This window comes from Odontesthes bonariensis, chromosome 5 (assembly GCF_027942865.1).
Source record: "Odontesthes bonariensis isolate fOdoBon6 chromosome 5, fOdoBon6.hap1, whole genome shotgun sequence".
Lineage (NCBI taxonomy): Eukaryota > Metazoa > Chordata > Actinopteri > Atheriniformes > Atherinopsidae > Odontesthes > Odontesthes bonariensis.
Window position 1 is genome coordinate 15530565 of NC_134510.1, and position 60948 is coordinate 15591512.

General features: G+C 40.6%; 1 protein-coding gene across 8 annotated transcripts; it reads right to left on the reverse strand.

Moving 5' to 3' along the window:
• Nucleotides 1-20063: 20063 nt before the first annotated feature.
• Nucleotides 20064-54442, reverse strand: trak1a (trafficking protein, kinesin binding 1a). 8 transcript variants are annotated; one of them, XM_075465030.1, is made up of 18 exons: nucleotides 49234-49451; nucleotides 45712-45906; nucleotides 37856-37990; nucleotides 33166-33242; nucleotides 32022-32138; nucleotides 31756-31856; nucleotides 31457-31565; nucleotides 31272-31350; nucleotides 31020-31150; nucleotides 30839-30913; nucleotides 30530-30667; nucleotides 30336-30412; nucleotides 29962-30201; nucleotides 29417-29745; nucleotides 26627-27103; nucleotides 25347-25449; nucleotides 24942-25038; nucleotides 23693-23781 (listed from the first exon to the last, which is right to left on the reverse strand). In XM_075465030.1, the coding sequence occupies exons 1-17, from the start codon at nucleotides 49235-49237 to the stop codon at nucleotides 24966-24968; spliced, it is 2460 nt and encodes an 819-aa protein (XP_075321145.1). In that variant the 5' UTR covers nucleotides 49238-49451; the 3' UTR covers nucleotides 23693-23781; nucleotides 24942-24965. The 8 variants fall into 8 exon arrangements, with proteins under 8 accessions (XP_075321143.1, XP_075321138.1, XP_075321144.1 ...); XM_075465028.1 differs by lacking the exons at nucleotides 24942-25038; nucleotides 49234-49451 and adding an exon at nucleotides 54220-54442 and having other exon boundaries at nucleotides 20064-23781; XM_075465023.1 differs by lacking the exon at nucleotides 24942-25038 and having other exon boundaries at nucleotides 20064-23781; nucleotides 49234-49449.
• Between the last annotated feature and the right edge of the window lie 6506 nt (nucleotides 54443-60948).

Genomic DNA, 60948 nt, shown 5'->3' on the forward strand with positions numbered 1-60948 from the left:
ATATGAGAAATAGTGTCACATAGTAGCCTGGCTGCCGCGTCCACATCTTGATGAGATGGTGGTCTGGTAGCTAGGGCTGTGTTCGAAACCGCCTACTTCTCCTACTATTCCTACTAGTCATACTTTTTTAAGTTCCCGGATGTACACTAGATGCATACTAGATTCGCCGTAATATTGAGTATTCATCATGAGGTTACTTGTCACACTCAAACTACCCAAGATGCAACGTAACGTGACGTCGCCCATCGCCATTTGAACGGTCAAATTCCGTTAACGGGACGAGAGCAGTCAAAACGGCATAACCGGAAGTGCGTTGCTCACTGCGGCTAGCTTTAGTAGCGCCGAATTTGTGGGAACAAAATTGTAAATAGCCGGTATTTTGTCAGATTTTCAACACCTTGGGGGTCTAAATGACTACTTTCTCGCCTGAAAATGTTTCAAATGTTGCTAAAGTTATATATTTACAGAGTTTATAGCTTAAGCGAAATCAGCTTTTCAGGCCGGCTGATTTCGGCTCGGGCAGGAGTGAAGTGCACTGTGTGTAAACGCTCTGCATACTGTCAGATCGATTAGTATGCCGTTTTCAAGTATGTAGTATGTAGTAGGCGGTTTCGAACACAGCCTAGGTGTGCATTTTCTTGTATTTGAGGCGTGGTTTACGAATGCCCAGAGCCGTTTATTGGGCGCTACGAATGTCTATCAAATGGCGTCTGGTTCTTCCCATGCTGCTTTGCGCACGATTCATAGCCAATTGTATCACTTCTCACTTCTTCACAGCATGAGGAGACCATTTTCACAACAATAGCTCATTTCTATCCATTTTGGCTGTTTTCGCTGGTCCATCCTGCTGCTACAGACAGGGTTCCATTGGGCACTCTGTTCAATGTCCTTAAAACAATACTAATGTTAATTTTAAAGAAAAGGATAGAAATGAGCTATTGTTGTGAAAATGGTCTCCTCATTTCTTATTCTTGATAAACAAGCTGGAACTGGGACTCAAGGTCTTAAATAGTGAACTGTTCCTTTAAGTCGTGTTCCCACTTACACTATATTGCCAAAAGTATTTGCTCATCTACCTTTACACACATGAATTTAAGTAACATCCCATTCTTAATACATAGTGTTTAATATGACGTCGGCCACCCTTTGCACCTATAACAGCTTCAACTCTTCTGGGCAAGCTTTCCACAAGGTTTAAGTGTGTTTATTGGAATTTTTTACCATTCTTCCAGAAGCGCATTTGTGAGGTCAGACACTGATGTTGGATGAGAAGGCCTGGCTCGCAGTCACTGCTCTAATTCATCCCAAAGGTGTTCACTTGGGTTGAGGTCAGGACTCTGTGCAGGCCAGTCAAGTTGTTCCACACAAAACTCCCTCATCTATGACTTTATGGACCTTGCTTTTTGCGCTGGTGCGCAGTCATGTTGGAACAGGAAGGGGCCATCCCCAAACTGTTTCCACAAAGTTCGGAGCATGAAATTGTCCAAAATCTCTTGGTATGCTTCAGAGTTCCTTTCACTGGAACTAAGGGGCCAAGCTACTGAAACACAACCGCACACCATAACCCCCCCCTCCACCAAACTTTTCACTTGGTGCAATGCACTCAAATAAGTACCGTTCTCCTGTCAACCGCCAAACCCCAACTCGTCCATCAGATTACCAGATGGAGAAGCGTGATTCGTCACTCCAGAGAACGCGTCTCCACTGCTTTAGAGTCCAGTTACGGCGTGCCTTACACCACTGCATCCGACGCTTTGCATTGCACTTGGTTATGTATGGCTTGGATGCAGTTGCTCGGCCTTGGAAACCCATTGCATAAAGCTCTCTATGCACTGTTCTTGAGCTAATCTGAAGGTCACATGAAGTTTGGAGGTCTGTAACGATTGACTTTGCAGAAAGTTACCGACCTCAGCGCACTATGCGCATCAGCATTGGCTGACCCCACTCTGTCATTTCATGTGGCCTACCACTTCGTGGCTGAGTTTCCTTCAGAAAATAGTCCTACATCAAATGAATGATACAGCTCAGGCTTGGTCGGGTCGAATCATGGTCCCTTGAATGTGAAAGTGTGCATTTCTGATACACCATTTGTTTTCTGCACAGTGATGTACTCATTAAGAGGCTGGAATGTTTTATACAGTGCAATTTAGAGAAAAAGATACAAATACTAAAAAAAACAGCCATGACCCTCTGCAGATCCAAAAAAAAATGAAAGAACATACAAAATCACATGTCATTACAGTCTGAGTTTAATATCCTGTCTGATCAACAGGCTGAATACCTTGTTTCCAAATGAAGAAAAGGTTAGGATGACTACTTTATGCATCAGATGGACAGCTAACCAAATCATTCCTGCTATTAAAAATTAACTCTGTCTATTGCACGATATAAACCCTAAAAATCCTCGTCTTAGTAATGTACATCTGATTACTGAGCTAAAGATGGACCTTTCGATCATGAAGATAATCTCAGCAATAAGAATCATGCAAAGTGACAAATCTCTAAGGAATTCTCTATAAATACGGCAGGCCTGTTCTCTCTGCTGGCCCAAATGAAAAATTCTTTAGTTCCAACATGGACAAAGGAGGTTACATGTCCTCTTAATAAAATCAGATCAGAAAATGTTGTGGAGAAAAATGAGTCGGACGCGCCGTGGTCAGCCCCTTATGGGGAATTTATTGAACAGACCGTCACAGAGACATGTGCATTTCAAAATGCCCGGAAATTCCCTTTGACCTCAGTTTGTGACAATCTTTTATACCCTCCTGACTTCTTCAATGCGTACGTGGCCCAAACCCAATCTCTCCTCGGCGCCACGCTTCCGCCATTATCTTAAACAAAGCTCATTCTAATCTCAAACAATATTCATCAACCGGACAACAAGGCGCACTGTGTAATTAGGACAAGTGTCATGGCTTTGCTCTTCCACAAAAACTCTGCACCACTTGGGAACCCGCTTTTTTAAGCTCTGCTGAAATGATGGTGTAAACTGTATATATGTTTTTAAAAATGATCCTTTATCAGCTCATTTGCTTCAATTTGTGCATAAATATTGACGGATTTAATGATCATTTTCAATCTATTTGGGAATTTGTTTTACAGTATGAAGAAAGCCCAATATCTACAAACTCTATCAGTTTGTCAATCAGATGACACACTCTGCTGTATTTACTGTCCTCCCGCATTAATCTTATATAACACTGACACTATGATAGTGTTAGATGTTCTTTTATTGCTTTAGTTTTACTTTTAGAATATGTACACAAATATGCTCATCACACACCTGATGACCTTTTGTATCACCACAAGGATGAAATATTCTCATGTGAGTGCTGTAGACAAGGCGCACTTAGTCATACCTTTATTTTACATGCACACACATACACACGCACGCACACAAATCAAACAGTGCTGTCATCGGTGTAGGTTTAGCGATCACGCACCATAAAGCAGAGACCATTGCGTGTGAACCTATGAATCAACAACCTATTGTTGCTCTGTTTTTGGAGTAATTTGATAGAGAGCAGCTGTATGAGCAGCACAAATATTCCTTGGTGCAAGCACTCTCTGATGATGAATCTCTTTTTCTTAATGGGTTCATGGTTGTTCATTCAACATTTGGCTCCTAGCGTTTCTGTCAGCATGTGTTATTTATCAACAACTTTAACAATTGGCCTTCTATATTTGTGAACTGTTTAGATAGAAGTGGGTTGCAAATACACTCACATGGTTGTTAAAGTAGAAACTTTCAGCTAAGTATTAGTCCTCTAAAAGTAAACTATTATGGGAAATAGGCTTATCTGCTTTTTTGGTTATAGTTAGATAAGCAGAAGTCTGTACTCTAAATGTGAAGCTAAAGCTAGGAGTCAGTTAGCTTAGCACAGACATGGGATTTTAGGGCTTAAGGGGGCTTTGGCTGGTTAGAATATTCCTTGACTGGTTACAATAACTCTCATGAATAAATTTCATTACTCAAGAAGTAGATAGAAAAAGAAGTATAATAAAAGAGGAATAAAGTGGCCAGGGTATCAGACATAAATTCAAAACCACAAAGTGAAATAGCAAAAGTTAGGATACAAAATGATCTTTTTGAAAAATAAAAAGAAGAAGAATATGTACATCTGTGGCAGTTATTTTGTATCTTGGACCAAGTAACTATAACTATATCAAATATATCATTTCTATATAGAACCAAATATTGGTTGCAAGATCATTTGAAATATTAGCACTTGGTTTAAAATGTCAGTTCAGATGCATGAAATCCCAATTCACCATCGGAAACACACAATGCTCTGGAAGAAAGCCGACCCATGTTCTGTTGTATCTGGGATGAAAACATTCTATCGCTGTCACAATGTCTGATCTGACAAGTGCAGGCTCAGAGCTGCTATACGGCCTCCTCCTTGTGTAATGCATTTTCAGGTTGCATCTCTGGATATAGCAGTAGGGTGTGATGATTTTGCATTAAGTGACCAAGTGCCCTGAGATGATCTCATGAGATCATTATGCATCTGAGGCAATATTGGGAGCAAACTTTCCTCAAATGACTCTTCATGACCCTGTCAGTTAGGCCTATAAGAAAAAATGTTTAAAATGACTAACAAAGAACATCAATGTTCTGCACTGGACTGACGGTATCTGATTTAGCTTTTTTTAGGCTTCAAATATTTAGATTATATTTGTCCAAAACTTCATACGATACTCATTCTCTTAGTTAACCAAATATTTATGTACTTATACCTCTAACGCATCCTTTTATAAACTAAAATGCTGTTTCATCTTTGCACAAATATGTGGAGGAGGGACAGAGAGAAGATGGATTGGGGTTAGGATTGAAATACTCATCGTAAATATGTGACTGGTGTTACACATGGCTTGGCAACTCTTGGGGAACAAAGGCACAGTGTGAGGGCAAGATCCCTAATTGGATCTGTGTCACTCTGCAGAGTCATTTGTGTTTCACTGTCCACTGAGAGCAAAGAGGCATTGATCCTAACCACACTTTGACAGTGATACTCATTTAAAAGACAAACACACTGTGGTATAATCGCTGTGCTGCCAAAATGAGTCGGAGCGCTGCGTACTAACCGAATGCGTCACTGACAGTCTTCCAGAGTGCTTAAATGGTTTGTTGGAAAACTACCCTTGGTTTTCAATTCAATTCAAATTCAAAAATACTTTATTTATCCCAGAGGGAAATTAAATGTTGATGTAGCTCAATTAAATCAAGGAGTTATTATAGATGCTGATGGCTGTGGGCAGGAAAGATTTCCTGTAGCGGTCCGTTTTGCATCCAAACTGAAGAAGCCTTTGACTGAAGAGACTCTGTTTTCCGATAACAGTCTCATGGAGAGGATGTTCAGGGTTGTCCATAATTCTCTTGATTTTATGCAAAATCCCTCTTTGCATTATTGTCTCCAGAGGTTCCACAGTCGTCCCCAGAACAGAACCAGCCTTCTTTATCAGGTTGTTGAGTCTTTTTAGGTCCCTGCTTCTGATGCTGCTGCCCCAACAGATGACGCAAGAGGAAATGACGCTCTCAACAACAGACTTGTAGAAGATCTTCAACATCTTGTTGCAAACCTTGAAGGACCTTAGCTTCCTCAAGAAGTACAGTCTGCTCTGTCCTTTCTTGTAGATTGCTTCACTGTTGTGTCTCCAGTCCAGTCTGTTGTCCACATGAACACCAAGGTATTTATGTTCCTCAACCACCTCCACTTTTTCTCCCATGATGGAAACAGGGTTTGATCTGACCCTGTTTCTCCTGAAATCTACAATCATCTCCTTTGTTTTGTTAACATTCAAGATGAGATGATTGTTCCCACACCATGCCACAAAGCGGTCCACCAGCTCTCTGTACTCAGCTTCATGTCCATCTCTGATACACCCGACAACTGCAGAGTCATCTGAATATTTCTGTAGATGACAGGAGTCTGACTTGTTCTGGAAGTCTGAAGTGTACAGAGTGAAAAGGAATGGTGAGAGTACAGTCCCCTGTGGTGCTCCTGTGCTGCTGATCACCTGGTTAGACACACAATTCTTCAGTCTGACAAACTGTGGTCTGTTTGTCTGGTAGTCATTAATCCAGGTGATTGTTGAGGCCTCCACCTGAGTCTTCTGGAGTTTCAGACGAAGCAGATCAGGCTGGATTGTGTTAAATGCACTGGAGAAATCAAAGAACATGATCCTTACAGTGCTGCCTGCTTTGTCCAGATGATAGTGGGTTTGTTGAAGCAGGTGTATGATAGCGTCTTCAACTCCAACTCCATGGCGATAAGCAAACTGCAGGGGGTCCTGATATGTGCTGGTTTGCTTACACAGGTGGGTCAACAGGAGTCTCTCCAGGACCTTCATGATGTGGGATGTCAGGGCAACAGGTCTGTAGTCATTGATGTCTGAAGGGTGAGTTTTCTTTGGTACCGGAACCAGACAGGATGTCTTCCACAACAGTAGTACCTTCTCTTGGGTCAAGCTAAGGTTGAAAAGGTGTTGCAGAATCCCACAGAGCTGCTCTGCACAGGCCTTCAGGACTTGGGGGCTGACAACATCTGGATCTGCAGCCTTGTTCCGGTTCAGTATCTCCAACTGCCTCTTCACCTGACTTCTAGAAACAGAAAAGTGGGAGGGGGAGGCAAAGGGGACAGCAGCATCTCCTGATTGGGTTGAAGACAAACTAGTGGAAGCAGAAGAATCCATGACTGAGGTGGAGGTGGAGATGTTACAGGAAAGCTGTGAGTCAGAGGAGGGTGGGATGTCTCTTTGGCTGGGAACAGGAGGGGAGGATGGTGAGCTTGTTCCTGAACTGAACCTGTTGAAGAATGTGTTCAGCTCATTTGCTCTGTCCAGACTTCCATCCACATCTTCTCATTTACAACATTATGTTAGGTTAGCAACTTGTAAGTATAACAAGTTCAGTTATCAGTTATCTATTTCATTTGGTAAATAAGAAATTTGTTTTTGTCATTTTCCCCTGTTTCATTTGTTGACAGAAAAAAAAAAAAAATCCCCAATGCATTTGCAACATTTGTTTCTCTCCGTGTCTGGAAGCAGCAACTACTTAAAGACTCATTTCTGTTAACGTGCATGTGTAATACAGCTTTACATGGTGGAAGTATTATTATTATTCAGAATTTTGGGACGAGAAGGACAAAACCCGCATCCCAGTGAAATGCAAATTGTGCCTGCATGTAAATAAGTCTCTCTTGGCTCTAAGAACTCTGCTTCAAACGTGAAGAAGCACTTGCAAGCTAAAAACAGCTTCACAACACTGATGAAGAGGCCCATTGAGGAGAAGGATGTCGCTGCTGTAGCTTAAAAAATACTTACATCAAGTTCGACTAAAGCTGTCACTCCAAGGGAAATTAATGAGCTGGTTGCTTGTTACATAGTAGAGAATAAGCTATATTTAGTTATAGAGATTTACAACAGGCTACTTTTGCCATTAACACTAGCATATAATGACCTTAAAAATAGATCTCCGTACGCTCTCAGTTGGTGCCTTGCAAATGCATATTCATATGTTGTAGCATTTTGCAGCCACTTTGGGGCAGCCTCATAAATATGAAGAACAATGTGTGCTGTGGGTTAATCTTAGTTGTCTGGTTGTCATTGTTGTTCCTTTAGCTTTACTCTACTGTGGGAAAGACTAAAGTCAAAATGGAAAAGAGCGATTGTTGGCCCTTCTTGGCTTGAGCCGCCTTGAGCTAACTTTCAAACAGTCAGCATTCAATTATGGCGTAGCATCATCTCCAGTGCTTCTGTGTGGTTAGGTTTTTGTGAACTGCACATCTTGCTTATCTGTGTAGAAAAAAATAAGGCTGTCTGCGGAAGCTGAGAGCTACACACAGGGTAATGTTAAAGGGATAGTTCGCCTCTTTTGACATGAAGCTGTATGACTTCCCATACTAGCAATATCGTTTATGAACATTGACTTACCCCCTACTGCGTCCTGTGAGCCGAGTTCCAGCCTCGTTTTGGCGTTGATGAAAGTAGTCCGGCTAGGAATGGCTGGGATTTAAAAAATAAAGCGTTTTGCTTCTCAAAACAACATGTGTCCAAAAGAGTAAGCAGGGGACTGCTCGGTCTGCACTTCGGTCTGCACTTCGGTCTGCACGGTCTACGCAGCACGCAGTGATACGAAGGGAAAGAAAATAGCGCCAAGTGATTGTGAGGTCTGACTTTTTCCTGCACAACGATTTTGTGATGCAAATCTATTACTCTTTTGCAAATGTATTACAAATCTGACTATTTGAACTGACTGTTCAAATTAATTCGTAATAATCAATTTTACCCACAAATGGCAATGTGTTTCCGGGATACCTACTGAAAAGTAGGTATGGAAAATGGATGAATGAATTACAGTATCAGCAGTATGTCAAACATTATATAGTTGCAGCCGCAGTCAGTGCTTGTGCAGATTAGTACAGTGCAATTACAATAGTGCATCTGTGTCAAAAAGCCTGACCTCAATGTTGTGGAGATGTTAAGTACAACATGTCCTCAACAAAAAACAGCAAACTTGTGCTCTTCATCATTTCAGATTTGGTGTGGATCTGTCCTTCTGGCATTTGTTATGCAACATATAAGTGTGAAAGTATGGTGCGCATTAATGAAGTACCACTGCATACAAGTAGTGTTTGAAATGCCTCAGCTGCTGTCTGCCCCTATCTCCTTGTGAGTCCTCTAAATACTGAACACGGATGGAGGAGTGAGTTAACAAGTGGAAACTGACCACAACCACAGTTTTTGGAAGTCAGCACAGACACAACATTTTCTTCAGCATGAAGTGACCAAATCGATGTAGAACAAACAGCATTGATAACCAAAGGGTCGACTAATGGGCCGACCAACAAAAGAACCATTTCCAAGTAAAACAAGACAGAACTATGTGTCAATAGAACTGAGGGTGCTGTATTCTCTATAGTGCAGTGAAATTAGGTTAGTGAATGAGTTATAAGAATAATAATGAAAAATATGAATAATAAATTAGATGTACTTTGGACTGCATTTTTTCTTTTTTTCAAAACTGTCTCATCCTCTATTAAGCATTAGAAGAAGTTCAAAAGAATACTGATAAGGGGAAAAAAACATTTTCATAACGCTAACAACAAGCACATCTGATGTACAGCATAACAGGCTGCATTACCTTTTCCTTTTATATTACTGACTCCTCTGAAAGTATTATTCAGCGAAAATAAGCCATATCCATTCTTGACTAATGGTCTATTTAATGTTGTGACAATCAGGTTTTTTTCAACCACAAATATATTATACTTACCATATGGCTTTTTTAAGCAACTTTGACTATTCCCTAACTATTAGGTAACTGAGGACTAAATGTTTTTGAACACCATAAACCCCTGAATACAAAATCACAATCAGCTGTGAAACGTGAAATTTGAAAGGGTAGTATATGAAGTTCCCCTTTACTTCATTAAGCCTTGTCTTGCTACAGCAAACATTGTAAATACTTAAATATACCTCAAGCTGTGGCCAATAGTGTGGATTCTCCATATATTTGTCCACTGTGGCAGTAAGTGGCAGCGTTAGGATGCAATACTGTCAACAAGAAATAAAATGGTGCTGCAATATTTATGATATTAGCATTTACCACCTATTAAAACAATATCATAACTTATTTTCTTTTCTTACTGCTGTTAATACCGACATACTGCAACACCCCTGGTAGGGTAGCCACGTTTCATTTCAGTAGGCTACACCGTATGGTGAAGATAGTCTGACTTTACAAGGTCAAAATCTGACTTTGGGTGGGTGCTCCAGTTTAAATTCCCTATTTGTAACTTCAGAATTCCAGTGGAATTGTCTCAGAGAAATTGATGAAATATAAAAAAATTGTGTGTGACTTGAAAAAATATTTAAATGAACCAGCTGCCATCACATCTATTAAATATATAAACTTATGAATATTAATGAACATGAGAGGGCCAGACTGCATTTTAGACTGCCTTTAATTCATTTCCCCTGTTTTTGTGTTTTCTGAACTTTCCTGAACAAGGTTTTGATGAAGTATCTTCTTCCACAAATTTGAAACTTAAGATTCATTACTCTTGAGATTACGGTCAGTATTTCTTCTAACAGATTCTAATCCATCTTTGTGGAATTAATCTTTCGGGCAATTGTCATCATTCATCCGTTTCTCCTATTCTATCATCATAGGTATCTCAGCTCCTGTTTGTGTTTCAGCTTGAAAAGTGACGTTCAACCCCCTCACTGAACGTGTCCAGTTAAATCAGCTTGTTGATTTAAACGGAGAGCAGCCGGACTCTGATTCTTAAGCCTCGGCGGTAATATTTTGTGAGTTACAAGAGCAAAACAACCCCCTGGATTTCACCATTTCAGGAACGACCGTGCTCTGCTGAAAATGCACTATTCTATTCTTGATGAGACCGATGTGAAGTGCTGTAGAGCAGACGGGATGGAAAGCAGAGAATGGTATCGCATGAAGATTCCAGTCTTTTTTAAAGCAAATCACCCTATGAAGAATCATGACCATATGTCACATTATCAGTGGCCATATGTGAGCGAATCTTCCAGTAAACCTCTACTGCGTGTGTGAAAAAAAGCTTTAGATTGCATGCAAGCACATTTGCTGTCTGAATTTCCAGGGTTTCACATAACAATGACTATCCGTGTGACAGACTGAAGACATTTTCACACAGTGACTATACACTGTCCAGCCACAAGTATTGTTTTCACCTTGTCACCTTTTTTTTTGTCACTTGTAGGTGCTAGAAATAGCTGCAGCCTTGACTAATGTTATTGCATAACAATCGTGTGTTGAAGATCCAGGCAGATGACTTGATAGTCTCTGCTACTATTTCAATTCTGACTCCAAAACTAAACCTCCAAATGGAAGACGTGTCCTCTTCTACACTCCTTTAGCAGCCACTGTCTCAGGCTGGCATCTGACAAACTTGTTTCCTGCTGTCTTCGAGGCCATGTTCAATATTTTGTTGTGAGATCGGTAAATTAACTCAGTGTCCATATCCAATTATGTCTGAAGGTGGGAGATTGAACCAAGCTTCTTCATGTTTCTACAATTTCACAGTGACAGACATGTATTGGATGGCCTACAATTTTTTTTAAACAAATGTTATGCCACATACTATATGGTTCTACCTTTTGTGCAGAAAGGCTCAATTTTAGTCTTGAATTAACTCATCATTTTATGTATAAACTGCAGGTCTCAGCAGGTAGTTTGTAAATTGTCTGTTCGCTCTTTCTGAGAAATAACCTTTTGTGTTTGTTAAATCAGGCGGTACTAGATTCCATGTCTGTGCAGCCAGCCTTAATAGTACAGGGTCTGTTCGTTCAAATCTGGACGATGAGGCTGAAAAACTAATTGGAAAAGAAAAAAATAAATCAAAATGTTTTGCTTGAAAACCTGTCTGCTGTGAAAATTGAGAAACAGTCATCCCTTCCCTTCAACATTAGAAAAAAAAGCAAAACATGAATGTAATAAAGGCTGCCTCTGTGACATAATGAAAATCTCATTTTTAATTAAACAAAGCTCTGAGTTGGCCTCTCTGTGTCGCACAGAGAAAGTTTTAATGTGTTTAATTGCCAGCCTACAATATGACATTTGAATAAATACTAAATACTAAAGAATTCTCTGGACTGGTGTGCAGTGTTATGTGTACATTTACTGAGAATAAATAGAAGAACATTTTAGTTTACCAGAGCGGGCATATAACTACAGTGACTCACGCTCACTGTCTGGACACGGTATGAGAGGAGAGGGTGAGATGCAGTGCTCTGCTCAACAGCTTCCTCCGATTTGTCTGAAAAAGCCACAGTTGCTGCAGTGCTGTCTTGTCTGTTTGCACAGCGGTGCCATTTGTCTAAATTTTCCCTGATGAAGGTCAAAGGGTGGAAAGTCAGGTCAGGTGTGAGGTGTGAAAGATGAATTCACTTGGAGTCTACAAAAGTCTACATGACACAGTTGAATAAAGAATCAATACACAAGTGTCTGCACCTGCTGACACAGTGTAGACATGTCATATAACCGTCAGATGTTTTCACTGTATCATACAGAATGAGACGGCAAGCATGATTTAATTTGTTCATCTCAAATCAATTGAATTTTACAGGCAAATGATTAAAGGTAATTTGGTTTACATGTCTTAAAGGGTTTATAATGTTAGAATTTCAGTTCTTTTTTGACATGAATAAATTTTTAATAGAAAATCATAAGGAGAAAATACCTAAATTGCAGTTTCGACACTGTTATTGTTCACCATTCGCCGCTTTTCTCAGTTTTTTACTATGGTCATTACAGCGATCTATTTAAGATCTTTGTGTTTCGAGTTAATAGTTTTACAAAAACATTTGAAAAATGTTGGGTTTATATATAGAATTGCAGTTATTTTTCTCACTCTAAGGAAGCTTTGACTCCTGGACCTGTCATCACGCTGGTGTATCTTTTTAAAGATACATTTTTGAATTATCATAGATTTAGCAAAGCCCTCAGATCTCGCCTTGTTTATTCATCTGATGTCGCAGGACTCTAAAAGTGGGGGCCGCGTCTGATTTATTGAAAGTGTAGCTCTCTCAAGCTTTATTCGAATGACACTTTCAGACTAATGGTCTTGGTCTTGATGGAAATTCATTACACTTCATCACAGTTAGAAGTGGGCAATGGGGATGACTTTTGGTGAAGCATGAGAATTTTAAGCTCACACGATAATTTTAATGCAGTCATGAGTGTTTGAATTTTGCCATTTTTGACAACAGAGAGAGAGCAGAAGAACATGAGGACTCAAAAAAAACAAAATCTGTGGTGGAGTGTAGCAGGGAAATAACAAAAGAGACTCGTGGTTTTGACACTCCAATGACAGATTAAAAAGTGTACTCGTGTTGTCAGCGTCCTGAAGGGAAAGCAGCGTGCCTGTGCATACTAACAACTGCCATGATCCTTAAAGGGGATAGAGAATCAAAATCATCTTTTTCACGTTTTTGGTATTAGTTCTGAGTCTCCCCGCTGTGGGGAGTACACACGAAGTGCCAGCAAGTGTCAGAACCTCTGTTTCAAGTACTCCCCTTTTTTGAATATCCCCCAGAAAAAGTGCCAATCCGTTTTTGTGAAAAAGTGATGTCAAGTGATGTGAAAAAGCATTTTTTTTCCTGTAAGAAGCACGAGTGCACGAAGTGGTCACATTAGCACAAAAGCAAAAGGGAAAAAAAATGTCGTTACTACTTTCATTTTGGTTTCATAGGGCTGCTTCTTCAGGTTGTCACTTCTGTCAGGCTGTCTGGCAGCTCTCAGCATCTCCTGTGTAGGATAAGTGTGAACTTGTCTGCGGTCCGAATAGAGTCACCCATCAGAGGGGGGATGGTCTAACACCAACAAAGTGTAGGTGTGTTGTTTGAACAGTGCCAGCTCATAATGGAGCGGACGGGTCTAAAATGCGACACTACAAGAGATTAGCAGTGATACAAACGATTGTTTTGTGTTCGGGACACGCATTTAGGTTGTTTTCTAGTCCTTTTCTTTTGTATATTTTGTTGACCATTACAAGCGGCCATAAAAGTATCAGGATGTATTCACAGGAGGCAGAAGCCATAAAACGCACGCACAAAAAAAATAAATATGTGGACCTAATGAGTATAAAGTACACAAACCAGCAGGGCCTCTGATATAAAAATGGTCAGAGAGGAGGTCAGATAAGAAAGCGAAAAAAGGTTCAGATATAAACACGAAATACAGATAATAGATATGACCTTGTGTGCATACAATAAAATTCACATTATCATTATTAATTGATCACTGGGTGTTTTTTAGGGCTATTCAGGTTACAGTGTTAGAAGAAAACATCTGTTGTGGTGATCAATAAGGGTTAATTGTAACTCGGTCAAAAAATGATATGAATGCATAGAGAATCAGTATAAATACTCAATTTGACTATTTTTTAAAGACTATAGGCTTACTTGACTTTAAAAGAATTTCCAAAAGTAGAATTGGAGTTGCAGCCTTCACCTGTCAGGCTCCTTTCCTGTGGAAGTAGCTCATAGTCTGGGTTCCACCCTCTCCTTCCCTTCATGAATGAAAACAGAGGAAAAAGGAGTCCATCTGCTCTCTCTTCAAAAAGACAATAGGCTTAAAACTTGAACTCTTTATATTTTAGTGCAGGGGATCCTTCAGTCCTTTTTTCCCCTCCACTCGCCGTTCATTTACTGTATGCTATTGAGGGTAGATGACAATATTCTCAAAGTTATGAGCCCTTTTCACCCATTTTTTTATAGTCTATATTGTTAAGAGGGAACAGGGGCCAGTTTTGAAAATGCATAAAAATTTCCTCAGTAATTTGAACAATACCCCTCTGTGTATCATTTGTATCTCCAGAGCTTCATGAACCATCCAACAGGACTTGTGTTATAATTTGTCACTATATAAATGAAATGTAACTGAACTGATCCCGGATCCGAGGCTCGTTTGGTAAGGTAACCATAACATACAGTGGCTTCACAAAGCAACAAAAGACTTAATCTATATTGAGTCATATCATACTCTTTAGTCCTACACTCTCACATTTGCAGCCTCTTTTGTTGATTCTAGTGTTTATTCTCCTGTTGTCATAACAGACTTGTGTACATACTGTCAAGGGCCATCAATGTGACCCGGCAGCCCTGTCATCATGACAGTATAAGTGACTGTGTGAGCATTCAGTAGTTTGATATGGAACGTTTGCATGGGAAACAGTTGCATTTGTTATTTGATAAAGAAAACAAAACTTCTTGTCCTTTTGAGCTGCTTAAGCAGCTGATATTTTTCATGATAAACTGAAAACTGAACTAAAATTAAACTAAGCAGCAAAAAATAGTCATGCTGTTTCACTACAGTTATGTGCGTGCTTGCATATTGCTGCATGCTGTAGTAAGATACATTTAAATAATGCTGGTATACCATCTAAAGTAACATAATGATGCCTTTCCAGTGGCCGTTCTGGCAGGTTCACTTGTCATTTGCTCTAAATGGTCTTACAAGAGTTATGAAACATTCAGATATGTTCTCTGGTGGCAGAAATACCCTTATTTTTATGGTTTTTGTGTGTTTCCTTCATGCCAAGTGCTGCAGCAATGGATGTTATTTATGTTAAAGACTCCTTGCATTAATGGTTGAAAATATTTCTTATTCCGAAACAATATTTCAATTGGTACCCTGTGTAATAATGTCTAAATAATTCATTCTGACAAACACAATTCGCCTCACTCAAACACACAACAACATACACACACAAATAAATGAAAGTGACATCTTCATGTCATTTTCATGTCATCTTGTTCTGCATCCCTCTGATGACGCAGACGATACAAGTGGAGACTGCTAAATATAGCTTTGCGCTGGAAATGTCATCACTGTCACATTCCCACATAAAAATCTCATCATGTTTCCAAACCTGAGCTTGTTCTGTCCCAGTGGTCCAAAGTAAACTTCTGCATACGATTCCAGCTCACACCTTCACTGTAGAAACAGCAAAACACCTCCATAATTGTCACCGTTTAACTTGGTGCGTACTTCATTGCAACGTTCAGGCACACATTTAACCTCCTATTCTTGTTTTTGAACAGCTGATAGAAAGTCATTGATTGTGAATTTTGCTGCTGGCCTCAGTCCAGCAGCAAAATTAGAAATAAAAGAGGTTCAGTGTCACACCTCTGCCATCAAAACTATAAAAATGAACAATATTAGTCTTGAAATGAATTGGAATTAAGTTTTTCCTTGTCTCACCACTTCAAGAAGAAACATAAAAGCCCCCCAGTCAAAATGTAAGTGTAACAATTATTTACTGATATTCAGCAATTGCTTTCACTGTGAATTGATCTGCCAATCATTTTAATGGTTACACATTTCTCCTCAAAAGGAGTGGAAACTGCATTCAATTGTTGAAAACCTGAAGTTGGACCAAATCTAATCTAACTAACCCAGAAAACCTCGTGGTTTCATTTCTGAAACGCACATGATAATTAACAAACAGTCCTTAAGTGGAGCAGGGTCTGCTCACATGAAAACATTGTGAGTGAACACAAATTACATGGCAATTTTATAATTTTCATTAGATTAAGAATTCAATTTTAATACTTGGATCACTTCAAAAGAAAAACATTTAAATATTTTCAGGAATACAAGTTTAGGCGGTGTCAAAATTTCGATTTCAACAAATAATGATGATAATTGTTATAATTGTTATTGTTATAATTTGACTTTTCATGTACTCCACATACATTTCATGCAATTCAAATGCGCTTCAAACTTGAAAGATTATTAGTTGGTCAATGGGGGGGGCACCACTGTTCACTCCTAACTTCTCATAATTCTATCTTTTAAATCCAGTAAAATCTGTAATCCACCACTTCCACTTAATCAGTCATTGATATCACAGACTGTCACAAGATCAGTTTTTTTGATGATGTCAGAGAGTGTCGGAAGGAAATGTCATCTGATGTTTTCCAAGCCCACCGAGAGAAATGCAATTCCACTTCATGTGGCCTGATTCAATTAGCTGTCTGGCAAACTCCTCTAATCTGATGCAAATATTGTCAAAGTTAAAAATGTCACAATGACTTTGTAATGAGTAATGTAGGAGAGGAGGGGAGGCACACAAATCTCATTCAGGGGTGCCAGAAGTGATAGACATTAACTCTCAATTTCTTGCCTCCTCTGGACGTGTTGATAATCACTTGAAAGATGCTGCTGTCGGTGCAAAGCCTGGACAGTTATCAGCTCACATTGTTTCAGACAATCAGAACATTACAGAGAATAGTGTTGGAAAAGCTTAAAGCAGTATTTTGGCCATTACCCGAGGCCACGCTTTCAGCAGCAGAGGTCAGATACACGTGATCATTTTGAACTGATCAGTCAAACTATGGAGAATATTGATCAACTTGTGGATACTTTTAAATAGAATAAACCAGATTTCCACATTTGATCTCTGGACCTCATTTGTATTAAATAAGACAAAACAACTGAAGACCTTTCAGAAAGAACAAACAACGGGACTTGTTTTTGTTTTGTTTTCATTTTCATTAAGGGAAAGTGGAGAAGGTGTCTGCCTCAGGAAACAAACTATGAGCTGCTTCCACAGGAAAGGAGCCTGATAGGTAGGATAGGAGCCTACAATCTTGTTTGAATTGTGAAAATGATTCCGATTTACTATGCATTGAAATTATGTTTTGATGTTCTTACTAGTCATCAGTGTTGGGAATAATATCCTGTTTCTCCTAATCATGTTGTTACAAATTAGAGAATATATCCGATAATAATTCTTAATGATATTAATGGAACAATGAGGACTCCACATGCCAGTTTGCAATCTACGACTGCCTTCATGCAGACAGGACAGAGATGCAGAAGTGTCAGATTCAGGCTGCTGATGACAGGTGCCTGAAGGGAACTCATCTCTCAGGCAGGATTGGGGCAACTTTACCTGCAGGAAGTGATAAATTTAGTTTGAAAATATTATCATAGAATTCACAAACCTTATAAACTTGGCTAAACTTTGATTTGCGACCAAACTAAACCACAATGAGACAGTTTCCAGTTATAAAAGCTGCTAAAAGGGGGAGAATCTAACCTTGAACCATAATGTTTGCTCAAGTTGTGTACCTCTTCCACATGTTTACAGAAGTAACTGTCTGACGAAGCATGTCAGAAGCATGTCTGACAAACATTTACCTACATGAGGTTTCACTACCGCTCTGAATTTGCAAACACAGAAGGGATGTGGCGTGAACTTATGGAGGTTTGGACTCATCAAGCTAATATCTAAAGACTGAACTTGGTTCACTTATGTGCTTCATGGTCAGGATTAAAAAGACAAAGCAGAATTTTTGAGCAGTCAAATGTTTTTATTTCAATCATTTCAGATTAGCTCTTCTCAACTCTAAATTTCAGAAGAAATATGGGCTGAGATGTGAGCAGGGGATGTTTAAAAGATAAAAATATCTGTTCTTTGACAACAATAATGAAAAGTTTTTTTCATTATTTTTCTTATTGGAGAACCTTTGAAGAGTTATGTGAAACATTACAAAATCTAAACACTGTAAGAGTAGTGCGGTCACCGAGTCTGCGCCAGTTCAGGCTCTCAATGCTACATTTGAGGTCGATTATTGAAGCCGAAACACTTTTGGTCACAGTGTTACGGATCATTACAGAAAGGACGCAGCCCATCATGCTTTGCCTCAGGAGGATATCACACGTGATCACACATCCCGTCTCTGAAGTGATCTAATTTCCAGGCTGCTGATAATTGCCCAAGAGTGTCTTGGCGTCTAAACATTCCAAGCAACTGAAGGAGAAAACATGGACATTCTTCTTGTTTTGTTCTGTTTTTTTGTTTGTTTCTTGAGGGAGATGATTAAGCTTAGTTTTTGGATATATGTTTTTATCTTACATTGGTGGTACCATTGATCTTCCAGGCTGCACTGATATATCTGCAACAAACTGCTCAGGAAAACAAGAGCAGGACGCAGGGACGAAAGTATCTTTCTTTTCTGTCGTGGCTGAGTCAGCTCTGCAGAATGTTCTCATTTCCCCTGTAGCAGCAAACGCACCTGCCAGTCTGCCATCAAAAATTGGTGAGCCTGTGTGGTCATTTCACAACTATTCAGCACTACACATCTGTTTGTCCTCTTTCTCTTTGCATTACTCAGAAATAATTATTTTTCTCTCTCTGTTGCTCTGCTGTTTAGCCCGGATTTTCAAGAAAGAATAAATATTCTTCATATCACTTTTACTTTTAGCCCGGTTTGCTGGAACAAAGAGATAAAAGACATAGACAGGAACAAATGGTATCCTTAAGCTTTCAATCCAGGTTTCGGGTTGGCAGTGGTGTTTTACTCTGTGACGCAGCGCCTCCCTGTGGAGGAAAACTGTAAGTGCAATTATTGCTGCAACAGATTCCCTGCCCACCAGTCCTCTTTGCTGTTCACGCTCATGACTAAGCACCACGACACATTTATGACTTACATTAACCACAAAGACAAGGTTAAAAGGTAGTTGATACAGATTTTAGATTGTATCAGGGCTTTTAAAGGGGAGAAGTCTTTTATAAATACACATATCCATAAGCAAAATACTGCACTTCCCTGTATTTTACCAAGTTCCTGCTTTTTTTTTTTTTTAATTTCAGTGCATACAAATACAAAATAAATCATAAAAATAGGCTGTGAATTTACATGGTGGTAAAATAATGTGTTTAACCTGCAACTGAACTGTTATTTTATTATTTGGATAAACTGTTTAACACAACTCTATTTACAGTTAGGTTAAGATAAAATAAATGGCAAATTGTTTTTTAATTACAGAAAGATAATAACATTAGAATCAAGCTTCTCGACCAGTAATTTGATTTGTTATAAATGTAAATATCATTGCCATCTTTAAATCAACTATCGATAACACTGACTGAGTTTTTTCAACAATACATACACTCTTACGCATCTGACTGTGTTTAATAAAGCATAAAAAAATGCAGGACATACGTGGGTTTCTATGTGAAATTAAACCTACAAAGTGCCTTTTAACTATCAGAAAAATGAATGAAGGAAATCTATACAAAGGCTTCAAAATATGTAGACAGTATATATATATATATATATATATATATATATATATCTGAACTGACACACGTTTGATGTTGGTCCCTATTTGACTGATACTCTGGATTTCTTTTCCTTTTTAACATCCAACAGAACACGAGGCAGCAGAGAGTAAGGAGCATAGCTGTCGTGTGCAACAAGGGTTTGAAAATACTGAAAGGAAAACTCAAAGAGGTTTATTCATCACGAAACATGTGGTCCAGCTGTTGAGGTCCAGCTAAAGATGCAGGGAGCTGCAGTGGTCCAGCAAGAAGTCGATAATTCTATTCAATATTTTTTGATTTCAGATGAGATTAAAACGGGACTTCTATGATACAGAATTAAAAAAAATAAAAAATAATGATAAAAAAAAGGAAAAAAAAATAAATAAATCAGTCAAAACTTAGACAAACTGTGCAGTGTAAATATTACATTCATCTTTGCTGAATAAGTCAAACACATCCATCTTTGTGTATTTTTCATTTTATTGACAGTTCTGTAAAATAGAACACATCAGTCCCTGACCAGAACAGCCTCTTTTTTCCCCCCTCCTCCTCATTGCACTAAATAAACAACTAATTTGAATGTATTTTTCTGTATTTATCTTTTTTTAAGAAGTTAGCATGTCTATCTGTGTTGCGTACGTTTACAATGCAGTAATAGTTCCCCCTCACAAACTGATGTTAAATTAACATACTGTACATAAATGTATGAGCCTACAGCAGGATAAATGTAATAACTTACATTTGGATGAAAGAGACACACACACACACACACACAAAAAACAGTTCACACTAACAAGCACACACACACACACCAACTCCTTGCTCTTAAACACTGCAAGTTGTGTTTCTTTTCTAAAGATTGTTCCACTGCCATGTGTAGACAGCTAACTGCACCACTGTTTTCAATGGAAATGAATCTAGAAAGCCTGAAATGTTCAGCATCCCACTGCAACGAAGCCCGTCAAAAAATAATAATTCCAAATGTCAGTGCGACATGAACATTTAAAATAATGATCATAAAAAAAACAGTCTTTAATATGTGCAATTATCATATGCTTTCCTCCAAATATCCAAGTACTTACTTATATATATATATATATATATATATATATATATATAAATATATATTTATTATCACTCTCCTACTTGCACATCAAGTATTTCAACAGGAATTCTGCAAGCATCACATTCACTTTATCCATTCATTGGTCCAGGTACAATGTCCAAACTGAAACTCGGCATCGAACCGTCAGACTTTAATGGATGTAACGTGCAAAGTCAGCACAAGGGCCTGAACACTGATGGGTCAACAGACTGAGCAGGAGAGCCTCCAATCACTTCTTCAGAGTGGGACTCCCCTTTGTGGACTCGTCAGCAACATGCATCAAAGTCTGAGTCCAAGCTGCAGACACTGAAACTGGGTCAGCGACACCAAAACGTCCCAAACAGCAACAACCTGCGCACACGAAAGCTCAGGCTCTTACAGTAAAAATCAACATTTGAATGTTTCAAGTCACTCATCTCACGGTTACGCAGTGCTTTACATTTTCCCACTGGCAAGCGTTAGACAAAGTAAATCATAGGGCGTATGAATTTGATTCGTGGGGACACAAGATGCACACTTAAAATATGAAGAAAAGAAATAAATACTGATCAACACATACTGACTAGAAGTCTTTTTCTGGATCATGACTGTCAAACTCTCCACTAGATTCACAGCTGCCTGCCATCTTAAACAGCTGAACCAAAGGGAAGGTCAAAAAAAACCAAAAAAAAAAAAACCTGAACATTCTGGTTTTTCTGCAGGCGTGTCCTCACAGTGCTCTAACAGGTGTCTGTCCCCTTTACACTCTATTGCACACCATGTGTCAAAAGACTAATCAAAATATCAGTTAAATACAACAAATGAGATACAAATGTGTTTGTTTTTAGGCACGTAAGAACATTCAGTCACAGCGAGAGGACATATTAAAGCCCCAATCTGGGTTTTTTCTTTTTTCAAAAGTACAAAATACAGAATCAGAGGATGGAGAAAGGGGCTGCTGGTAGAAGATTATCTCCAGGGTCATAGGGTCACTCTATGTGATAGTATAACTATCGTTCAATTACAATGCAGAACAATACAGATATAACCAACTGAAAATGTAGTGCAATAAAAAAAAAAATTCAGTTTTAATTTCAGACAAAATGCCACGATGACCTGAATAAAAGATGACGGAGGTTTAAGATGATGACCCTGTTGACTGATGCCATTTAATGTCTTTAACAAGGCCAGCTCATGTCACAGAGCGCTTACTCAAATGGCATTACACATGAAACACAGCAGCAGTCTCTTTGGGCAAAGTTTTCAAAGGTATCCAGTTCAAAAAGCAAAGCACAAACCCAGAGCGACTCGTTTGTACTGTTGGCCAATCAAGAAGGTTGCTGATAAGAATATGCTTTATGAGCTTTACTTTGTTCTTTTTTCCTGATGGAGAATGACCACATAACGAGTAACAAAATGAGCCTCCTAAATTAACAGTAACATCTCGTATCATCAGTGTGTGATTTTGATGTCCTGGAATACAGTTTGTATCCCCAGTTTCTTTCCAAATGATCTCAAAGTAAATCTTATCCTCAGGTCAGCGCAGGTTAAAATTCACGACTTACCTTCTTTTTTTTGCTTTTTTTTTTTTTTTTGGATAGTGCACTTATTTATGCTTGGGAAACGAGGCCAAAAAGCTGCTGATGGGGAAAAATATCTGCCTTACATCCACCAGATTGGGCCTTTAATATTCTACTATATGCCACATTATTTTGCATATACAGTACAATATATAATAAAAACTGACACAGAGAAAGGCAGCATAGTCCATCTTCATTAGTCTGGCCTGACAGTGTATGAGAATGACACAGTGTAACAGTTTCAGCCATTACTAGTTTTATTGAAACCCTCCAACACTTCATGCAGTGTTGCTCAGACTGTTTCAGTCAGCCTGGGGATGGATTGTATTGGTCGGCTTCACGGGAGGATTGTTTTGCAGATAAATATGGTATTTGGCTTCTTAAATAATAAATGCATGTATGAGTAATATTGTTAAACGTGTGAGACTTTGTATCACAATCTACTACGACCCACTATGTTCCGCTTTCATCATCATTATGTTGGTTGTGTCTTGTTGAATCCTGGAATTCAGCGTCTGGCCTGGTGTGTCTCTGTATTACGGTCTGTGGTGTGACCGTTTCCAGTGCATGTAGAGTGCAGGGTATGTGTGTGGCCCTTGTACCCACTGTGTGACTTGGTGGCATTTTGTCCTGCGTCTGTGATGTGTGTTGTGTTTGTGAGGTTTGGACTGGATGTGGTATGAGTGCGCAGGGTGGGCCTCCTGGATCTTTCATAGCCATACTGGCCCCTACCATGGCTGGGTAGCTTCGGTTCCTCCTCAGTCCTGCATTCAAACCCGGAAGCCCCCCTCCCAGTGCGCTGCTCCCCAGTCCAGTGGAGCCAAAGGGGGCCAACAGAGTATTCCCAGATGAAATTGAGGCGGAGAGAGGGGAAAGTGTGCGGAAACGTTTCAGTTTGTCCACTAGTCCGAGGTTGGTCATCTCCGTTTGGCTCTCATCGTCTGTCTGGCCGCCTTGCTCTCTTTCCAGATCACTAAGCACTTCCCTTAGAATGGTGCGAGCTGGTTTGGAGGCGAGGAAGGCATCAAAAAACGGTGGGTCATCGTTGGGAGGGCTGAACTGAAATACAGGACACGTCGGGGTGGGGGAGGCAGATCTGGAGTGAGGCGAGCTGGGTGGAGTGGAGGGCTGGAGGAGGAGGGTGTCCGGCCTTCTCATAAACTGTCTGACTTCACTCTCCTCCGGTCTCGCTGTGCACCTCTTCGCCTGAACTCCTCCCGCGATTGTTGAAGCTCCACTGGGGCCCAATGCTCGGTCCCAGCTGCGCGGGTTATACACCGAGGCCGAAATCCCACACTCCTGCAGGAGGCGCACCAGGCCCAGAGAGGTGCTGGTGGTCTTGGTGGAGTCCCTCAGGTTGGTGGAGGACTCGGCAAGAGAGAGGGAAAGGGAGAGGCGGCGTGGGGTGCAGCAGGGGGTGTAGGAAGGTGTAGGTGGAGATGAAAAGGGTATGGGGGAGGAAACGTGGGTGGGTGTGCCGATGCTAGCGCTGCTCTGACAGGTAGCCATGGCTGGGCTGGAGATGGAAGAAAGAAGAGAGAAGACACAAAGGAGGAGAGGAGGAGATTGAAAAATAAGTTGGGTACAGAAACAGATTCACTGGTATATGTCATCAGGCAATACTGCTACTAATGATAAGTGATTGAAAATTGAAACACCACCAGGCTTATGTATAACCATGCATTACATAAACCATGTCATGTTTTAGCAATGAGTAAATGATCATATGTTACCAGGAGCAAAGACTTACACGCAATTTAACGCACAAGTTAATTATTAGAGCCCTGATATAAGTAGCTACATGTGTAACAGAAACGAATGTTATAGCTTTAAACTGGATGTTTTCATTCAGCAAAGAGAGCATACTCAGGTGCCATCACCTGATTTTTATCTGGCTCTTTGGTCAGGTGGGAAAAATGCTCATCAGCAGTATGTGAACTTTTTAGAATTAAACACCAACAAAACAAATCCTACTTTACATTTGTCTTGGAAGTAGACAAAGCAAGTCAAATGGCACAAATTTAGATTTATTCTTCTATACATATATTGTTCCCATGGGTCAAGTATGCGCGTCTAGGCAAGAACTATGGAACCTCTTAGAGGACTTAGATGATGTTCATGATGCTCATTCTGTGTTGTAAAAAAACTCAGATATGATAAAGGACCATTTTCTTCCAACAGCTGAACCTTCTGGCTTTCTTAAAAAGTTTAAAAGTTTTGATAAAACTTGATTTTCTGCTTTTTTTTCTGATGAAGTAGAGGAAATTCTAAACCAAATATCACAGTTATTGTTTCGTTGCAGCTCTTCAGGCTTTTATGACAGCTTGACTTCTTTGAGGAATGCACTATACTAATGAAAAACAACATTCTTCATCAATCAGGTTCCAAATTTCTTGCACAACAGTCGACAGAACAGCTTTGGGGCCTTGTCGTGGACTGCAAGGGTTGTTAGGGACATGCTAACAGGAGGTGATGGAGCTAAACTGCACATTCAGGGCTGTGACTGACAACAGCTAAGAACCTTTAGCAGCGAGACTAAAATGTTAGTCAATGTTACCCACACATTACAGCTAGCGAAGCTCAACCAGAAAAGAGGGTTAGAGCAAAGTCCTGATGTTATTCTGGTTCACACACACACTCAGAGTCTTTAAAGACGCACCACCATGCACTTCTCACCCATGTGCACACTCGTAGGTGCACTCAATGGGTCTGCTCTACTTCAGCCATAACAACCATATGATACAACTCCAGCTCTTCTTCCTCATCACATGACCTGTCAAGCCAATCACACAGCAGGGACAAAGAGAGTGTGAGCCAAGTTCTGAGAGGTCAAAATCAGTTTCAGAAGGAAATGAGGGAAAACTCTGCTGCCATTTCTTTGGAGCTGAGTCAAGCTACCATCTGCTGCGGCTGTAGGTCAAAGCTGAGTAGTTGCGAATGGGAAGCGCCATTTGGTGTCATTTGGTAAAGATAAACCGCAATCTGACTGCCCACCATCACTCTAACTGCACTTCTTAGGATCAATTATATAAAGCAAGGAGAAAAATAAAAGTAAAGTGAAGATTTAACATGTGGATTTACCTGGGGGACACGGACGTCAGCTGATCAGACGGATGGAGAATCCTGCAGGTGGTGAAGGTGTAGGTGGAGCTAGTATGGGACATACACTTCCCTGGGAAATTAACTAATGGAGAGAGGCAGGGGGCGGAGAAAGAAACAAAAGGAAAATGCCATTAGTTGCGACAACAAAATGTTCCTAACACCACGCTGCGAAAGCACTGCACACAATAGAGTGGGAAAAACAGGCAACAGTCACAGTTTACGCCCCAAGCGGAAGCACCAGACATTAGCCCAAGAAATTATTCATTTCTACCCATTTGTCAGATAAAGTTTTCAGATTTTTCTTTTAAAAAGAGATTTCAGTTGCTTACAATGATCATTAAAAAGATAATTGACTGATCCCATTACACTAAATCCAGACTGAGGATAATTTCAATCATTGACATTTCAGATATTAAAGAAATTGACTGAATATCACGGAAGACTAGTCCAAACTCTATGACCTGCAACAGGCATTTGAACATGCCTTGGTTGTGAGGAACTGTGTACAGTATTATTTGGACTGAGTAGGAGCAGCGTGTGTGTACAAAGGTGACCTTACACCGGAGCCACTAGGTTTAGCTCCAACATTAACCAGCCACAGACGTCATGCCTTTCACATGACTTCAACAGCTGCACTAATAACACCTGATATAGACACACGCACGAGTGCAAGTATTAACTGGATACAGCCAAGATGTTTGTATGTCTGCATCCTCTGCTGCATTGGTGTTACAGTAATTAACCCAATCTTGATACAACTTCGAGTCAAATTAGTCAATTAAGTTTAAACTGAACAGCCATCTATGGTGTATTGTCATATGTGGGCCAAAGTGGTCAACTTTGGAATATCTGATTTGAGAGGACCAGCATTGCCGAAGACAGGAAAAAAATGTGATTGGCTATTTGAAAAGCAAAGATTGGCAGTTAAAAAAAGTAGGAACTGAGAAGGAAGAAGAAGTAAATTAAAGATATTTTTTTAAAAGAAGTACTCTGTCTTGATGGAGCTCGACTGCTGCGCGCTCGGACTGCTCCTTGGACGGGTGGCTGGGCTGGCTGTGCACACGAATATGATCATGCAGGAAAGGGTGTCACATTATGACTTTCAGATGTCCAGCGAATGCCTTCCCCTCACCCTCCCACCTTCCTCCTTCCTCCCTTCCTCATTTTCCCATTCCTCCCTTTCTCCCCATGCTTCAGACTAAAATAAGGATTCTGAGGTCGGACGCAGTGCTGGGACTTCAGCTAAGAGGCTCCCTCACCAGGCATGCGGTCCATAGCGTTGGCCTGCAGGGCTTGGAGCTCCTTGAGGTCAACATGCCCGTTCATCTCAGAAGTAGAGGTGAGAGGAAAGGAAGGGGAAGAGCTGAGGAGGGGAGGGGGCATGCTTGCTACATGTCCATATTTTCCTTGAAATGCCTCTGTAGCTCCACAAGTTGCTCCACTCAGTGGTTCGGGTTGGCTGTCGGGATCGCTGTCGGCAGCTCTATTGCAGCAGACAGAAGGGGTAGAGGTAGAGCGAGGCACACCCAGTGGAGCACAGCTCTCTTCGGACAAGCCAGTAAATGAGTCACATGACCCTTCATCTTCCTCTGGTTGGTCCAATTGCCATCCGTCTTCCTGCTCCTGCTCGTTCTCAAGAGTGCGGAAGCCCTTTGTGACCACACCAGGCCGATGATCCAGCAGGGCACCCATGTGGGGTTGAGCCAACTGCTGCCACGCATGGAGTGTGGCAGAACCTGGAAAACACAAACAACCAAATTCCTTCAGTAAGCTTTTACTGTCTAGCAGGCAGTGAAAAAAGGCAGTTTCAGCCATTCTTGGTGAAGATTAGCACGTTTTTTCTAATTCCTTAAGATCAACAAATTCATGAGCTTCCACCAGTTTATGGCATTTCTACAAAGTGAGACTCGTGTAGTGCCTGAACAAGTAAATTTAGAAAGGGGAGGATGCTGGTCACAGTCTTTCCAAAACCCAGAGGACAGGTTGCCCTGCTGAACTTTTCATTACCAACCAACTTGTATCAGATATGGTTGTGAAGACTATATATGTTAATCTAATATTTTTTTTCCACAATATCATACAGCATTTAAAGCACACTTCTGCAATATAATACAGTAAAATTTCTCTTCAGAAAAGGTCTTTTCTATGTTTCAATATGTTAAAAAAGGAAATACAAGAAAATACAAATAAAACAAAGAAACACAAGGAAAGCCCATGGTAGATGTGTGTCACACAGAAAGGTAAGACAGGCAAAGATGTATTCTGGTATTATAGCCACAAAATTTCATCATGCAGTATGTAAGAGCTCCTCATACATACATACAGGTGATGCATGTCATGGCAAAGCAGGCAATATTTTTCTATCAAATCAAAGTTTTCTTGCACCAAGTGAAACGGTCTGATTTCATTTGCAGCGACTGGCTGTTTTCTGAGGAGAAATGTTGGCAGATGTCAGTACAATGACTTAAAACAAAACGCCAGAAAAATGAGAGAAAGGGAAGGTGAGAAAATTAGTAAGATTTTATTCAGGAGTTCAACAACAAAGAAGATGCACAAGTGGAACAGAAAAAGGAGTAAAGTGCAAAACTGAAATGAGGAAAGGAAAGGCCAACGTAAGGGAGGTGATCGGGTGGACAGTACAGGCAGTATGAAGGCACAATGCTGACCTTTAAGGGATACATGAAAGTCAAGTTACAGGAGTCAGTTTGAATGTTTGAATACTGTCACTGTGAAGACTGGTGTCATGCAAATGATGTAAACTTATAAAGATATTAAAAAAAAAAAAATCATGTAAAAATGCGAGAAAGACTCAAAATTATGTTTCATATCTAAACCGACTATCCAACCGTTAAACTTGAAATTAAACATCGTCTCTTGCGTTTTATTTTACATGGCAAACACAAAAGAATGTCTTATTCTATATTTCACATCATTATGCGTTTGTTTTAGTTATTTTTCTTTACCTTTACACACTATATGGTAGTAAAACTGCTACCATGTCAGTGGTTGTAACTCTGACTTTGAACACTAGGTGGTGCCAGAAAAGAGTAAACATGAAACGAGTCCTTCTCGCTTAAGTGAATGAAAGCCTTAAAAAGTTACACTTAAAATAAGTAAACGTTAACAACATCAGGCGTGGCTGTTGAACATGGATATGGAGAGAAAACGCTGTTTTGAATTATTACAAATATTGGCCACTACCACGATTAATAGGAACTATATTATACCAACAATTCAATTCTACAAACTCCACAACCAATTCAGAAAGGGAAGAAGGTGACAAAAGTAATACGATAATAATGGATCATCTATAATAAAGAGAAAAAAAGGCCATACACTTACTGGTATTCTGTGAAGCATCTAAATCTGACAAACAAATAAGGCATTTCAAACTGTATAGTTTCATATCCTTTATGGTGTCGTACTCTCTCATACCTCATTATGATCCTTGAATTTTTCAAACAGAAAAACACAAACTAGATTTTTTCCTTAAAAAGGTGCATAAAATAGGTTAGGTTTAATAAATTCCTCTTTGACAGACCAAGTTCCTTAAACCAGTAAAAATTGCTATATATTTGGCTGTCTAACATTCTATATTTCAAACCAGCAGCGCGGCTGTGTATGCCTAAAATAAAAGGAGTGCTGAAGATTCAAACTACCCTCCTGTTGCTCCAACACCTGCAGAAAGCCTGCGGCGACAGCCAGCGGAGCTCTGAGAGGATTCTGTGAGCTCGACAGGCTGCAAAGTTTCAACAAACTGGAGCTCCTCCGCAGCTTGTCAACATTCAGTGATGCGCTCAGAAAGACTTTGGCCTGATTGTGCTTTTGAAAAAGTAAATGTTGATTTTGGTGCTGATGGGCTTGGCTCTGGGTCTGGTAAATTATAGTGTAACTCTGAGGACTACTTTGAAAATTGGCATTGGATATCTCTCCCAGCTTCTGGCTTTGATGGGGTTCTTTGTTCGAAACCTCATTTTCACTCAGATTATCATTTTGTTTTTCGTGATGGGGAGGTTCAGTGGACTTGTGGCTCTGAAAAGAATAATCACCTTCCAACGGCTTTACAATCTGCAGCTTCTCCGGCAGGTAGGACCTTGCTGTGAATGAATATCCCGACCAGACACTTCCAATGGAGGGATGCGAGCACAACGAAAACAGGCTCTCCGTTGGGGTCCCTGGGCCTTCGCTACCCTCCCCACCCCCTTTTTCCTCCTCTTTGGCAAGGTAAGCCAGCTTTCTCTCCCTCTCCTCCTCAAAAAAGCGTTTTTCTGAGAGGTAGTTGTCACGGCGGAGGGACAGACGGCGCAGGGCCGCCTCCAGGTCCCTGCCGCCCGGGGTCCCTGGAGTACCAGGGGGGCGCTTGTTAGAGTCCTCTGACCTGGAGAGAGAAGCGTAGCAAGGAAGAAAAGGACGGAACAGGAAATAAATGGCAAATGAGGAACATCAGTAACATCAGATTAAGGCATAAATGATCAATTTGCACATGGACATCTTATTTTTGCTTGAATAATAAAAGCCTAAGCCCTGATGATTAAGTTTCACTGCAGTTTGTTTGATCACAGTCTATATCTGGGGGAGTTAGAACTGCCCGTACCCATCATCAGGACCCTCCAGTATACTGCTCGTCCTGTTGTCCAGGATGATCCCACTTCCCGTCTCGCTACCATAAATGGAGTTGGAGCGAGGCGTGCCCACCCTGCTGGAACGCCCTGAGGTGAAGCATGAGGTCTGATTGGAACCTGGGATGTTGAGGGGGGAGGGGGCCGCAGAGGAACGCTGCTGACGCATCAGGTTGAGGTTTTTCACTGTCTGGAACACTCGCTTTGGGTGGAGTCTGGAGAAACATTAAATATGACCCCATAAACACAGAACAAATGGATAAAGATCAGAATATCATATAAGATTAAGTCACCAACGCCCACGTATTATCCATGTTCTACTTCTAAGAATAGTCAGATTTGGATGTACCTCTGCTCTTCTACATCTGGATCATCCATCTGAAGCTCCTTCCTCATGGTGCCCTCTATCTCTGCAGCCAGAGAGTCCTAAGAAGAAAAATAACTGATGTAATCATGCTGGCAGAAAGTCTGTAATGTAGCAAAGTATCCTGTGTACAGTAAAGGTGCTTAGAGCTGAGGCACTGCGACGGCTCTTTAACTGACCATCGGGAACAGGCCCAGGGAATGGAAACGCCTCGGGGTGCTGAGAGGTAGAGTCTTATTCCTCAGGTTCTTCAGCTCCTCCTGAGCTTCATGCAGCATTTCCATACACTCTGCATACTTGTCCTGCAACTCACACAACTAAACAAAGAGAACGGAAGGATCAAGGAAGAGAAGAAGGGAAAAACTAACGAAACTAAGCACTTCAAGGTAGAATAAAAGGATTTTTGTTATGTTCTTTCCTTTAAAAGGCTTAGAGCTGGAGGAAGTGCAGCCATCAGGTTATGGTAGGCAGGTCGTGGATCACCTTACCTCAGCAGTGAGCTGTCGCTGGGCATCTTTGGCTGCACCCAAGTGCTGTGTCAGCTCTTCATTCTCCACAGCATACTATCAACCCCAGGGACAACATACGTCAGCAAGTGTGAAAAATGCTGAACCCAGTATTCAGCATTTACAGTACTATATTTTATACGAGATATCTGAGGTTTCGTACAAGTTTGGCCTTCTTCTGGAGGTCGACAATCTGAGAGAGGAGGTGTGTGATCTCTTCCTGCTGTCTGGAGGCGTCCTCCGTCTTCCTGGCCAGATCTTCAGCCAGAGAGGACATCTGCAGGTTGGCATCACCTGGGAACGACAGCAAGGCGTTATGCAAAGACGAAAGCTGCTAAAAAGCACACGAGATAAGAGGCTAACCTCGTTAAAATTAAAGCAAAAGGAACATGGCTCCACTCAGTCAAATACTCACGCAGTTCTTTGACACAGTCGTTGACAAGCTGCTGCTCTTTTTCCTCATAGCAGATCGTTTCGGTCTCCAAGTGATTTGCCTGGAAAGAAAGAAACACAGTCGCACATTACCAATCAGTACCACAACAGGGCTATTTTAATAATTAATTTTTTTAATTTTTTAAAAAAGAGCTTGTGTGTGCGTACCGCAGAGCGCAGTGACTTGTTTTCTTCTTCCAAATCTTGAAGCTTCTTCTGCAAGGAGTCCAGGGGGAAAATAGTTGGAGCTGACACATTAGGCTCATTGGGACGCATGCTGTGAGCACACATGTGAGAGTTGAGCTTTATGTCATAAACATGTTTTTTAATTTATTTCTTTTAAATTATGTTGAATATGCATTCAAATATGTCAGACTACATCTTCCCACGCGTCACAGCCATGTGGTCATTCTGGTCAAGAAAGAGCACAGTGATGAAAGTTCCAAAGGAAATCAAGGGAAGCTTACGGTGTGGAGCTGGCAGAATCCCCCTCACTTTCCTCTGCAACACTGGTGTAGAACTGCAGCAACTCATCTTTCATGGACAGGTCGTGGCGCAGCTGAGATACCTGCGAGTGTAGAAAGGGAAACATTTGATTTGTGAAAGTAAAGGGGTAGATGATTTCCCATGAAAGCACCACAAAGATGTGCACATTTGTGCGTACAGACAAGATCACCTTTGAACACAACCAATTACAGTAGCACTAAAACACACTAAGACTTCTGCCGCGTACTTCCTCTCGGATGTGCTCCACTTGCTCCTCCAGGAGTTCATTCCTGTCGCTGAGAGTTTTGTTTTTCTTCAGCAGTGACTGTCCGATGCGTGCCGCTAACTCCAAGTCGCGTTCTTTCTGCAAAAACAAGAGGTTTTTGTTTAGAGCATAGCTGAAAATGTTCCACTTTAAAAATGATCTGCTCTAAAGGATAAATTCAACAATTTTGGAAAATACACTCATTGGCTTTTATACCACAAATGGGATCACAAGACTGATACCACCTTTGGATAAAGGGACACCAATATATATATATATATATATATATATTTTTTTTTTTTTTCTAAATTAAACAAACCATCTACAAGCTCAACTACATATTAAATAAACGGGTACGATATTAGTGGTGTCATCCCAATGTTAGAAAGGATTCAAATACCTCAATAACAAAAGAGAAGGTTTAATGAAAACAAAACAAGGACACACAAAGACTTTGCAATACCATCACAACCTCTTATTGTGTAAGAAGCAGCAGGTCTCCTTTGCAAGTATGCGCAAACTTACTTGGGCAGTGGAAAACTCCCATTAGTTAACAATGAACTATCTTTAAAGACTTAATACCCAGATGCATCCTGGTTTCTAAAGGTTAATATCAATAATAAGAGCATGTGTGTGTCAGTAAGAGACAAAACATACTACAATATGATCATATGTTACTAATCAGTATATCTAGAATTTAGGTAGTAATAATGAATGCACTGCCAACCGAAGGAAGTGCAGAGTTCTCAGTTACGGTTCTCAGCCATTTGTTTGTTGATGGTGTGAAATCTCTGAAAACCATGTTTAGACAATAGCTGCGTGGCTGTCTGGCAGCTTTCATGGTTCATTTGACAGTGACATCATTCTGTTTCGCCTTGTGATGTTCTGCGTTCTGTTCTGTCCGTCACTAAGCAGCTTACAAAGATCAGGTCAATTTGACTATCAGCTCTTAGAAACAACGTTTTATGATGCTGTTATCAAAAGCTCCTTCGGCCCTCACAGAGCAGCCTCTGTTTTATACGACTTCAGAGCAACATCAGACCAAATGGCTATAAAGGCTGTCTATATAGGCCGTAGTCTTCTGTGTGGGATCTACTTTATTAGGTTGGACTCTTCGTGCTCTTACCTCTTCCAGCAGTCGAGTGACAGCATCAATGTCGCTGTAGGTCTTCGTCATCTGGCCCACTCTGTCAGCACACAACACTACGGGGAGACAGAAAAGAGGATTTTAAGGTGCAAAGCAAAATTTACAAAGCAGGATTTCGGTAACGACGCCGAGTACTAAGTTCCAAAATAAAATAATATACAATAACTTTTGATGCACAAATTGTTGGGTGGTTTGAGCCATACATTTAAGAATTATAAATAAAGTTTTTTTCTATTGTATTCCATTTCAGAATACAAGGAATACCGGCGTTTCACCTGCAAGTTTACTCTGTAAAATCAACTGCAACAGGTTTTGCTTTAAATGTTTTTAAGCAAACATGTTTTTTTTAATGGAGCTGTTGACCTGATAAAGAAAGGTGTGCCCAATATTTACCCTCCCAGATGGTAAATGGGTGGAGTGCATTAGTTTGAGTCACCTCAGAGTAAAATTAACATTATGTAACCCTATAGAATATTTCGAATTGCAACCAACACGACTGACAAATAAACAATGCTTAACTGTTCCCTCTGCAATCTCCTTTTCACTTCTTTTATCCTGTTCCTGAATCATATCATATTCCTAAGAACCATTCTCTCTACGCTCATCCACACCCGTAAAAATGACCCATTCTACTACAGCTAAACGGTTCTGACTGCTCCTTGAGAGCGACTCATTTATAGCAATTGGTTTTCAAGATTTTATCCAGTTCTCGCTAAGCAACCAGAGATGGTATAACAATTTAACAGATGTAGCTGCTACATTTGTACTGTTTTTTTTTTCTGGGGTCACATTCATTCGATGTTGACAAAACAGCTGTGAGGATGTGTCAGATTCTGTCTTAGAACAGTGTCACACGTCTCTTTCCACTTTCAGCTGGAATGACTACAGAATGTGACCCCCACACAGGTGGGAAGATGATGTGATGCATTCCTTCGAAAACACGCCAAAAGTTTATCGTTGCTTTAAAAGAAAAAATGCCTGGGTGGTCGGTGGCGTAGTGGGTTGAGCGTTCGCCCCATGTATAAGAGGCTATAGTCCTCGCTGCAGCTGGCCCTGGTTCGAGTCCCGCATCAGACGGCCCTGTGTGTTGTTCCCCCTCTTTCTGCCCCCTGCTTCCTGTCTCTCTCCACTGTCCTATCCAATAAAGGCATAAAAAGCCCCCCAAAAAATACTTTAAGAAAAAATGCCATGAAAGGAACATAAAAAACAGTGCCAACTCAGAGGGCTCACAAAATGCAAAGAGAGTCAGTCAATGCAAAGTATGTCATTTCCATATCCTCGCACATACGTGAGGCTGCTGGAAACAAATACAAGGACTCACTTGGCAACATGTTAATTTAGCATATTTTCCGTCATTATCAAATAGGCTTGTGCATGACACTGAGCGGCCTCACAGAGGCATTTTGTCTGATTACATAAAAAGGCTCATCAGGATGTTTGGAGCTTGTGTCCATGGTGCTTCAGGATTTGAGCAATTTCATTTACTGTCTTTTCAATCTCCACGGGAAACCAAAGCAATAGTCTACAGTCCTGCTCTGTCACGCTGAACTCACTGTCGACACGATGGTACTTTGGGCTAACATTATCATGCCAACATGCAAATAGCAACAAAGCGCTGAAGCTCAGCAAATGTTCACCATTTTTTTTTTTTTTTTTTTTTTTTTTCGGGCAAACTTTGGCATGTTAGCGTTCCAAAACTGCATCAAAACTCTTTGACCCCATTAAACTCCAAGAAGTGGAGAAATCAAACTTCTTGACTGAAGATGGCGCTCTGAGGGAATGCTTGTATTTCAAACGTTTGAGTGACACAATCATTTTTAAGGGTTTAGTACATGGGCTGGCAAATGTTTTCAAAATCTCTGTAAAAATCTACTGCAAACACGGGTTTCACTGACGGATTTAAAAAATTTGTGCCACTGTGGGTGCTGAAATGTTAATAAACATTGCGACGGCTTGAGTCGTCAATCAGTAAAACCTAAGAATGGAATTATCAACAGGCCTTTTATGTGCACACCTACATATCTTTAAATAAAATAAAGTCTCAGGACTGCTGTCACATACACTGGAGGAAACTATACGCTGCTCTCCATAAGGTTCGCTCAGCACTACCTTGGTGCTGAGACGTCAGTCAGTTTTCCAAAGTTTAATTAAGTTGAATGTAAAGGTTAGGGGAACGTAAATATCATCAAACTGGAACGTTCTATAAAGACTGCAGGTTCCAACATCAGGTACTTTTAGAGAACGTCAGGGGAACTAAAACTAGCTAGATGGACGTGGAAAAAGCCTTCCAAGGAACATTAATGGTGAACCACATGACAACCAAAATGGGGAAACCTGTCACGATCCATGTATTTTTTTGTGTGTTTTTCTGGTTAGTCTGTTTAGTTTCCTATTAGTTTAGCTTTGCCATTTCCTCACCTTTCCTCAGTTCCCTCCTGCCAGTCGTCAGCTCCACTCCCTTCACCTGTGTTAATTATCCTCAGCTGTACCCACTCACTAATCACCCTTCTCACAGTATTTAGTCTCCCAGTTCTTTTCAGTCAGTGTCAGATCCTCCGTCAAACTACCTATGATTTTTCCCTGTCTATGGATTCAGCGTCCTTGTTTTTTTGTAAGTTAAGTTTTTGTTGTTTCTTCTTTAGATGTTTTTTTTTTTTTTCTAGTTTAGTTTTGTGGTTCTCCAGTAGTGGCTGCGATTTTGATTTATATTTATAATAAACCCTTTAAGTTTCCTCCTGGCTTCTGCAGCTGGATCCTCCTCCTTCGTTTCCATTGCCAAACCCTGACAAAACGTTTCTTGGAAGTTTTGGGAACTTAAATTTGCTCAGTCTGGCAGTGAATTAGGGATATTGTGAATCTTATAAGGTATCATCCTCAGAAGATTGTTTGCCACTGCCGAGTTTCAATAAATCCAACAGTCATTTAGTTAATTATACGCCCGAGTAGTGGACTGGCAGACCACCATAAAGTTTCACGGCTGGCAAAGCATAAGGACTTAATCATACAGGGTTTAAGGGATGAAACGATTAGCCCGAAGTTCTAATGACACAAAATACATGGTAGAGACACCCAACCCAAAATAGAGTTCAAACCAAACCTTTGATACCGTTTTTTAAAGCAGACTGTTACTGCGGAATGAAATCAGCATGAGGTCGTTAGCAAACACACGGGCATGCGCCGATATGCACACAAATATGCAATAGCACGACTTTTGTATTGAGTTGCTATCTGTACAGTTATGAGATTGTTACCAGATAGGACAAGGTGTTGTCCGTTTACCTGCCGGGCTACGTGCCTTCCATCAAATAACTTGCTGGTTTGTTTCCATGGCAACACTCCACCCAAGTAAAGTTTGTTCAACTCCCCAAAGATTCTATGCCAACAAGAAGTATTAATACTTTTACTGATTAACTTTATTGAACCATTTTGGTGACAAATGAGCACCGAAGAATAAAGAAGGTGAGACGAGCTTAGACTAGACAAATGTAATCTGTAAAGAAGAAAAAAAAAAAAGGAGTAACCTAATACTTGAGTTTGTCTTGGCATTTTGTTCAAAGAGTAGGTAACTTAAGACAGACGCACTCCTTCTTCTTCTTCTTTATGGGGTCAGGAGGATGACAAAGCAGGTCTCATTCAGTTCCTGTGAATTTCACAAAAGGTCTAACAGCTAAATACTGACAGAGTTGTAATTATATTTCAAAGTCCATCATTAAAAAATGTATATGAGCCTATTAGCAGGTTTTGTGTGTGTGTGCGCGCTCTGTTAGGGGATGACAGAGTCTGCAGTTACAGACAGGCTGATAGCCCCCACCACTAATGAAATCAACACACAAAAGCATGACAAAAAACACAGAAAGGAGGGCTTGTTATATCCAACAGCCCGTGTAAGATTGTTAAAATGCAACTCAATTTGGCATTATTGAATGCCTTTTCCTTATTTGATCTGAGTTAATAATTACTATGACTTTTTTTTTTTTTTTTTCCATTTGACTGATCTGATTACAGTGACTTCTATCAATGCTTGACAAAACTACTGTGTGTGAACACCCCTCAAAATAAAAAACATCTGAAGAATATTTTTAGATTTTATAGGATATTCAGATCAGGAGCACACTGCCCATAACACACAAGCGTGAAGTAGTAGCTTGCATAACAAAAGCAAGCCTATATTTGATCATGTCAGGCCAGCAGGCAGATGAACCATGCTGTGCTGACACCAAATACACAAACATCATCAAAAGCATGAGGGACACAACCCACGGGAGATGTGACATCCTCGAAAATTGTTACACAGGTTTTCATTATCCCGTTCCAGAGTCAAAACTACTGTTTCTGAGCAACAAACTTAAGCCCTATTCGGACGGGACTAGTTTAATGGGGGGACCTGGGGTAAAGTAATAATAACCGGGAAATCTAGTCCCGTCCGAACGCGCCATGTCAGTAAAGATAGCGGAGTATGTCGGTAAACTTTGCCGAGAATTCTACCTCCTGTGAAACGGTCCGGAGTATTTACCATAGGTAATACTAATCCTGTGCGAATAGGGCTTAAGACTTAACAAAGACTAAAGTTAATAATAATGATAAATCTATTAAATTTTTTAAAAAATGGCTGGATAGTTTTAAAAAGGCAACGCTCATCACAGTGAGAACGAAGAAAAATGACATCTACCTTCACAGAGAACTTGTTGCTCTTCGTCCATTTCTTCTTTCTCCTCCTCTTTATACTGCCCATGACTGGGGAAAAAGAAAAGTTCCTCTGCTTCGTCTTTATCATCATCTTCTTCTTCTTCTTCTTCTTCCCGTTCTGTGCTTTCGTGAGTGGGCAAACAAATATACTCCTCCTCCTCATTATGCTGGATAGAAATGTTCAGCTCATCCTCAGGGCCACACACAAAGACTGCCATCCTCCCCTCTGGCACTGCAGCTAACCAGTAAACCGCAAATCCCACAGGGGCAAAGCCATGTCTGCCACCTGCGCTACCTGCATTAGGGCAGGTGTGGGCTTTTTAATCTATGGATCTACTCTCTGATCCGAGTCTGGCTGAATGTGAAAGAGCACATCTAAGGCTGCCCTTGTTCCGAAGAGCAAGCTTGTGTTTCCCTATGCCTCACAAGCCACTCCATTACAAATGATGGTCTAATCCTGTGGGTATATCTGTCAAGCACCAAGAAGCATCAGCTGTATGAACATGTAAGAGTGCGAGTTTCATTTGTCCCCTGTGGCAGGTCTGAGAGACTATCCGGCAGCTAAACTCCTCCTCTTCTCTGCTCTGACTGGTCAGTGAATGGCCTACTCTACTTCACCACAGGACACAGGGTAGACTGGCACGCAGACTGTTGCAAAGGACTGATGATCTACTTTTTAAGGTTATAAAATGAGGTTAAAACAGATTAAGCACGGCAGGTGAGGGGATTTAATCTCTATCATGTTATCTTTCACTCTGTAATCCTCAACTGTTCGACACAATCAAGGTTTCCTTTAAAATGTAGTGGATCAGACTGGCAACAACAGCAGAAAAAGGAAAAAATGTTTCTTACATGGTGCACGAGTGCAAAAAAACCAAAACCAAATAATTTTTTTATGACCCCTCTCAAGTTCTAGCCACATGGTACAGTCCTGCTCAGCCTCAATGGTGACAGTAGGGCAGAGCCATATCTAAGGGCAGAGCAAACAACAGACAACCACCTGTTTCCAGGGTGGGGCCAGAGAACAGAAACCTTCTCCCAGGTGAATGTTTTTTGCCTCCTGACAGTTTTAACAAGAGATATTCATGAGATAAGGATGCTTACCCGAGGCTGAAAAGTGACAGTGGGAGCATTTCAACTCTTCTGACCGTTTTAGTATGTCTCAGAAAACACTTAACACACTTAACTGGACAAGTTAGACAATGGCCACCCATCCGTAGTCCGGTTCTTCCAGTTTTCTTCCTGTTAAAAGGGAGGTATCCGCCCTCTTCTAAAACAAGCCTGAGAAGTAATAGTTGGGATTCTCTCAATGATAATGTGCCGTGCAATCTTAATGTGTAAAGAGCCTGAGATGACAGTGATTGCATACTTTATGAACTGAACTCCAAAAGCAGCTTTTAAGTTGTTTTTTTTTCTTTTCTTTAAAGAGCAAAACATTACTGAGTACAATGAAAATCAATTTACATATTATCCAGTGATGTAAAACTCACCTCACCTGAGTTTTCAAACAGCAGTTACAAAAACCCTGCGGTGTGTGACTACAGGAACTTGAAAACATGTTTATCAGACCCTTTGACACGTTCAACATTCAGATTTTATGCCACACTTCAAGATCAGTCTCCTCACTGGCACACTTTGAAAGTATGGTACTTTTAATGTATTTGAAAACCAGCCCTGTTCTGTATTGTGTCACCTTTTAATCTGACAGACTTCCTTGTGGCCTGATGACTCAAGCTTATAACCTTTAACCCGTCATAAAATATTTCAGTCGAGGCTGAGTGGTTCCGCAGAAACAGATGGTGTTACAGAGAATTTGATAATCAGCTACCCTGGGTGCTCATCCATTTACATTTAACAAGTTGATCCATAGCAACGAACATGACTCAGCTTTCCTCATCCTCATTAGCTCTGTTTAAAGTCAGATGAAAAGCAAATTCAGAGGTTTGCTTGGAAACATGTTACATGCGTTAGAAAAAAGACGCTAATAACATGTTAAAAAAAAAGCCAAGAACTGTGTTAATCGTTAATTGTGGAGAATTAAGACTGGATTCATTTTATGAGGAGTGAGACTGAACACATGTCACCACCACAGACCTGGCAACTCAGCAGCTTATCATCAGAGTTAACATCATACTGAGCTGTACACATACTTACTGGAGTTAATGCACAATGTGGATACATTTTGTGAGGGGCCAGCAGCACACTGCTGAGGTCTGAGGGCTGTGCTCTGCTCAGGGAACTAAATTTCCAGTAGCAACTACAGTCAGCGGATGCTCAGTGGACCGACTTTGTGTAGGGGGCACATTGATAGACCACTAATAATTGTAACCGAGTAGTTTCACAGACTTTTAACGGGTAGGATTTAATAGAATTTAATGCTGAAACTACCAGATGGATTCTTCCCCTCGTCCACTGGTTGCTCTAGTATCCCAACAGAATCCTTGGCAGGATACACCCTCAATGAGAAAGCAAGTTTCCCCATTTATCAATGCTGGTAACCTATTCCAAAGCTGGAATATTTAACTGTGTGGGTTTGGGATTTCTCATCTAAGCCGTTTGCTTTGGTTAAAACAGGCTCGGTTTGATCATTAATGTGGTTCGATGAGGCCCAATCCTTCAGAAATGATTATGGGCAACAACAAAGAAGCACAATTTTCTGCTCATTAGTCACTGCTGAAGTTTAACAATTCCTATAATTGGTCTAGAAAAGTGATTCCAGCTCAGTACAGGTTTGCATGCTTGAGTAGCTCCACTCAATGGTCCTATGTATGGAATGCTAACAACAAAAGAGCCCTGGACAAACACCAATGAGTGCTTTTTTTTCTTTCCCCATTGCCTTTCTGGTCACATTCACTCTTCACACTCTACTTGTTTTTCCATTCTAGCTCCTATGCACCATTTCACATGACCTCCTAAGTTTTTGTTGACACATTTTGCCATGTATCTTTAAAGGTACTAAAGGATATACACGATGTCCGTTAGATATGAATAAAACCATGTAGACTGGGAAAGAAATACTTCTGTTTTGACAAGTTAACCCTCTGGATTTTTTTCCTCAGTACTCTGTCCTACTTGTGCTCTGTTACTTTGGCCATTTTCTTTTCTTTTGAGGGCCTCTAAAAGTGTATACGAAGGCGTTGCAGGCAGCTATCAATAAAAGTGTCTGGAAGGCCGTGCAAATTATTGGGCTAAATATAAGCCAACCTACTTCCTCATCTCTCCCCTTCATGTCTCAGAATAAAACCAGCTGCCTGCTATTTCTGCCTCTACACTCAGCGAGGCGATTTATCAAAGAATGTCCCATCTTATTGGACAATACGTGGGAAAAGTCAATTCTTCAAAGCCAGAAAAAGAAATCTCATCTGGGTTGGCTGTCAGAGCTGTAAAAACAAACAAACAAACAAAAAAAAACTGTAGATCTTTAAGCTGTGCAGCTCTGATTGGGAAGCTGTCTCAAACTGTTATGTAAGAATCTTTGCAGACACGGGCATTATGTAGCCGACTTGATGTAGTCTGTCACACGCTGCTCTATCCGCCACACATTCACATAAACACAGCACAGCAGATTTTAAATAAGCATCTGCGTGCAGTCAAATGAAAAGCCTTTGTTACAGTTGACAGAATGAAAGCAGGTACGCAGCAAATCGCTTTAGGTGGGAGGAAAATGAGACCAAGGTGAGAGAGAAGAGAAGCAATCATGACCCAGACAAAGACGCCGCTAAAACCTGCCGTTCGTCCCACCTGTCACATGACCAGGTGCCATCGCTCCATGAGTCCTCCACGAGTCACAAGGATGAGTGCTTGCGGATCAATCTGTAAAATTATTACCCATATCAGGTTACATACAGTCGCTGCTGTCGTAACAGACCTCGGTACATTACATAAATACCCCTCGCTGCACCAAAATCTATTATACGAGGCGGAATTTCACAGCACTTTCTTTTCTTTTTAACCTTTTCACATGAGTATTTTTGGGGGGGTGTTTATTTTGTTTTTCAGGTTAAATCTTAAAAACACAGCTTTTTACACATTATACAAGATATGCATATGTGAGCGATTACTTCCCTGTTGGGTTTTTCTACTGTAAAACGTCTGCTTTATCAGTCATGTTGACAACATCTTGTCACATAAATGGTTACTCATTCAACCAGTTAGCTGGTATATGATGTTTTGTAGCAGCTGTGATAATCAGGCTACACATTAGCCTACTGGTCCTCATCCAGGAACAGGAAAGGGAACCACAAGAAAACTACCAACAAACCAACGGCTGCTGCTTGGCTCCGTGTTAGAAGCCACGGTGACCCAGCTGTCACACAGCTTCTGTTACAACACCAACTGCATCCAACAGCCACAGTCTGCTCTCTGTTTTTGATGCTGTTGTCTTTCTCCTTGCTTCAACGTCTACAACGATATTTTCGGAATGAGAATGCACTCAATTCACCTCATTGATGTTACAACACATGAGCTTGTGAACTCTAAACTTGGCTTTCTCCAACATTAACATCCATCAGATTTTTTTCAAACTTCATGGCAAAGAAGTTAATATCTGGTTGTATACGCTGTGCATCAAACAGCACTCTAGTCGTCAGCAAGTCTATGGGGAAAAAAACAAAAAACTTTCTTGTCTGGTTAGCATCAACACATTTTCATCATTTCATTTGTCATTACTTCAAATATAATCCCCACTATAGCTGCCAAGGTAGTAGTAGTCTACGGTTGTTTCCTTTTCAAGTCAACTACTGTGTTTTATGGAAAAAACTATCACTTACTGCCTCCACATTTCCAAAAATACTCTTGACTCTTTGAGAGCTATACGTCACTGCATGAACCTGTACGGAGGTTGGCTCTTACCATCGGTGCACTCTTCATAGTACCAGTCCAGTTCATAGTAGTCAGCCTTGACAAACCTCTGGCCTCGTCTCTTCATCCTCACTGCTCCGTCACACAGATGTACCAATATCGCAGCATATTTCGCCCGAGCGTTTCCTGCACATCCACTGTCCCACCATGGTCAGAGAAAATCACTGGGGTCTAATTAGTTGCAGGTGGTCAGTACCAAGTGCTGCTAACTCAGCATGTTTAGCAGTTACCGGTCGGCACGTGCTTTACGATAAGACCCTTATCATATGTCCTGTCTGTTCCACAGTTATAAACAGCAGCCTGTCAGTACATTATGCTCCATTATTACTGATGTCATTTCAGCTTGTCAGGCCACAGAGTTGTTACTTGCGTCATCAGTTGTCGGAAGGCAAAAAAGAAAAAAAAAGACTTTTGCTTTTATGTCCTTTCTCTACCATGCCAGTAAAATTACCATCTTCTCGGAGTCTGTCCCCATCTTCTACTTTTTCCTGCCCATCAGTTTCCCTCAGTCATTCCAAAGGTTCAAGGCAAACGTGTAAGATTTGATCCCCTTGTATCCACATCCTTCTAAAGCTTCATGTCAGTTTGTCTTCTGCTCCTCCGTCTGTCTCCTTGAGCTGATGTAGGCTTCTTGAGGTCAAAAGGATGACCTTATTCTTCCCGGTTACAGCATTCCTTGCTCTCTGACGGCACCGCCTCCACACATGGAGCACCGCAGCCGTAACAATGACTCAATGAACACAGAAACACGGAGAGCAAGCAGCAGCAGCAGCAGCAGTCACGAGTTTTGCAGCAGAAATGATGCTAATGATGACATCGGCGGAGGGGTGGGCTTGGAGTCAGTCTACAGCCAATGAGAGGGAGCGGTATCCCTAGCATGGTCCCGCCCATAACTGCAAGTCAGCATCCCCCCTCCTCTCCTCTATTTCGTCCCTCTGTGTGGTTGCTATAGCAACAGGCTCAGACTCCAAGGCCTTTCAGCATGTAGAGGGAATCGGTGGGAAAGCAGCGTAGTGTTGGCAGAGGTGACGTGGCGAGCCAAAAATGAACAAACATAATGACCATTCAAGGATTAGTCAGTATGTGGGGAGTTGAAGCATATGAAGCATATGCACAGGAGACAGAAAGCTAATCAGGGCGTCCGCAAAGTCCATCCGATATCAGCAGCAGGAGCAATTCAAACTCAAACCACATAAACTGACACTGCACATTCAACATTAGCTGTAGCTTGGTACATTTTAATGCTCACAGTATGCAGTAAACACAATTCCAGGCAAACTGCAGACAACTGATCAAAGGGAACAGGCTTATTCTGTATTACTTTAATTCTGATGCAGTTGGAAAAAACAACTACTGCTAAAGAAGTGACTGCCCACAGTGTATTGCTAATGAGTCAGAGGGAATATAGCTTTTGCAAATTCTACTTGTGTAACACAGTGAGATTGCATAAACCCCAAATTACATATTAAATAATAGTCTACCCTCTGGAGTGCTAAACATTTCTAATCCCAACCGTTTACATATCAGTATACTGTTTGAATTATGACTAATCCTTTAAAAATACTGCATGTATTCAGCCTTTTAGTAAATAGTTCCACCAAAAGATTAAATCATGACCAAAAAAAATTATTATTATCCTAACATAAGTAGAAATAAAGCAGTTTTATTAAACAATTTTAGTATTCAATCATTATTTTTCTTACATCAACTGCTTCTTATAAAACGACTCATCATCACTGCATAGGAGCTAATATCTCTCATACCACTGACGATGCTCATCACCAGCTAAAATTCCAGTGGGAAAAATCTTCCAATGTGACAAAAAAAACCTTCCAATCCTCAAATTATCTTTGTTTAGTGAGACATGTGGATGTTATGTCATCACAACATGGAGTTGCTTTCGATTGGCCGGCTGCCTCCATGTCATCATCTCCTCAGACATGTCCTTCTCATGCTGCAGGTCACACCGGCGATGTGATGCAACAGCGTGTGCGACACCCTGCGAGTTCGTAGCGCTGGTGAACTATTTTGTGAATGAATATTTCTGCTTAAGATCTGAGCAGAACTGGACTATTCTTTGCATAACTGAATGCCTACATACCACCACCTCTACCACACTTTCTGAGAGCTAGTACCATACTCAAAGACAACTTGAGTTTTATGACTATAAAGCCACGAGTTTGACCTGGCACTGCTCGTATATCACGGCCCCTAAGGGTGCTGATACCCAGGCCATCTGTCTGAAGTAATAATGAGAAGCAACATGCCTCCAGTAAGGGTGAGGATAGCTGGAAAATCACACAGAGAACACAGCAAAAAGGGTGTTTCAAAGCTTCTTATGTTCCATGACCTTGTTGTTGCTTTTTATGATAGCTGTCTATGACTGTTTAGGCCAAAGTGATCGTGTCAGCACAAGGCATAGAGGTGAAGTTCCAGTTCTCAGATGGAGTCCATAAATCAGACGGGTGATCTATTTTTAAACACCATTTTTACCCCGAGTCCCAAGCAGACAAGGATTAGAAATGAATCATTTATAGAGTTAAAAAACACAAATGCCCTTTCCTCAGTTTGTGTGTGTGCAACGTTTGCATGTTTTTTATCTGAGCACGTGAGAGTTTACAAGATTCAGTTGCCTGTGCAAGTGGGTGTGTGTCTGTTTTACAGATAAAATAGATGACAACCACATGGCAGCTTGACATGATGTGCGTGTAAACACAACGCGAGTGCAACAGAGCAAAATATTAACCAGAGTGAGATAAAGACGCGGCGAGTGTCCAGCTGCCACGCCCACACAGCAGAGGACAGATGGCAATCGCAGCCTCTCAGATTAAAGGTCAGGATAAATCTCCCAGCCTCACTCCGACTCCTGGAAGTTCAATCGAGTATCCGATCCATTTTGGAGTGTTCAACAGCAGCAAGGTGCTAAGAGTATAAACATGTATCATAATAGCTTTTGAAAACAGTATGTGATCAACTTACGGAAGTATTTGAGGGTCTCCTCTATCTGTTCAGCAGTCAGGTCAAGGGCAGAGTCGGGCTCCACGAGTGGCGTGTGCAGCCAATCATCTTGCTCATAACCAAAGATGGTGTCGGCCCTCAGCTTGTAGACTGGTAGCTGCTCCTCCAATAAGCTGATAATCTCGAGCTCCGGCAAGTCAGTACTGTTGCAGACATCTGCACAAGGAAAAAGAAAGATGTTGTACTGATGTTGATTCTGTCATTTCAGTCATTAAGCACCTTCTGAGTCAGCTTGATTATCCTGAGATTTGCTACAGCTCATCATGATCACAGGAGAATCCTTCTTGCCAACTTTCCAGCTACAGATTGATTTTAGGAGTCATGACAGTTCGCTACAGAGGGTTCTGTTCATCGGTTGTTTCTGCTGCTCCTGCTACGCTGATCTCTATCAAGTTAGTTTGTGATAGATATCTTTTTAGTCATTCCATCCTTTTCCCCCAAACACCTTTAACCTCCCAGGTAGTTCTGTCACAAATGATCTGACACACCAAGCTGAGTCATGGTAATCCTAAATTCTTAAGTCGAAGCCAACTCGACTGCTTGTTGGTTTCCTTAACCCTTTCAGCTCTTATCATGAAAGCGTTTCTCATTTCTAACCGGGCCTCCTGTAAATTACAAGTAACCCAGAATTTAATGAAGGCTCGTCAACCACCCAAGCACCACACAAATGAAGGTGTAAATAGTGGTCAAACTACCATGGGACAGAGCTCCCTGGTCACAAGACGGTTGTTACAGTTTAGCACAAATGACTCATTTCACTCCTCTTTAAAACTATCTCTTCTTTGTCCAGAACATCTACATTACTGTCCTCTAAAAGTAGTGTCCCTTAGCCTCTGGGTGCATGCGGAAACCGAGTCCTACAACACAATGATGAGTCTACAGGACCCGAAGGTGTATGAGGCCATCTAGTGGCCCACTGAGGAACAAGCTACGCTCTCCAAAATTTGGATGTAATTTAAAAAACAGACCAAGTTAACACTTCTAATTGACACAATCACATCCAGTGTACTGGGCTACATAATGTGACTTATATATTCATTACAGATTGCAACAAAGGCAATTATAATCCTGTTTTGGGGGTTGCAACCTCATTTAAGCACGTTGCTCTATATCGACTCAAAATAAATTAATACAAATGCACTGCAAACCCAACAAGGCACATCATTATTTCCTCGAGACAAATGGAAAATAAACTGCAGTAACGATGTCTCTAGTACGTGTAAAGCTGGCTGCTGTAGCTATGCTCAGGGCTGTTGTACAAACTGCAAGACGATACAAGGGTGATTAAAACAAAGATTGGCACTTCATGACAAATACAAAAGACCTGGATTGATTTAAACATCAACATGTACAGCCAAACGATTTTTTAAACTCTCGGTATTAAGTAGAGACAGCACTATCCTTAAGCTGCAAAACACTGAAACAAACAGAAAGCCATATTGCAGAGTTCTGTGCTATCAAGAGTCGTCCATATGTGACCCCCTCAGAGCAAACACTATGCTCACACACAGAACTCAGGTTTTCGTGACATTTTCCACAGAAATATGGGACAGAGAAGCTCTTGGACTGACAAAACTAACATAGGCAAAGAGTGAGAATTAACACAGTAGAAATAAGGTCCTTTGTTTTACTGCTCTGTTGCCCCACTGTCTGTCTGTGTATGACTCCCTGACAATGCCATCTCTTACAGTTTGCTAATCCAGACTGAAAGACTGACTGTGCTGAAAAGGGGAAACGCACACACACACACGCGCACACACACACACACACACACACACACACACACACACACACACACACACACAGGGGCAGCAGCTGGTGAATCATTCAGCAAGCAGTCGGTGGAATTCCAACACAGTACTGAGTTACCACTACGGCCATAACAAAACAAACATTTTACCATTAACTGGATTTCATACTCAGTTGTGCCACCTCAGAAAACTTCTTAAGAGTCTTGTTGTCGTCTTATTTGTCTAATCGTTTGGGTGGAAAACCAACTGCTCTGGTTGCTTCCAAAAACATACAGCTGAGAGGGAGACTGTCAGCTCCTTTGCATTTGATATCCCTGATCTGAATCCTACCTTATGTCATCCAAACTAACTTGGAAAAATAAATAACATTCGAGAAAACTGCATTCTGCTGAATATGCTACTAATCAATATTCAAATACTTCCTCTCTTCGCCATATAGTTGCTTGGTCTGCAGCTCCTAAAAAGAGAGCCAACAGGCCATTTTGAGGAGAACAACAAAAACCCTAAACCTATCTATACCACAGGCAGACCAAATGTTAGTTTTTGTCAGTGTCTTTGTCTGTAAGATATATAGAAGTGGCCTATAAATGTATTCCTATATCTGGCTCGCATTGTGTGGAAGCTGTTTTTTTTTACTGCTCTGAAATGGAACCTCTGCCACTAAATGGGCTATAAATAGTGGAACAAAAGTTCATTAGGTCTATTCAGAGTAACCAGGCAGCCTGTGATGATTCGGAGTGCGTGACTTTCACTCGTGAATCCAATTCGATCACCTAAATTTTCCACAGCAACAACAACATCTTGCACGGAATCATTTTAGACTCTTTATGTCATGTTAGAGTTTTAAAATGGGCCTGGAATAAGCAATTCAGGTCTTTGAATGGTCAGGATCGCTTGGTGCTATTGATCTATAACTGAGATCATTTTAAGTTCAAGGCCAATATTCAAATGTAAATAAAGACTGGCAGAAAAAAAACAAAAACATGAGCACTCTGGACTTGCTAACATTAGTAGCCAGAAAAGTTCAAGTTCAAATGCAAAAATAGGCCACTAGAAGTCATTCCCACCGCAGGATGTGTTCACACATCGTGGCAGACCGAGTTTTGTGACAGTAAAGCAAAAAAAATTTTTTTTTAAATGGTTATACAATTGTTATACAATATTGTCTTATTCTTCTTAATCAGATGAACTCCACAAGCACATTCACTAATATGAACCCAAATTATGTAACTGAAGAGAGAAAGTACACAGTACAAGCATGTGAGCCTGTCTCCAACCAGCCACATGGTATTGGTGTCAGATTTCTGAACCAGCTGAAGAAGACTTCTGAAATGTTGCTTGAGAACGATCTGAATCTGCAGTGTTAAAGTTCAACATGGCTGCCTCCTGTTAACCACCACAGCGCAGTTTACAGTAATTGTGGCAAATCTCCTTTAAAGTCTGAATCTTTAAGGTTTTTTGTGGTTTTGAGACCTCTCAGGAATCTCAAAGACAAGCTTGAAAAATAAAGTAAGTCTTTACATACTAAACAAATCAAAGCCTTCAGGGTACACTGACAACACAAGCCTGAAGGGGCGAAAAAAGAAAAGAAAAAAAACACTCGTCGACAGTCGGAAAGAGAAAAAACAAACATAAGGATGATATGCAGTGAGTGAAGCTTTTCTCAGCCTGACCGAAGCTTTACCGAACCGAGCTGAATTAGCCAAAAAAACATTTTGCACAGTGTACTCACTCATGGTGCCTGGAGCCCGACAACCACCAACTCCCCTGCCCTCCAATCACATTTTCCTCTAATCCAGGAGGGGGCAAGGTCACAAAAAGTAAAACAGAGAAGACAGAGAGAGAGAGAAAGAGAGAAAGAGCTGAGGGGGGTGGTGAGAAACAGGAAGAGCAAGAGAGAGGGTCCTAAAAGTTTTAGAGGACAGCACCGGGTGTGCAAGACAAAAAGAGGAAGGGAGGAAAAAAGGGAGGGAGGAGTGAAGAGGAGAGAGACCCGAGCCAAACTGGTCCGTCATGCTTCACATGACGATAACCACATGGACCGCCCCACGCTTGCCCTCTTGCTCTTTCTCTCCGTCTGACAGCCAACAAACTCAGCGGGACACTTCCTACGAGTCCAGCGAATCACACCCACCCTCTCTGTCTATTCTGATCCTGTCCAAACACACTGTGGGTTACAGCAGGTCTGACACTGTTCACACAGCTTCGTTGTTTTGACGGTTAAGCTGCTCGAGCTCTTGTGTTAAACTCAAACACAAAGAGACGATGCATCAAATATGTGGAAGACGGAGGCTTCAAAAGGCGTTAAAATGCCATTTACCCTCGGTGTGACGAAAGCACACTCTGAGCCAGTGTTTAACTGCCAGTGCAACAGGTCAGTGGAAGATTTTTCCCGGCGACAGCGGTAATCGTAGCCTGCGCAACAGAAGCAAAGCTGCTCCAGAAAGACTGCCAAAACTCTGCATTTTTCCATGAAAGCCCACAAATCCCAGCATTTGGAGCTGAATGACACTGGGTGTGATTTCATGCGTTTCTAAGCTTATTCACGATAGTCTTAGAAGCACACGAATAGCTCCAGTAATCGCTTTAGAATGACTAGTTACTAAATTTCCTGTTCATTTTTCAGCAGTTAGGATGTTTCAAAAGCAGTTTAGGCACAATGGGGAGCACAAATGAGCTGAAATATGTAATACGCTTCTGCTGGAGCTGCAGCACAGGTCTGTCCAGTATTAGACTGGGGAACAAGCGGCTGCTGGTCCAACAAGATGCAAATATATATCAGGTGGGAGGTTGTACCAAAGTGTTCAGATGTCATACCCAAAATACTGTATCAATAAAATAATTAAGAAACGATAGCAAACCCCCCCAAAATATCAGATGTTCTCATCACTTAAAGTACAACTGTACTGTCATAATCTAAAAATGTTGTTAATTTTTTTCAAATGACTCAGACTTAAAGGGATATTTGTGTTTTTATTCTCAGTTTGATGAAAACAGGGAAAAATTCTGATAGGAGTGCTAAGCTAACAAACTAATCAGAAGGAGGCCACATATGAGATTATTCTCACCATGTCAAACAGCTCAAACCTCAGAAATTTCATAGAGCCTAGAACAAATGTTGCATTGAATTTTAAACTGTGCCACTTTTGTATCAGACTGTAGTTTCAGTTGTCCCTATTTTCTAAACCAAAGAACATCCGTGTTGCTACAAACGCTTGAATGCATGGGGCTGCCGAGGCATCATACAGTGCTCAGCTGTGACTGAAGTGGAATGTAACATCAGGACCAGGAAACAATCGGTGCTGTGTGGAGAAATGGACTTGATGGGACATGTCTACTTATCAGATACTGCAACGTCACACAAAACATTGCGACCCTTGAAAAATTAAGCAAGAAAAACAAATGGAGAAAAGCGAGCTCTTGGTTGTTCATTCTGTTTGAAGGTCACGTGAATGTGGCCCAATTGTTGCAAACCAAGTCATGACAGCCACAGTTTCATAAAAAGTCAGGTACAGAAATACATCAGAATCATTTCAAGCCCAAGGCCACAAAGCTTGTTGCTACAGCACACACACTTCAGTCATTACGCTCACTCAATAAAGTTAATTCAACTGTTAGGCTTTATCTCAGGACACAAAGCTTTTGAGCACTGTTGTGTCTCTGCTCTGTGTAAGGTCACTGGAACAGTGAGCCAAACATTACAGCACAGTGGTTGCGTTAGCACGTTGCGACTGGATCGCAGGCAGGGAGCATATTCGGCTGTTTGGACTCAACAGTACTTGTCCACTTACGTAACATTATCAGTGTCTCCCTCAAGTTCTCCGTACCCCATTTCCCCGTGCAGGGCAACCCAGTCCTAAATGTGCTCAACTCTTTACATCCCAGCTGGCTGGTAACCACAGAGAAATAGCCTCATACCCAGTAAGCACTCCATGGCAACAGGCTGGCCTATTCAACTCATTGTGTTCATTCATGCTCCAGACTCAGTGTCTGCTCAGAGAGAGTAGTTCAAAAGACAGACAGAGTGACAGCAAGCGTGGAACAAGAGGAAATGAAATGACAAGAGACAACTAAAACTATCAACGTTTTATTTGTTCAGTTAGAGTATGAACTCATAAACTCTTTGTTATGTTGATCCATTCATACCAGCAGATGGCAGCACTGACCCAGCCTGTTTGGGATATTTCAACATCTGATTTTACAGAACTCTTTGGTTGCCTATATGTTTGCAGCAAGGAGTTAATGTGCCTGAAATTCAGTTTACAAACAAGAGACAATCTTAACACCATCGCCATGAGACAAATCTAATACAACAACCAACACGTGAATATGAAAGAGTTCAGTGCGTGTGATGGAGAAAAGTAAAGCAGTTTGAAGTAAAAATTCTATTCAAATAAGCTTTGCAGCGCTACCTTTACTGAATAAATTATACACTACAGTGTACTCCTTTTATTTTCTCTAAATCTTTGCTTGAGCATGGCTAGACAGGCTGTAAACAAGCGTCCATCCTTTACAGCACAAAGCCATTAGGCCATAAAGCTTGAATGCAGCCTATTCATGTATCTCCCTTAGGAGCTTTGAAAGGGAAATGTGGGGTTTTGGGTTTTTATTTTTTTCCAATCTTTTTTTCCTTCTCAAACTATTAACAGAAGGAAAAGGCTAAAACCTAAAATGAAAAAGACAACGGCTGCTCAATGGTTAATATTTCATATTCAGTTTAAGGCTGTGTATGTGGTTTCTATGTCCATGACTGGGACCTGATTGGGATTCATGTAATCAGGTGTTGGACACTCTCGGACTGCAGATGACAAATAATGCTTAGGTTTTAGAGAAGCCTTTTTAAAGGGTGTCTTGGGCCTGGGCCTCACAAACCCATGCATAAGATTTAGTGACATATTTCCTGAAAAAGCCCTCATGTTCATGAACCTTAAAGCCTTTGAGTGTTTTTGAAATCGATTCGCTTAAAACTAATAAAATACTGAAGCTGCAGCCGCAGCAATACATAACAAATACAGGATCGACAAGAGCTCAACACAGCCTGTGCGATCCCTGACTTTAGTTGTCATGAATGATCTAAGATGCTTTGTTTGTTTCCATCTGGTGAACTGACAAAAATCCAAAAAAAAGAGTTCAGCTGTAAGTGCTTGTCTGTATGTATGCATTAGCCCTGTGACAGAGTGTATGCATCTGGATGTACAATCCTCCAGTCCTGCAGGACGCTGAGATAAACTAAAAAGATGGATGGATGGAAGTAGAGCGAGATCTGCCAATGCAACGGTGAAAAACTCCAACGGTATCCCAGGTTCCTTAATGCTGTTCTTGGAGGCTGTTACTGTGTGCGGAAGGGACATTGCTTTTCAGATAATACCAGGAACTGAGCTCATGCACAAGGTCGGGAGGGAGGGTCTTTTCCTGTTTGTATGTAAAGAAAAGAGGCATGGACTCAATCACTGCTGACCTCTTCTCATCTTTTGGTGGGACTGTGTTCATCTCCCTCCCCTCACCTGACTGTCCACCTCAGGCTATTTTAAGCTCCAGTTAACTCATTGGCTGCCAGCCATTTTCAGTGCAGAGACACCCATACTGCCAAGTGTTTTACAGTATTTTGACTGATTTTCCAAGACCCACAGAAAAGTGTGTCTTATGACTATGTACTCACCGAAATTACCAAAAGAAAGAGTAGAGTCTCTTCTTTGATCAGGAAAAAAAAGTTTGTTTCTACCATTTTCAGTCCTTTAGTAATAGACAGTAGAACATAGGTTGGTTTCACCAAAAACAGCTGTTTGACCCAAAAAAAAAAAATGGAGAAAACGAGCTCTTTTTTTTTTTTGTGCAAAGTGGCACTGCTGCCACCTTGCGGGTAATTTTGCCAGTATATTCTCTGTTTAGTGTTTACAAGCCTAAGATTTAGTGACGAACTCCGCTAGATTGTTCCCCAGCCCGCTCCGTTAAAAAACGCAATTGACGTCTATAGACGTCTTTGGCAGTCAGCGTTTTTTTTTTAAATTGACGTCTATAGACGTCAATGGCACCGAAAGAGTTAAACAAAACAGATTAGCTGTGTTGCACATCAAAACAATTGGGTGTCATCACAAGATATACTGGAGGAGAAGGTGAGCTGGACCTATTTACTTCAGCTGTCAAAAAATTCTAACAGTAAAAAAAAAGGAATGATTATTTTATGTGATATAATGTCATTTAAAAGAGTGATCATCAGGCCTCAAATGTAAAAAGGAAGGTGAAAGGCCACTGCATGGATCAATTCTGACCACTACAGACATGTCCATCTGCCTTGTGGGAGTGAAGGATGGGGGGTGGAAATGAGAAAAGTGAAGTTGAGTGTAAGAGCGGAGACACTGGGAGTTCTTCTCTTTCACACGCTGGTTTCTACACATAGCTGAGGTTCCCTGGAGCTGCTTCAGTGACAGGATGTGACATTAGACGGGGGTCACAGAAAGGGACAGATTCTCATTACTCCATATGCCTGATTCTCACACACACACACAACATGTTCTTCAGCATGCATTGTTCGCTCAATCTTAATCCAAAATTAAATTGAGGGCTGGTATAAGTGTAGAATTGCACTTGGGGATATAATAAGGTGTATAACTTCTGTAACATGGTAAGGCTGCCAAATGGACTTTCAAAACAGAGTGTTTTTGACAGATTTTTTTTGACAAGATCTACCTCTTGTTATAACATATGCATGCAACATTACCAGTAATGGTTTCAGCATCTCTGCAGGTGGCCGTGAACGTCTGAAGTGCGGCCGGCAGACTCGCCTCACTGACATACTCCTCCTCCTCTGTCTCCTTCCTGGCGAATCGGAGCTCTGGGCTGCGGAGCTTTAGGATGTTTATGTGTTCGGGGGACTGTTCGGGGGGCCGGGCAGAGGAGCAGGAACGGGTGTGGGGAGTCTGAGTCCTCGGGTCCAGCTTGACGCAGAGGGGTTACCGATTTAAAACAGGACTAGCCATGGACAAAGCCCGGATCTACTAAAAGAGAGATCGGACAAAGTCAAACTGGATTGGCCTAAAATGCATCACTGGAGTGGACAGGACACAAGTGATCAGCATGTCTCACCAGAACAGGACAGATGGGACAGACGCCAAACCAGAAACACTCACTTTGGTGTACGGAGGCTTTTTTTTATTCCCTGCAACCTGAAAGAGAAATGAGAAGTGACAACATTGTTAATATGCACATATTTCCCTAATCCCAACCCACAGGAAGGCACATGAATGATTTAGAATATTTCTGTTAAATAGAACCCAGTCATTCATACATTTGTATTCAACCCGTGAAGATTACTTTATTCTGTGAAAACATGTTGCTGCTGTATATTTTTCCAAAAGTCCTCCACGTCTTTTTCCTCACTCATACTTGGGCGAGTAGTAGTATTTATAGATGTGGTTTCACTCTCAGCTGCACGGTGGGTAACTGGCTCACAAACAGAACACATGCTCAGACGTGGATCATTTTAGACATGACTTCATGTCACACTATGTTATCAGCCGATTAGGTATACCTGTTTAATATAATTTAACACCCAAGTAAACAAACTTATAGTAGGTGTTTGTTGATACCTGGCCAGAATGCTTGTGATTCTACAAATCATTTTACAGCAATAATCTATATGAACTATTATTGGATTAGAGTTAAAGAGGTTTTTATGATATTTAGGCACACATACGGGAGGTTTACACTATCAGAAAGCCTCTCAATATAAATGCAGCAACAACAAAAAAGTTTTACTTTTTGTTTTGTTAAATTATATAATTCAAACATAGCAGAGGGAGCTCCAACAGCAAATGAGTGCAGAACACCCTGCAAGTGTTACCAGGCATATCTTTTACCCACATCTTCACAGATAATCAAGTCAATTAAGACAATAAAGCTCATGTACAAAACATAGGGCACCACTGAAAAGTCTTTTCTTTTTAATCTAATTCAAAAATGTTTAATGTATAGTTAAGGGAAACATGAAAGGAGGAAGTTGTAAGGACTTCAGAGAGGATGACAGGACTGCAACCAGAACCCATCTGCACAAACTGTGATGCGTACAGATGCGCCAAATATATTTATATACATATATATATATATATATACGTAGATTAATTTGTCTAATATGTTCTTAAAGGGATGTTTTGTAGAAGCTATGTTGAATATATTATAAGTGATGTAAAGTAATATTAAAGGGTGCAAGTTGCATGTCAAGTGTTGTGACATGGTACAAAGAATGTATTTTTTACTCTGCCCTCCAACTCACCACCCTTCCACTTCAACAGGACTTAGTGGCTTGCTAAAGAAACTTATAGCTCACATTTACAAACAACTGACTTGGGCATTTTGATAGGAGGACTTAATCTAGATGAATTCCAGCTAGTATATCTGATGAAAATAATTAAGGGCATTTAATGTTGCAAGAAAAAGCCAGAAAGGAATATCTCTTCTCCTCTCATGAGGCTTTTTTCTATTCTCTAGACCTTACTCCTTCACCTGTAAACTGCCAACAAAACAGAGGATATCTACCCAACCTCAAGGACGGAAGATCAAGGACTGAGTTGCAATGAGTGAGGATACATTGCTATATCCCTTGTCCAAGTTTTTCCTGTACATGTGATACAAATAATATGGAATATAAAAAAGGGGTCTTTACAATTATGTCATGCTGTGAATTGGATTAACATTTTAATAAAAAGTTGTCATGAACATAAAATACATATAATAAAGCTTTGCCACTATATTAAAATGCATTCCGACTAAAATGACAGCTTGGCTCATGTTAATAAAACCCTATTCCCTCGACATCTTTCTTCTGAGTGCCCTACTCGTTGCCTCCTCCTTCATTATATCCTTTAGCATAGGAAACACTGGACCATTCTTTATTCCCTTATTTCATTTTTTAAGTTTTATATCCTCAATTTGCTCTCCTTGACTCTTCTCCTATAGCATCCCGGAGGGAAGGACCAAGATGCTAGGAGAGGAGTCAGAGGAAATCGAGGATATACAAATTCAGCCCTGGAACTACTTTCCAGTGCATTACGACAATTTGACCTGCTCATGACTATCGCTACCATGGCTACCTCTTAGATACTTCTGGGTGATTTCACTCAGTTAAGAGCCTTCAGAACAAAAGAAGACAATTCCACGGGACCCCTGCTGCTTTTAGGCCACCGGGGGATGCAAAGAGGCGTAAGAAGACTAAACAATGAACTTTGTTCTCTCAAAATGGTTTTAAAAAAAGTGTTCCAGGGCTCGCGTGTTCATTTTCACTACAATCAAGTCTGATTTAAACGCAGTGATGCCTCCTTTTGTGTATTGCTTTTAGATTCCAGACATTAACCTTTAAATAATCTCACTCATAGGTGTTGAAATCAATCTTTATCTTTTCAATTTATGAAAACATTTTTCTTAAGTTGAACTACTTGCTCATGAACTCTCGCTTTCACAAAGAGATGAACCCCCCCCCTCCATCTTTACTTCAGAAAGCTCCAGCCTCTCTTTAATATTGTAATAATGTCACTGACTTGTTCTTTATTAACTTTCTAAATTACAGCATCTGACCTCTTTCTGAAATAAGAAAAGCTGGCTTCAAGGCAAAAGAGCATAAAAACAGTCACATAAATCATAGAATTCTGCTGGCTGCGCAGAAGATTTTTTTCTTATACCAACCATTTGAAACACACATACACACCCATAACACTCCTTTATTTCAACCACATACAATTTTCTATTTCTCACCATCTGTCCTTTTCTTCCAGAGTTTCCTCTGACACATATTTAGTCATATCAAATGGAACATTGTGGAGAGTAGGAATTAGGTCATAGATTTCCATTATTTAGGAGCAAAAGACATCCAAATGCCCAAACACTGTTGCCAATGACGACAAAATACACAGTTGCCGCAAAACACAAGCCAGGCAACAGTTTCTGCTGCACGTCAGGAATGGAGTCATTTCTTTTTATAGGAAAAAAGATACTTTTTTTTTTTTTTTTGTAAGTAGGTACCATACAGAAAGCGTTAACATATCTGGAAACTAGCTTTTTGTGATAGTACAGTAGCCTTTTGTACTAGAAGAATTGTTGTCTTTCAAATTGATTGAACCATTTCAAGGCTGGCGACCAGAATGAAGGGTGTGTCATTATTATTCAGTCTATATGTAACCAAACAGTAGTGTACCAACTTAGAGGTAATTTGCATGAGGGTCAACAATACCAGGATCTACTAAATTATGTCCATAATATTCCCTCAGAGTGGGAATAACAAGGCTGGGTGGAGTTTAAAGGAAGTGGAGGATTTCAAAGTGCTGATGGAGCCGGTGCTCAAGGACACAATAGTAACTGCAGGACAAGGTGCGGTCCTCCACTTTCTTTCTTTCCTTTTTTTTTTTTTTTTAAATGTAAAGAAAATAAAGTTTAACATAAATGAGGCAGGGGTTGTCTTTGTTTCTTTGTTTTTGATGAACAGTGCATGATATCTACAGCTGATTTCTTTGTCTTGAAATCTGAAAACACCGTCCGTGAATAGAAATGCATTTTTAAGTCACCTGAATGGGATCCAGAAACACCAGTTCTTAGTCAGTTCTTAGTTCAAAAGCCAGCAGAGCATTAGTGGCAATGGGCTCATCTGGAAAAGCACTTTTAGTCCTAAAAGGTATATACAGGTTTTAGATCTACATATGCTCTCATCCAGATGAGGTCTTTTTCAGGGCAGGCCTTGCATGTTTCAGCAGGACAATGTTAAATCACATTCTGCATCCATTGTAACAGCACGGCTTCATAGTAGAAGACTATAGGTGCTGAAGACCTTTCTCCAATTGAAAACACTTCTGCATCATGAAATGCAAAAAGAGAGAAGCTGGAATATCAGACTAGAATAGAAGAACATTCCTCTCCCAGAAGTCCAGAAACTGGTCTCTTCAGTTCCCATACTTTAAATAAGAAGGGATGCAACACACTGGTAAACATGGCCCCGTCCCAATTTTTTTTTACATGTGTTGCTGCTATCAAATTTAAGGTGAGACAATGTTTCTCATGAAGTATTAAGTACGAAGTGTCTCATTTTCAAAACGTTATGTTTTCCATTACATTTTGACTAAAATATTAGTTTAAAATCACTGCATTTTACTTACATTTACATTAGCATTCCAATATGACCTATAGTGCGGTTGTATAATGCTATAAAAATGCTAAAAGCCGCATCGGTTTGATTTTTGCTTGTACACGATAAGCAGTATTTTATGAATCAATTGTCATACAGCCTCTGTCCTCCAATGTAAATGGAATAAAAGTTTCCGTCCACTGATAGTCAAATGCAGACACTATATGGTAATGATGGTATACTTACATAGGCTACATATGAGGTTCTGTGCCACTCTGACAAGGAAACAGAAGTCAAGCCATAAATAGGTGATTCACCCTCTTTAAGCTGATACTAAATCTGCTCTTCCTCTAAGCAAATTCCCTGCAGGAATCATAATTCATACAAAAATTTAGAATAATCAAATCTATAGACACTGGCTGCCAACAAGAATATATGTGAAGACTCTTGAGGGTATTATCTTTTTAATCTACTGCCAATGGGCTCTCTTTTTGGTAACAATACAAATTATTCTTAATGACCCTCTAAAGTACCTAATATCATTAATGTACAGACAATTCCTTTTCAGTCCATCCTGTCTTGAAGAAGAAGAAGAAAAACAGATGATTGGTTGGTGCATTCTGTTGATCATGTACTCCTGACTGTACTTGAAGCCCCCAACAATAAGGACAATGCAACACAAACCACAAATATTCATTCTCAGTTCCTTAAAGAAACCAGAGCTGCCCCACCCAAACCTGTCAGAAACACTGAATTTTTTCCAGTCTTTACGGAATGAGTCAAAGGGCACCTCGGTGGATTAACTGTTTCAGTGATGCAAGTTATCCTCCTTAAGAACATGAACAACATTAAAAAAAAAGAAAAACAACACACCCACTCACACAGAAAAGTGCCAATATCTACTACATGCTAATGTCAAACATTCTCAAGAGAAACTCCTCACCACAATCGTGTGCTCAGTACATGTCTGTGTGCACCGGATACCTGTCATCAACTCTTTTGTGACGTGCAAGTATCCCACAAAGTAACAGTACTTCTCCTAGAGTACTACAGTACTAATTAGGTAAGAAAAGCAAAAGATTTCATTAATGAGATGAAATACATGATCAGAATAACACTGATCACAACATGAAGAACAAAACAAGGATATGCAGACACCAAACTATCAGTTTGCCTAAAAGGTTTATAACTTTAGCCTGTCTGCTGTTAAGCACCCAAACAGTCGATACACTGATTTGCAATACACGCTTCTGCAGCACTTTTTAGCAGCTGAGCACTCAGATTTGTCCTTGCTGGAGGGCATTTTCTTAGTTTCAATAAGAGATCATGTGGAGCACTTTGACTAGGAGTAGTGCACTTGTTAGTGCTTTAAAATGTACTGTGTGCATGCTTGTGTCCTGCCTAATGGAAATCTAAGCTGATATGGTGATGGACAACTAGTCTCGGTGATCATATGTCTGGTAGCATGGGACTGTACCCACACATTGTGACTGGCAAGTCTACAAAGTGGAGCTTTAACACAGGAAACACTGAACACCAGAAACAACTTCCTGTTAATGTTCTTTGCCAAGAAACATTTAAAGAGGCTGATTTAAACCTCCAGAAATATGTCAGTCTGCCCTAAGAAAATAAAAGTGTCTCCATAACAGAGCAATATAACAATTTTATTTTTTTATTTATTTATTTTTTTTTAAAGGCCAACATATGTAAAAATCCCTGCCATGTAGTACCTGTTGAAGCTGACAAAAAACAGGACTCTAAAAAGTTTACACAAAGGCTTCAGTTTGGTCTCAAGTGTATTTTAATTCCCTCTTCAGCAGCTAAACTTTCATCCACAAGGTCCCCCACCTCCATTTGAAAGTCCACCATAATGTCACCACCTTCCTGTCTGTGTGCACAATAGATTTTAGTTGTTGAAATAAACTATTGGATTCAGATTGAAATGTCCTCAACAATTATGGTACTTCTATGTTCCCTTAAAAGACGTGTAAGTATCGTTTTACATGATAACTTGCCAAAAACAGAACCTCTAAAGAAAGTAAAACTTATGTTATTGCTTTTTATACTCTGCGTTTGGAGAAAAGTGTTTTAAATTATTTAAATTCCAAAGCAGCTCTTTCAGTCATCCACTTTATGATTGATGGGTGCAATCAATGCCTGTTACCCCGAGGATAACCAGAGAGACAGTCTGATCAATGAAAAACTGATTAAATCAACAACGGAAAATAATAACTCAGCGATGATAATGGTAATAAAGTGTCAACTCAACATTCTGTTATTTTCACTTCACATGTCAACAGAGGGCTGCACGGTGGTGTGTTGGTTAGCACCGTCGCCTCACAG

Bases quoted from the DNA above. Each gene is read 5' to 3' on its own strand.
- trak1a (XM_075465023.1), bottom strand. The intron at 31,351-31,456 runs GTACGCACACAC...CTTTCTTTCCAG, and splicing joins ACAAGTCACTGCGCTCTGCG to GCAAATCACTTGGAGACCGA. The intron at 30,202-30,335 runs GTACATCCAAAT...ATGTTTCTCCAG, and splicing joins CCAGATGTAGAAGAGCAGAG to ACTCCACCCAAAGCGAGTGT.